Source organism: Phyllobates terribilis, unplaced genomic scaffold, assembly GCF_046119375.1.
Source record: "Phyllobates terribilis strain yellow unplaced genomic scaffold, ASM4611937v1 Scaffold_3__8_contigs__length_932513732, whole genome shotgun sequence".
Lineage (NCBI taxonomy): Eukaryota > Metazoa > Chordata > Amphibia > Anura > Dendrobatidae > Phyllobates > Phyllobates terribilis.
The window spans coordinates 841,706,853-841,778,941 of NW_027362763.1; the positions used below are offsets into that span (position 1 = coordinate 841,706,853).

At 43.8% G+C, this 72,089-nt stretch overlaps 1 protein-coding gene and 1 long non-coding RNA gene across 2 annotated transcripts; both read left to right on the forward strand.

Moving 5' to 3' along the window:
• The first annotated feature begins 2,249 nt into the window (after positions 1 to 2,249).
• LOC141257661 (uncharacterized) lies at positions 2,250 to 8,911 on the forward strand. The gene is made up of 3 exons (XR_012318096.1): positions 2,250 to 2,432; positions 3,289 to 3,452; positions 8,225 to 8,911. It is a non-coding gene; the product is annotated as an uncharacterized lncRNA (long non-coding RNA).
• A 1,248-nt stretch (positions 8,912 to 10,159) lies between these two features.
• Positions 10,160 to 36,843, forward strand: OVOL2 (ovo like zinc finger 2). Its single transcript, XM_073672486.1, has 4 exons — positions 10,160 to 10,513; positions 12,803 to 13,056; positions 23,924 to 24,110; positions 36,134 to 36,843. Exons 1-4 carry the CDS (start codon positions 10,414 to 10,416, stop codon positions 36,442 to 36,444), a joined length of 852 nt encoding a protein of 283 aa, XP_073528587.1. The 5' UTR covers positions 10,160 to 10,413; the 3' UTR covers positions 36,445 to 36,843.
• The last annotated feature ends 35,246 nt before the right edge of the window (positions 36,844 to 72,089 follow it).

A 72,089-nucleotide genomic window follows, 5' to 3' on the forward strand; every position in this document is an offset into this window, starting at 1 on the left:
CGCTGGCGGCCGGTGTGGCGGTGGAGCTCCCCTCGGTATCCGACATCCTTCTACTCCCCTAGTGGACTGTGGCCTACCTTGCGATGCTCTTCTTCCGTAGGCCGCGGCTCAGCAGTCAATCGTCGGGGTAGAGGACCTGGCGTTGCGCTCCGATGACGTCAGCGTCGCTCTTCCTCCCTTCCAGGACCTTGCGCAGCGTCAGTGCGTGGGGCGGAGCTTCGGATCTCGCGCGCTTTCGGCGTCCACGCCCCTCTTCTTCCCGTGCGGCGTCCCGAAGATGGCGTTCGATGGCGGGAAGCGGCTGCGGATGGCGGGAAGACGGCAGAAGATGGCGGGAAACGACCCAAGATGGCATCCGATGGCAGGAAACGACTCCGGACGGCGGGAAACTTCGCCACAGGTAAGTATAAAAGGCTTTTTCAGGCACGCAGTACCCGGTGGTTGCGGGCACGAAATCCTGCCGACTACGCCAAAGTTGACGCGCCCCCTGGGCCTGTGCTGTGCAGGGGATACCCGGAGCCGGATTGCTGGGGGTTGTAGTCCTCTGTGGCTCTGACCCGGTCCGTGCCCAGGGCGGTCAAACCAGTGGCAGTCTTAGTAATGTGACAAATGTCCGACTACGCCACCCATGTATTGCGGTCAGTGGGGACCGCCGCTGCGCTGCAGACCGCTGAGGCTGATGTTGTATGCGCAGCCAAGTATGGGATAACTCCCCACGGGAGAAGTATTGCCTCAGGGCAGCTAGTGTGGATGATGGGAGTGATGGTGTGAGCGTCCCAGTACTGATGGTGCAAGTAGGATCTCCCCTGGCCAGGTGGAGTTGTAGGCCTCCCCGACTATCTGCACTCTTTCCTGGCTACCTTGCTGTGTGCGGGTAGAAGTAGCCCACGTCCCTGAGTATACCGTGTGGTGCTCACCCGTATGGCCGGTGACTTGGGGCCTTCCGTTAGCCTCCTCTTCACGATGGCGGTGCTGGTCCCTTGCTTGTGACCGTGCCTCCGGGCTTCTATGGCCAGAGGACATGGAATCCCCTGCCGGTTGGATTCTGCTGCTGGACCTGGATGTCCCCACAGCCTCGGACTCCGTGTCCGGGTTTAGTGTCTTCAGCCAAGGCGAGCTTTCTAGCTTCCAGCCTCTGGCACTCGCTCCTGCTCCTACAGAGCTCCTGTTGTCCCTTTCCCTCTCCAGGCTCTGACTCTCAGACTCTGTCTGGGACTTCACTTCCTAATCCCGCCCCAGACCCAGTTTATAAGGGCAGATTCCTCCCCTCCCAGGTCTGGGCGGGCAGTGTTGCATGCTTAGGGCTCCTGACCAGAGAAACCTCCCACTTGCTCTCAGACGTAATATTTCTATCACTGTGGCAACCAGACCCCTGGGGTGCCACACTTACATTGAGCGAGGCCAAGCACATCTAGTCGGAATGTGACTAGGAGTATACATAGCGCATACTTGTGGTCACATGACCGCCGACCTCTAGGGACAGCATTGGAAAATACTGACAGTGGGTGCTAGGCACCATGTGAGGATTCACAAGTCCTGCTGTCATGTAGATTCACAAGTCCTGCAGTCACGTAGATTCACAAGTCCTGCAGTCACGTAGATTCACAAGTCCTGCAGTCACGTAGATTCACAAGTCCTGCAGTCAAGTAGATTCACAAGTCTGCAGTCACATAGATTCACAAGTCTGCAGACACGTAGATTCACAAGTCTGCAGTCACGTAGATTCACAAGTATTCAGTCACTTTCGTACCAAACCTGGACAACCCCTTAAAGATTAGTTTCATTTATGGAATATGGACATATATTGGCTCAGTGGTTAGCACTGTTGCTTTGCAGCACTGTCCTGGGTTCAAATCCCACCAAGGACAACCTCTGCAAGGAGTTTGTATGTGCTCCCTGTATTTGGGGGGTTTCTCTCTGGGTTCTCCGATTTCCTCTCACACTCCAAAGACATAGTGATAAGAAATTTAGATTGTGAGCCTCATTGGAGACAATGCCGATAATGTCTGTAAAGCGCTGCAGGATTAATGGCGCTATATATGTGAGTCAAATAAATAGAAGACCTTGGAGGAAAACTTTGCACTTGGATCTTAAAATGTGTTAGCTGTAGGTTTCAAATACATTAATATATTTGGCATTAAATTAATGCTCAAATATCTGTGAACGTGAGCTCTTAAATCAGAATGTAACATAGCGTTTGGCATTTACTGGGAGATGTAGGTCACATGTGCACCGTGCAGGTCGTGGAAGAATGACTCCATTGTGTAACGTCTTCACTATCATCAGAAAATCAGTAGTGTTTCTAAGTGGAGAAGGAACGATCCGTTAAGCGCTCAGCTTCCAAAGGTCACCCTGGAGGTGGATAACTATTTCTTTGCGTGTTTACTGGGCCTCTGGATGTCGATGACTGCTCACATTTCATTAGCACGCAGGTGAGGTGTCAGGTTAGTAAGCGGTTACCTCCCAATGCTGGAGGCATGTTCAGGAGATAGAGGTATGCCTGAGAGACACTACAAGGATGTATGTGGCAAGCAACAGGCTTAGGAAACATGTGGCTCTTTAGTTTCTGTGAGTATACAAGCATCAACATGCTGTGACTTGTAGTACCCCAACAGCTGGAAAGTCACTTCTTGTGTTCTTTGTTCCTGCCATGTTTCACTGAGAGCGACTGAACTTTTTAACTACGAAAGTTTTTAAGGTTTTGTTCACATCTCAGTTGTAGTTTCAGTTTACAACAGACAGATACCACCGGTGCCCAACGGACCCTCCCAAATTGCTATTTTGATGGAAAGAATACAGAACATCAGCAACAATTTGGACATGACTAAAATTAGCCTGACGGTGAATGTACATGGCTGCATTACTGCCCCACTTTGTATGAAGCATTAAAGAGCTGCCATTGAGGTGCAAAAGCCTTGTACCCAATCCTCAATTTCATATGTATTTTTTTTTCTTTCAGATTTTACTTTTAATTTAGTTGTATAGGTGCTGTGCCATGTGCATGAGTGTATAAGGTCATAGGAATATTTTATAGTGAATGTCGGCTGTAACCACACCCCACACAATGACTGACAGCCGGCTTAGCAGTGCATCAGTACAGAGCGGGCTGTCAGTCAGTGTCGGGGTGTGGTTGCAGTTGCTGCTCACTATGCACTGAGCGGTGACAGAAGCCGCTCCAGCCGCACATCTATGACTGAAAGCCCGAGGCTGCTAGGAGGAATAAAGTTAATTTCCTCCCAGCAGGCGAGCTTTTGAAAATTATTGTTTCATTATATATTGTTTACACAGGACGATGCACCACTGAGAATGATGATCTTTGGTGCTGCAAGCGTTTATCGGTTCATCGAGTGATCGGCAGTCAATCAACCCGATCACAACAACCTCCTACCTCCTCAGAAAAACAGGTTGTCCTGCTGTGCAGCTCATCAAAGATACTGCCATCTGTACTAGAGGTGACAAGCTATATAGCTTAAGTCTAGGAATAATAAGATTATCGGGTACGCTCTTCTCCGTATAATGGCGTAGTGTAAACAGGCTGCTGATCACCCGACGCCTAAGGGTGCAGCCACACGGCCATATAACATGGATGACAATCACTTCACAATGCTTGGACTGGCTGGCGTCTCTCCTGACCTGAGCATAACATTTCTATGCAGCTGCCACGCTCAGGTCAGGATAGCCGCCAGCCAGTCCAGAGCACAGCGATGCAATCATCGTCCGTGTTATACGACCGTCTGACTGCACCCCAAGTGTCCGTTTTCATTATGCGATCTGCGGCGTTAAATGACTGTGGATCATACATGTTTGCCGATTGTTGGTCATTTAATAGCCTGCTTAGATAGGCAAACCACATAGTAATATGTACACAGAACGATGAGTAATAATTCTGTGCGTATCATTCTTTTCAGGAGTACATGTCCTGTTTACTGCCGAGAACGATGATCTTTTAAGCAAGCTAAGAGATCATTTGACTGTACAAACAAGCATTTTGGTTGTTTGCCGGGTATTCTGTAGCCTGTTTACACTGCGCGACTATCAGAAAAAGAGCGTTTTTAGGAATGCTTGTTCCCGATAATGGTGTAGTGGAAATGCACCTTAAACCCCCTAAATGTTTTTCTCGACCATCCTAGGAGAAATCTGAAGGTGGCTCAGTCAAAGCAAACACTAGAGTTGGCGACCACTGGTCCTATAAGCGAAGATACAGATAAGACAGTATAATACTAAGACTCTGTGTCCCATATCTCTGTCTGATGCCCTGCAAGGGCCCCCTCCACCTCCAGGCCCCGCCGCAGCTGTACCGGCTGCACCGGCGGTATGCCCGCCCCTGTCTGTCTGTATATCTATTGCTCAAAACGTTTTGCCCCAGCTAAATTCTGTACAAGACCAAAGTTAATTTTGAGACGGTATCTGTGAACAAACTAGTTTACATATTACAAGATTTGTTGGAGAGTGAATGACATAGACGGGCACCACCCAAATTTTGCACATTCACGGCAAGGAACTATTTTTCTCTAATTTACTGACTTATAGGTTGACATTTTGACGTGTAAAAAAAGTAGGTAGCATGTTTTTCTGGTACTAACATGTCCCAGAGCAAATACATAACTACTTACAACTGCACAGATACTAGGAAGCAAACAGGGTTTACAAGACATGGAATTTATCAGGGTTACAGTGCATTGTGAAAGTATTTGGCCCCCTTGAACTTTTCTACCTTTTGCCACATTTCTGGCTTCAAACATAAAGATATAAAATTCTAATTTTTTGGTGAAGAATCAACAACAAGTGGGACACAATCGTGAAGTGGAACGAAATTTATTGGATATTTTAAACTTTTTTAACAAATTAAAAACTGAAAAGTGGGGCGTGCAATATTAATCGGCCCCCTTGAGTTAATACTTTGTAGCGCCACCTTTTTCTGTGATTACAGCTGCAAGTCACTTGGGGTATGTCTCTATCAGTTTTGCACATCGAGAGGCTGAAATTCTTGCCCATTCTTCCTTGCAAAACAGCTCAAGCTCATTGAGGTTGGATGGAGGGCGTTTATGAACAGCAGTTTTCAGCTCTTTCCACAGATTCTCGATTGGATTCAGGTCTGGACTTTGACTTGGCCATTCTAACACCTGGATATGTTTATTTTTGAACCATTCCATTGTAGATTTTGCTTTATGTTTGGGATCATTGACTTGTTGGAAGATAAATCTCCGTCCCAGTCTCAGGTCTTTTGCAGACTCCAACAGGCTTTCTTCCAGAATGGTTCTGTATTTGGATCCGTCCATCTTCCCATCAATTTTAACCATGTTGCCTGTCCCTGCTGAAGAAAAGCAGGCCCAAACCATGATGCTGCCACCACCATGTTTGACAGTGGGGATGGTGTTTTGAGGGTGATGAGCTGTGTTGCTTTTATGTCAAACATATCGTTTTGCATTGTGGCCAAAAAGTTTGATTTTGGTTTCATCTGACCAGAGCATTTTATTCCACATGTTTGGTGTGTCTCCCAGGTGTCTTGTGGCAAACTTCAATCAAGACTTTTTATGGATATCTTTGAGAAATGGCTTTCTTCTTGTCACTTTTCGATAAAGGCCATATTTGTGCAGTGTACGACTGATTGTTGTCCTATGGACAGACTCTCCCACTTCAGCTGTAGATCTCTGCAGTTCATCCAGAGTGATCATGGGCCTTTTGGCTGCATCTTTGATCAGTCTTCTCCTTGTTCGAGATGAAAGTTTAGAGGGACGCCCGGGTCTTGGTAGATTTGCAGTTGTCTGATACTCCTTCCATTTCAATATGATCGCTTGCACAGTGCTCCTTGAGATGTTTAAAACTTGGGAAATCTTTTTGTATCCAAATCCGGATTTAAACTTCGCCACAACAGTTTCTCGGACCTGCCTGGTGTGTTCCTTGGTCTTCATGATGCTCTCTGCACTTGGAACAGAACCCTGAGACTATAACAGAGCAGGTGCATTTATACGGAGACGTGATTACACACAGGTGGATTCTACACTGTGTGCAGAATTATTAGGCAAGTTGTATTTTAGAGGATTGTTTTTATTATTGATCAACAACTATGTTCTCAATCAACCCAAAAGACTCATAAGTATCCAAGCTTAATATTTTTGGAAGTTGGAGTGTTTTTTTTTTAGATTTGGCTACCTTAGGAGGATATCTGTTTGTGCAGGTAACTATTACTGTGCAGAATTATTAGGCAACTTAATAAAAACCAAATATAATCCCATCTCACTTGTTTATTTTCACCAGGTAAACCAATATCAGTGCACAAAATTTAGAAATAAACATTTCTGACATGCAAAAACAAAAACCCAAAAAATTAGTGATCAATATAGCCACCTTTCTTTATGATGGCACTCAACAGCCTTCCATCCATAGATTCTGTCAGTTGCTTGATCTGTTTTCAATCAACATTGCGTGCAGCAGCCACCACAGCCTCCCAGACACTGTTCCGAGAGGTGTACTGTTTTCCCTCCCTGTAGATCTCACATTTTATGATGGACCACAGGTTCTCTATGGGGTTCAGATCAGGTGAACAAGGGGGCCATGTCATTATTTTTTCTTCTTTTAGACCTTTACTGGCCAGCCACGCTGTGGAGTAGTTGGATGCATGTGCTGGAGCATTGTCCTGCATGAAAATCATGTTTTTCTTGAATGATACCGACTTCTTCCTGTTCCACTGCTCGAAGAAGTTGTCTTTCAGAAACTGGCAGTAGGTCTGGGAGTTGAGCTTCACTCCATCCTCAACCCGAAAAGGTCCCACAAGTTCATCTTTGATGATACCAGACCATACCAGTACCCCCACCTCCACCTTGCTGGCGTCTGAGTCGGAGTGGAGCTCTCTGCCCTTTACTGATCCAGCCTCTGGCCCATCCATCTGGCCCATCAAGAGTCACTCTCATTTCATCAGTCCATAAAACCTTTGAAAAATCAGTCTTAAGATATTTCTTGGCCCATTCTTGACGTTTTATCTTATGCTTCTTGTTCAAAGGTGGTCGTTTTTCAGCCTTCTTTACCTTGGCCATGTCCCTGAGTATCGCACACCTTGTGCTTTTTGATACTCCAGTAACGTTGCAGCTCTGAAATATGGCAAAACCGGTGGCGAATGGCATCTTGGCAGCTTCACACTTGATTTTCCTCAATTCATGGGCAGTTATTTTGCGCCTTTTTTGGCCAACACGCTTCTTGCGACCCTGTTGATTATTTGCCATGAAACGCTTGATTGTTCAGTGATCACGCTACAAAAGTTTGGAAATGTCAAGACTGCTGCATCCTTCTGCAAGACATCTCACAATTTTGGACTTTTCAGAGCCCGTCAAATCTCTCTTCTGACCCATTTTGCCAAAGGAAAGGAAGTTGTCTAATAATTAAGCACACCTTATATAGGGTGGTGATGTCATTAGTCAACACCCCTCCTCATTACAGAGATGCACATCACCAGATTTACTTAATTGGTAGTTGGCTCTCAATCCTATGCAGCTTGGAGTAGGACAACATGTATAAAAAGTATCATGTAATCAAAATACTCATTTGCCTAATAATTCTGCACACAGTGTATTTATCATTACCAGTCATTTAGGACAACATTGGATCATTCAGAGATCCTCAGTGAACTTCTGGAGTGAGTTTGCTGCACTGAAAGTAAAGGGACCGAATAATATTGCACGCCCCACTTTTGAGTTTTTAATTTGTTAAAAAACTTTAAAATATCCAATAAATTTCGTTCCACTTCACGATTCTTCCCCAAAAAATTAGAATTTTATACCTTTATGTTTGAAGCCAGAAATGTGGCAAAAGGTAGAAAAGTTCAAGGGGGCCAAATACTTTCACAATGCACTGTAAGCACACAGATCCCCCGCCCCCCAAATGAAAAAAAGGATATAATAAAAAACACTTTTAAATAGAAGTGTTTGAGCTGAAAACAGAGTTATAAGCAATGTGATTACCCTTACAACCACAGAGTCTGGAGACTAGGGGCTCATGCGCATGGTTGTTTTACAGCTCCATCCAATCTCTGGTCCATAATACAGCGCTCATACAAGTGTAAACTTTTGAAGTTGTTGCATGATCGTTAGATTTGATAAATATGAATGTTATCTTGCTGCAAAGCCATCTTGGTTTCAATAGTTCTTTAGTACGAGAGTATGATGCAAAATGACCGTCTTGGACTGATTACCTTCATACCTTTCTTCTTCTCCCTACAAACAATCTACAGTATATATATTATCTCCTTTGGTTTCTGTCTGATGTCACACCGACACCAAAAAAGAACAGGCCTTGACCAAGGATTTCATCTGGTAACAGGTCCATTAGACGGGCTAATAATCGGAGAGCGAGCATTCATAAGAACATAACATCGGACAATGTAAACATATCGCCAACCACCCAACGAACAAGCAAAGCACTATCGGGTGATCGGCTCATTTACACTGGCATAAAAATCACTGCTGCAGGCATAACATGGCCCCGTGTGAATGAGGACGTCAGCTGACAACATGATGCTCTATGGAGAAGAATATACCGAATGATAGAAGAATACAGATCGCTCCGTAGTGCAGATACCCTTATGAAATCACTGGTGATGGCAAAACCATCAAAGGCGTAAGGGAGTATGCTCATCTTGTAAAGGTCAGCTGCAGATTGACTCAAAATACCAGTCATATATATCACCAATAGAAAAAAAACACAAGCCAAATAAGAAAAATATATAATTTTATTAATGTAATAAATAGTGTAAAAGTCTTATGAATAATGGGACAACATACAGTTTTGCATTTATCTATCTATCGTCCTATATCTATCCATCCATTATCTATCATCTATCCATTTATCCATTATCTATCTTCATCTATTATCCATATATCTATCTATCCATATATCTATCTAAAAACAGAAAAATAAAGCAGCACTAGCAAGTAAAAAAATGAAAAATGCAGGTGCCAAATCCACAGGCATATAGCAAACCCTCAAATATTCAAAAAAATAGAAGACCGCACTCCTTTTAGCAAAAAAATAGTGATGATTTTAATAGCGCATAAGGGCTAGTGGCAACATTTCGGCTCCAATGTGAGCCTTTCTCAGGCTTTAGAAAAGGCTCACATTGGAGCGGAAACATCGCCACTAGCCCTTATGCGCTATTAAAATCATCACTATTTTTTTGCTAAAAGGAGTGCGGTTTTCTATTTTTTGGAATATATCTATCCATCCAGTATCTGTCTATCCTTTATCTATCTATCCATCCATCATCTAATCTATCCATATATCTATCTATTCATCCATTATCTAATCTATCGGTATATCTGTCTTCCTCTATATCTATCTATCCATTATCTATTATATGTTTATCTATCTATCCCCACTCTTGATGTCACATGAGCGCTGCTGCCAATCAACACTAGAAATGTTTCATATGAAGAGTGGGAACAGGTCATTGCTTGGGGTCACAGGTAATTGTGTGGGGTGAGGCCGGCGCTGTGTATTTTACTGTATATAATTGTATCATCATGTCACAGTCTGTTATTTCTACACTACACACTTAGGCTATGTGCCCACGATGCATTTATGAAGCAGAAAATTTCTGCTGCATAAATGCAAGTCCTCTCCCGGAAAAACGCATGCGGAATTCCGCACGCGTTTATCGCGCATTTTTCGCGCGTTTATCACGCGTTTTCCACATGCGGAATTGCCTTGCGTTTTTTATGCATTGGACAAAGGCAATTCTGCTTGCGGAAACGCAAAATTAAATGACATGCTGCGGATTTTTGAACGCGGCATAAACGCTGCGGAAAAATCCGCAGCATGTGCATAGAACTTGCGGAATCCCATTGGGGACCATGGGGTGCGGATATACATGCGTTTTTCAAGCGTTTACGCTGCGGAAATTCCGCAGCATATACGCTTGAAAAATGCTACGTGGGCACACAGCCTCAATCAGTGGTCACCCACTCCTCTCTGGTAGCCAGGACCCTCCTCACCTGCCCCTCCAGTACTAGTTGACCAGGTAAGTACACGTGTAGGGTGGGCTCAGTGTCTGCAGGAATGAATGGGCTGCTGGTGGCGGCGGGGCTTTGTTACATTCCTGTGCAGACACTCAGCAGCCGCTCCATGAGGAAGGGCAGGGACTGAGCTGCTCCAACCGGTCGGACAGGTAAGGAGCTTGTTGACACCGTTATATTTGCAGTACGCATGCGCACCTGTGCAGTTCCTGGTGCGGTTTTCTATTGCTCCTTTTCTCGGAAGTTTTTGGAGAGTGGATACAAGTAGCGGAGGACACCTGAGGTCCGCTGTATCCTGCGGGCTCGTCACACCGGGCGGATCCGCGCTGGTGCCGCATCGTTAGCAACTTCTCCAGGTGGAGGTGAGACGTGCCGGCCCCGGGAGATCTCCGCGATCCATCTGATCACCATGCCCAGAGCCTTCCTGGTGAAGAGGAGGACCCCGCCGCCTGTAGTCCGCAGCTGGGACGAGCAGCCGGACGAGGAGAGAGCGGACACCTACATCCCAGGTGAGGGACGGAGGCACACACTGTGCGGCAGACAGTGCGCAGACACCACCTGTATATCTATAGGAAGGGTATATATATATATATATATATATATATATATATATATATATATATATATATATATATATATATATATATATATATATATATATATATATATATATATATATATATATATATATATATATATATATATATATATATATATATATATGTATGTATGTGTGTGTGTGTCTCTAATCTGTGCAGTCATCATACATGCCTCTCTAATCTATATAGACTATGCACACACCTCTCCTACATACCTCTGTAATCTATATAGATTATATACCCACCTCTTATACATGCTGCTATAATCCATACAGCCTCCTACATACAACTCTCAATTACAGCCTGAAAATTACTCTAGAAGAGCTCAGATGTTCCCATATATCTCATCTATTTTGGGCTTGCATGCAATAAACCATATTCATGTTGGATAATTTTTTTTTAGTGCAGTTTATATTCTTCATTTTTACAGATCTCCCATACAAACCTTTCTAATCTATAGAGACTGCACCTATACACCTCCTGTAATACCTCTATAATCCATACAGTCACTATGTACACACTTCTCATAAACAGCTAATCAATACAGTTTTCATATTCCTCTAATGTAAATAGCTACTCCATACATACACCTGATATGTACCCCAGTAAACTATGCAGTATGTATGTATGTGTATATATATATATATATATATATAATGTCATACACATGCAAAATATTTCGATTTGAGAGTCCTCAGTGGTTGATACCTTTTTAATGGCTAACTGAAAAGATGGTAACAAATTGCAAGCTTTCAAGACTACGCAGGTCTCTTCATCAGGCTGGACCTAGTCACAGGACAATAAAACCTTCACACTCCTTATCTATTAACTGCTAAAATATTTATAGCCAGAACTGTTTATCTCTTCCATAATAACTCTGCTTTCCATCACCTGCCTTACCTATTGCAATTTTTGTGTGTCTTATTGCGTATAAATATGTGACTCTTCAGATTTTGTGGTATATTAGCCTGATGGAGAGACCTGCGTAGTCTCGAAAGCTTGCAATTTGTTACCATCTTTTCAGTTAGCCATTAAAAGGTATCAACCACTGTGGAGTCTCAAATCTAAATATTTTTCTATCTACTGCCTAACACGGTAGAAGAATATATATTTTCCCCATACACATGCATACACTTTTTATACGTGCCTCTGCAATGCATGTACTCTTCATATTTACGCTTATTCAATCCATACAACCAATAATATATATATTTATTATAGGCTGTACTCTTATAATATGCACATACACCTCTCATATGTCTAGACACATATATTCTTAATTACACTGCATGATTATTGGGATTGAGCATTCTGGCTGCTAATCGAGCAATGTAAACAGGCTGCTGATCACCGGACATATGAGCTAAACGCTCAATCTGGTGAAATTGTTTTTAAGCTTGCTTAAAAATCATCATTTTCGGGAGCACATGGTCTTGTATAAACTGGACATAGGCGGCCATTGTTCTCGGCAGCACATGTGCACCATAATAATTTTGTAGTCATTGTAAGCGCGTCAGGTTGTGTAGACTGTATTGAACGACCGCCAATCGGCAAACACATAGCTGATCCGTGATCGTTTCATGCCGCAGATCGTGCCCTTAATATCTATCTGCAGTAATCACTTTTTGGACTGTATTAGCTAATCTGCAGTAATCTCATTAACCCCATCCTCTTGTATGCTGTGAGTGTAGCAGAGTCCATGTGAGCTCCATTGTTAAGTTTCCAGGACCTGTGCTGTTTGTACAAGTGGCGCAGGTGCCCTGCTGGGTGATCTCGTGTTTGTCTTAAGAACAATGGGAATAGTTTAGCCTTTGGCTGCGAGAAATGACCCGTCTGGGAATGGGGGGTCCCTAGCTGAGACTTGGGGGGGGGGTCAGGGATTGAGCATGGCTCAACTGCTCTAACGGAAAGTCCCCTCCATCAGTGCAGCTCCTCTGTGTTTGCTTTATGCCATTGACTTGTTAATGAGAGACTTACATTGTGACTACACCCTGAGTTCAAACAGTGCAGCCCTCACCTGCCTCCTCCCCCACTCCCTCCCAATCTTATGATTGTTGCTCTGGGGGAAAGGGATCAGCTTTACATATTTGCCTTTCAGTTCACTTTAGAAAAAAAAAAAAGCCACACTTTGCCTGGCTGAGCCTGCAGGTGATGTTCTGGTCTCATTCCTCTCTCCTCCACCCTTGTGTTTGTCTCCAGACAGCATTGACTGCATCTTCCAGTATGTGACTGAGGACAGCCTGAGTAACAGCAGCAGCAATGGTGACCCTGTAGGGGACAGTCCGGAGAGGGGCAGCAGTGACTCCAGCCTGTGTAACGGGAGCCTGACCACCCCCAACAGTGCTGAGCGGTGTGAGGATGAGTTATCCCCTGAAGCAAAAGGAAGCAGCGAAGAGAATGCAGAGGAACAGGCTCTAGATCTGAAGAAATCGTCCGTCAGATCCAAAATTAAGGTATTTTGAGTTCTTTAAGGGCCGACTGCCAAACTTCTCTCTTTGCCCTTTAGAAATAATAACCAATACATTGCATCTGTTTATTAGACATGATTTGGACATAAGTGACATAAAATATCCATCATGGGGCCGGATTGTAGAATTCATGTTCCCATGTGCAGAAAAGCTGTATTTTTTTTTTTTTTCTACAAGTGTCCACAAAAAATATGTAGAAGCAATCTGTCTTGATTATTGCATTTCTGCTGTTTTTTCTCGGTTTTGTGATGTATGTTTTACTCTGAATCGCTGCAGTGTTAAGGAGTAAACTTATTTTGAAAACCCGAGAAGGGGACGATGGGTCCAATTTATTATTACATTTTTTTTTCTCTTGTCTTAAGTGTTTGTTTCTTTTTTTTTATTTGCGTCTTATTCTTCTTTTAATGTGCTCCTCCTGTCTTAAAAGTTTATTTTATGTGTACGCCTTTTCTATTTTATGTTCGCCATTGTAAAGCAGGGTTTGGGGTTTCCAGATGTTTTTGACTGATTCATCAATTAAAAATGATCAAAAAGATTTTATGTGCTTGGCATAAATTTAGCGACATTTTAATGAAAAAAAAAAAAATGCAGCTTTTTTTTTTGTACTAAAGTCATAAAAACAGATTAAATATAGAAATAGAACATTTTTGATTTTTGCACAAAAGTCAAGGACCACCTGCACCATTCTGAAGAAATTGGAGAAAAAAGTCAACAGATAGCACAAGACGAAAAAGGAAAAGAAACCCCTCTGCCCCCCAAAAAATGCAATGATGAATAGAGTCCTCATGTCTCGGATTACTGGGGCAAGGCAGCTATCTGGTCAGTTTCTTTCTGCTCTGCTCCAGTTGACTGACAGATCTCTCCTTGTGTGTGTACTTGGGCAGACACCTGTCAGCCAAAAGGATGTTACAGAGATAAGCAACTTGTGACCCACCTCGGACTAGTCAGCCAAGATATCTAGGACCCGATACATCAAAGTATTTTCACACCAGTCCCAGCCGGCTTCACCAAACTGGGCAGAGCATGGACGGGTGCATGGCGGTCGCAGCTGTCTAATTCATGACCAGATGTGGTGTACCTTACACCAGAAATCTTACTCCAGTCCCTTACTGGAGTAAAATTCCTGAAGAGGAGCACAGAGGAGAAAGCCTGCTTAGTTAAAGTGGCGTGCGCCTCTTAATTAATTGGGCATCTCTTACTCCACCATGCCCCTTCATTAAGACTGGTGTAGCGACTTATACAACGGAGCCCCCACAAAAAGTACAAAAAAGACGACAAAGACAACACTTTAGGACGACCAAGTCTTTAAGATGCCCTTAAAGGGGTTTCCCAGCTTGAACCTTTTTTTTTTTTTTTTTTTTTTTTTACACTCTAAAAGCTTGGCTGGTATAAGGCAATGTTCACAAGCAGCTTTTTTATGCAAATTAAAAGCTGCTTTTTACATTAGTAGCAAAATCTATGAGATTTCCGAATTCTGCACACGTTTGTTTTTTTGTTTTGTTTTTTTCTGACTGAATTTGAGAACTGCAGCATTATTGGAATTTGCAGCATGTCAATTCTTTCAGTGTTTTTTTTTTTTTAACCTATAGAAAGTAAAAAAAAAAAAAAAAATCAAAAAACAGCGTCAAATGTTTTTGCTGCGCTTTTGGTGACTAAAACTATTAAAAATCTACTGTAGACAAATTATACGTAATCTGTGCCCCCCCCCCCCGCCCCCCTTCCCCAAAAAAAAAAAACCTGCACAAATTCCTCAAAATGGGCATAGTGAATTCAGCGGTTTTACTGCCAAAAAAGCAGGTTTTGGTTACAGAAAAAAAATTTTTTTACTTCAGCAATGCCTTTCTGCCGCTGCCCTCAGTCTTTATCGACATGACTGGGTCCTTTTATAGGCGACCTGATGCTGTCTGCCTCGGCAAAAGTCTCATGCTGTAGCTGTGATATCATCATTGCTGGGATAGTGGTAGGTAATGCCGATTTTTCTTATTTTTACATATACCAACTCTGTACAATTAAAAATGAATTAAAGCTGGCAAACCCCTTTAAGTTTGTATTCACAATTTGTAACTTAAAGGGGTTTTCCCATGAGCAAAAGTTCATTTTGATCAACAGATCTTGGAATAATAATATCTTCCACAATTGGATGTGTTTAAATAAAATGTTCCTGTGCTGAGATAATCTTATAAATGTGCCCCTGCTGTGTACTGTGTAATGGCTATGTCTGACCATACATTGACATGGTCTGATCATACCACATCACCTGGGCAGGGGAGGAAGCAATAGAGTATACAGACAGGACAGCACGGGATCACAAATGATTCTTTCTTTGAAGTAGAACATTGTTTAAAAGCAGGCAGGGAAATGTTTTACCTAACAAAAAGAATCAGCTGTGATCCCCATGCTGTAATGTCTTTATACTCTTTAGCTTCCTCCCCTGCCCAGGAGATGTGGTATGATCAGACCATGTTCCTGTATGGTCAGACACAGCCATTACACTGTACACAGCAGGGGCACATTTATAAGATTATCTCAGCACAGGAACATTTTCTATAAACACATCCTATTGTGGAACTTATTATTATTCCAAGATCTATTGATTAAAATCAACTTTTGTTTATGGGAAATCCCCTTTTAACTATGACAAAGTAAAAACCCAACCATCCTGCTTGACTCCAGTTTAACAGCGGTGAAAGAAAGAGGGGTAAAAAGTTGTAATCTACTATGCAGTACGTATTGGTAGAATAAATGGATTTGGTGTCATTGTGAAGAGTAAATCTGCTACACACATTGATAAAAGAGGTCATGGATTTATAATACCAGTAAATGATAATCTACATTATTGCTTTATTTATAAGAATACTTTTCATTTGAAACAAATTAGCAAACATTATTGAGGTGTTTGCGTGTGATGGGTTGCAACTCATAACTAGAACTGTAAGGCTGGGTTCACATAACGTTTGCCACTACGATGGGGCTTTTGTTCGAGATCCCACAAAACGGGTTTCGGGCATATGCACCTACTGAGCCATTGACTACAATGATGCAGACAGTCAGTGTGTTCTGTTGTGCTTTATTTTCGGCTGTATTCGTTTATTGGAGGCGAGCACAGACATAGTCGAGCATGCCTTACTGCCCACCTCATCTAGATGTATACAGACGTCTACATCATTGTAGTAAATGGGCCCCATCATTTTGCTGGTGTCGGACATAAGCCCAGGTGGAGCCACTGGCAAACACTATACGAGACCTTATTTACTTGAATGGGATAGTGTCATAAAGTTCTGATCCAAATCCGGTGCATGTGAATGTACTCTTTGGTTGGATTCACACACAGAATTTTTCATGGTATATTTGTAACGTGTGTGTTTTTAAATATATATCAAAAACACTGCAGCCAGATGTTACCTTAAGTCTACAGTCACACGTTCAGTATTTGGTCAGTATTTTACATCAGTATTTGTAAGCCAAAACCAGGAGAGGAACAATCAGAGGAAACGTATAATACAAACACGTCACCACTTCTGTATTTATCACCTGCTCCTGGTTTTGGCTTATAAACACTGATGTAAAATACTGATAGTGGGGCCGTAGCGTAAAGTCTATAGTAAAATGAAATGCTTACATACAAAATATTTTTGGTATATGTTTAGGTTACATTTTAAAAAAAAAAAAAAAAAAAAAAAAAAAAAAGCATGCTTAGGGCAATGAGTTTTTTTTCTTTTCTGACATTTTCCCACGTATGATTCTTTGCAGAACTTGGATGTTTTATATGGTATACAATTAAAAAAAAAACAAATTACCATTAGGGTATGTTCCCACTAGCTGTATATACGGCTGATTTTCATTCATAAAATCTGCTCTGCTTAACCAATTAAAACTGTTGTGGATTTTGGCATTACAAATCCATGTCCTCATTTTGTGAGATGTCGTGTAAAATGCTATGTTTCAGCCATATGGGTGTAAAATATATTATTATATTATATAATCACCCCTTGAAAAAGGTTTTCCTACCGAAACGTGCGTCGGGGTGACGGCAGCAGAGCCTGTCTGGTGGCCTTACCCAGGTACATAGCTATTTTAACTTATTTATGACCAATTGGTTGTATTACTTCCATCTGTATAAGGGTTTTAACCCTTTTGCTTCTGGGTATTTTGATTGTGATGGGATATTATTGTTTTGGGGGTACTATTTGTAAAAGGTATTCATGATGGGTGGTATATATTTATTAATACATGTGACCCTGTCGCTGTCCCCCTTATATTTCCACTTGCTATATAGGCTGACCTTTCGGGCGCTGTGTCACAGTTTTTAACATTGTTTTATTCATGTGGATCCAGCACTCTGTGTCTACTCTGTCGTCCGCATTTATCTTTGTAATTTGTGTTTACTACATGTGTTAAAGGAATTTTCTTACTTCTTTACAATTTTGAACTTGTGTGGCCATCTTTTTGTTTCTCTGCTTCACAGAGGAACAATCCCCCCTTATCTTTATTGTTACAAGATGATGGCCCGTTCTCTTTATTAGTCCTATATGCAATAACATGGGTCCATTGGGATTAGATTTATCTTCACTGTGTTGTTTGCATCTGAGTTTCTGTCTCTCACTTTATATTATATAATGTGCGTCTATGCCTAGAAGAATATGGAGAATACTATTCATCCGTTTGTAACACATCATTTAATTCTTCTAGTTATAATGATTTACTAAACTATAGTTCTTATTTCCACGTTCTATTTTATCGGTTGGGGTTAAGCGTGAGAGACCAGTGATATATAAGTGTACACCGAGCGTTCTGGCTGGTCACATCCCAGTTAGCACATCTCCAGGGGCATTGCTTCTGATTGGGGTTATAGATTGCCCCAGCACCAGAGCCTTTGATCAGTGACAGGCGAGGTCTCTTCCTAATTACGTATAGGAAGCGGATAAATTAAAGGCGAGTGTCCTATAATCTACAGTCAGTTCCCCTCTGATATTCCTTGTAGTTTCATCAGAGATCAATAATTTTAACAAAATCACTGAACTGAAGGAATATAAAGCTGCCATAGACACAAGCTAGTTGTCTATATGGTGGACAGCCCTGATGTTACGTTTAGGTCTTGTTCACACAGAGCGTTTTTGCTATGGGTTTTCTTTTGTTAAACAAAAAGACCACAAACACAGCATTTTGTAGTCGCAGCAAAAGAAATGAGATTTCTAAAATCTCATTCAGTGTTTTCTTTTTGAATTGCTGTTTTTCATTTTCTTTTTACCTTAGACTGTGCTATAAAGGCAGCAGTCAGAGCTTAACAGCGGCATTTAGCAGGAAGATGATGGCTGAATAACAGAGCCACCATCTGCCGGGAAAGATGCGGAGTCAATTACTGAGCCCTCATCAAAGAAGGGTACCCTTAAGGCGGCACGGTGGCGCAGTGGTTAGCACTGCAGCCTTGCAGCTCTGGGGTCCTGGGTTCAAATCCCACCAAGGACAACATCTGCAAGAAGTTTGTATGTTCTCCCTGTGTTTGCGTGGGTTTCCTCTGGGTTCTCTGGTTTCCTCCCACACTCCAAAGACATACTGATAGGGAATCTAGATTGTGAGCCCCGATGGGGACAGCGACGATAATGTATGTAAAGCGCTGCGGAATATGTTAGCGCTATATAAAAATAAAGATTTTTATTATTACCCGACATATGATGTACTATTTCGTCATATGTTGGGAAGGCCTTAAATCAGATTTTTGTGTTACTTGTAGTTAAAAAAGAAACAAAACTGGCAATGATTTTTTTTTCACATCACAATCTGTATTAGAAGGCAAAATTAGTAATCTTGCAATTTTCACATTGGCCACTGGGGCTATTGTAGACTTGTACTTCCTGTCTTTTCAGGAAGAGTTTTCAGCAGGCGCATCATCATCAGAGGCAGGATTGCAATGACTAATAAATCTCTGCACAGCTGATAACACAGGTGCCACCAATCACAATATATGATGACACAGCTCTCCTTCCCTTTACAGTGACCTTTGCACATGCTCAATAGATGTTCCATACAAAAGAGAGGGTCTGAGACTGTACATTGCTAAGTTACATGTGAATTTCCTGAAACAACGGTTAGTCTGAAAAAGTGCCAATGTGAAAATTCCAATGACTTCTAATTTTTATTTTTAATAAATATTTGTAATATTTAAGGGAAAAAAATAATTGCCAAAATGTAAAAAAATATATACGGTACTTTATGCAAAAATCTGATTTAAACAATAAGTTTCTGATAACACATTCCCTTTAGAACCGAATATTACTTGGTGGGATCAACATTTGTGTAATCCATAAAGATATAGACACCTTTTGGGGATTTTTTTATTTTATTTTACTTAAATTCATATATTTTCTTCTCTAAAATCATTCTTGCAATTTGAGTTTTATTAAAAAAATGTTCACCATTTGGTTCTGTTTTAGCATCCAGCAATGTTCAGGTAATGATGATTTAACAGAGCATCTGATGTTCTGATGAGAGAGTTTGTAACTCTTATCTGTCTTTTTCTGAGCTCTCCTCAGTTGATTTATGACCACAAAGATCAACTTGACTTTGATGTGGTCTGTGATCATAAATGAGCTGAGATGAACTCTGAAAGACAGATAAGAGTTACAAACTCCCCAAGAGTTTACAGAATAAGTTGACTGAGGGATTCTGTCATGGCTCAATTCTGGGATTCGATCCGGTGACCTTTTGCTGTGTGGTTGGTTTCCCTCTTTGTTGAGCTACAGTCCTTTTTGTCTCTGTCCAAATGCTGGTTTTTTTTGGCTTGGTTTTCCTTTCTTGGTTGGCTTCTCTCCGGGTGTTCGCCATTTTCCCTTTTGGCTCTGTGCTATCACATTTTGGGTTGGGTTTTATATATTCACCTTTCACTTACCTCACTTGCTGGCTATATTTCTGTGTAGAGTGATGTTTGGAGTTCCAGCTCCTCAGTTAGAGGTTTACCTTGTCCGGTAAGCCCTGTTTTTTCCTGCTGCAAACCTGTGAGTTTTCCACCCCAGCAACTTTCCTTTCTCCACGTTTGGGGGTCTGGGAAGTATCATTTATTTTGTTTTGGTTCTCCTTATTTAGCCCTGTCTATCCTTTGTGAACCTGTTTTAGTTTCTCACCCTGGGTTCTTGTGTCTCACACTTTCCACTAACTTTTGTTGGATTTGTGTTGCGGCCTCCTCTCTGGTTCCTCGGGACATATGAGAAACTCATTGACTGCCTTTTAGGGAGCCAGGTTCGAGGAGGTGTATATAGTTGTGTGCGTCTAGGGTATTTTCTAGTCTGTACAGGAACGACCAGTTGGGTACAAGTTCGGCTTCGCTCTTTGGTAGTTCTTTCCCTCTTCTGTTACCTATCCCATGTGAGTGTGTGAGCCAGATCATAGCAGATTCTTGGATAACTCACACTGCAGCACAGGCTACAGCTACAGTTGAAACCAGAAGTTTACATACACTATTTAAAAAGACACACATACATGTTTTTCTCAATATCTGACATGAAATCAGAATAAACCTTTCCCATTTTAGGTCAATTAGGATTACCATAATTTTTAATATTTGCCAAATGCCAGAATAATGAGAGAGAATGTTTTAAGGCATTTTTATTACTTACTGCAAAGTCAAAAGTTTACATACATTTCATTAGTATTTCGTACCATTGCCGTCAAACGTTTGGGATATCCTTCCACAAGCCTCTCACAATAGTTGATCAGAATTTAGGTCCATTCCTGCTGACAAAACTGGTGTAACTGATCCAGGTTTGTAGGTCGCCTTGCTCGCACCAGCCTTTTCAGCTTTGCCCGTAAATTTTCAATAGGATTGAGAGCAGGGTTTTGTGGTGGCCACTCCAGAACATTAACTTTGTTATCCTTAAGCCACTTTGTTACCATTTTGGCAGTATGCTTCAGGTCATTGTCCATTTGGAAGACCCATTTCCACCCAAGCTTTAACTTCCTGGCTGATGTCTTGAGATGTTGCTTCAGTATTGCCACATAATCGTCTTCTCTCATCATGCCATCTATTTTGTGAAGTGCACCAGTCCCTCCTGGAGCAAAACAACCCCACAACATAATGCTACCACCCCCGTGTTTCTCAGTTGGGATGGTGTTCTTAGGTTTCCAAGATTATCCCTTTTTCCCTCCAAATGTAATGATGGACATTATGCCCAAAAAGTTCAAATTCAGGTTCATCAGACCACAGGACATGTCCCCAAAAATTAAGGTCTTTGTTCCTGCGTGCATTTGCAAACATTAATCTGGCTTTTTATGTTTCTCTTGGAGTAATGTTTTCTTCCTGGCAGAGTGGCCTTTCAGCCCATGTTGATACAGTACTCGTTTCACTGTGGATATTGATACAATCTTACCAGCTTTCGCCATCATACTTACATGGTCTTTTGCTTTTGTCCTTGTGTTGATATGCACGTATCGAACCAAAGCATGTTCATCTCTGGGACACAGAACCCATCTCCTTGAGTGGTATGATGGCTGGACATTCCCTTCTTGTTTGTACTTGCGTATAATTGTTTGTACAGATATCTTTAAATTGTACCCAAGAATGAGCCAGACTTGTGCAAGTGCACAATTCTCTTCCTGATATCTTGGCTTATTTCTTTAGACTTTTCCGTGATGTGTGTTTCAGGTGTGCAGCCACAGGTGTTTTTGCAACATCTGAGTTAGAGACACACCTATCAGAAGCTTCCAAACACATGACCTCACCATAAGGGCAGTTCAGAATTGTTTAAAGGTATAGTAATCTTAGTGTATGGAAACTTCTGACTTTGCAGTAAGTAATAAAAATGCCTTAAAACATTCTCTCGCTCTCATTATTCTGGCATTTGGCAAATATTAAAAATTACAGTAATCCTAATTGACCTAAAATGGGAAAGGTTTATTCTGATTTCATGTCAGATATTGAGAAAAACATGCATATATGTCTTTTTATATAGTGTATGTTTTAGCCCAAAATGCATATCCTGTGTTGTTGTTTTTTTTTTTTTTAACTAAAATCTAACAAAGTGTCCATATGCTTTAATGACTGATTTTATTACTATAGTGCCAACATATTATGCAGAGATTTACACCATTCACATCAGTCCCTGTCCCCAGTAGGGACACACACACACACACACACACACACACACACACACACACACACACACACACACACACACACACAGAGTCAACCCTATATTCTAGTGCTAGGCTGATGGGGAAGCTGTAGGTAATGTAAAGAGGAAATCCGGGCCAAAATCTTTTGGATCAGCTGCGATCATACATTTTATCACCTGTTCCATTGCTATAGTGTAAATGTGTAACCTCGTCAAGCATTTCGGCACCAAAAAAATCAACCTTTTGAGATTTTTATTTTCTATGCTAACCAATATAAAACCAAAAAGTATCTTTTATACTTTTATCGTCTACTTTAGGACTGATGTGATGGTAGAGGGCCACTGTATGGTAAGATTGTGACCCCATTAGCATCCTGAGTGAATACACCAGTTCTCTCTTGAAGACAACCCTATATAGAAGCCTCACATCCCTCCACAATGTAATGTTTATGTCTGGCCAGCAGTGGATCATCCTGCAATAACACCAGATGACTGGCGGAGGTTAGAGAATCCAGCTTTTATTCATCTCCTTTAGGCTCAATTCCCATGATCAGTATTTTGAGAGTTTTTTTTTTTTATGTGGCAGCATTTCTGCATCTATTAGCTAAATAAGGTTACTTGTATTTTTATTACTTTTTGTCTCTTTGATATCATATTTTAAACAAAGCTGCTTTGTTTTTGATACTTTCTGGTATTTAGCTTTGACAAAACTATATTGATACAGTTTTGATATTTATTGTTTTACTATCAAGACTAAGTAAATTAAACACAGTGGATATAAGATTTCTATAAATCCCATCCACTTTGCTGGAACTGTAAAATGCATCAAAAACTCATAGTGGGAACTGGATCCTGACAGGTGATACATGCTGCCAAATCCACGGGCAGCAGCATCAATCAGGCACTGGCTCTATGATCTCAGCCAGGAATGTTTGACTCTGAAACACTGCTGCGTTTCAGACAAAAACACACTTTAAAAGCTTTACAGAAGACTAGTCTCTCTGCCCGCTGTCCTGGAATGATATACAGTGGCTTGCAAAAGTAGCATTTTTTTGTTTTGTTTTGCTACCACACAACCTGGAATTTCACTTTTTTTGAGGATTTGCATCAGTTCATGTAAAGAACATACCTTTTAGTTTTTATTTATTGTGAAGCCATAAGGGAGACTGTCGGACAGGCGGATCCCGGCTGCTTCATTCTGCTCTATAGTGATCTGTTTTTACACTTTTGCACAAAAATCCTCCTTCTCCCCACGCGCTCCCTAGACGGACAAGTACCTATGCATGTATGCTGGGAGAGACCTGTCACTCCAGGGGTGAGTAGGAATAAGCCGCCAGGGACCCTCCTGCCTGTCTGTCTCCCTTGCGGCTCGGTCCCCAGCTACTTTTAACAGTGTGATTTTCTCTGAAACATCGCAGCAGTTCAGAGTCAAACATACCTGGCTGTGATCATCCAGCCAGTGTCTGATACAGTCAGGTAAAATACATCAGCTGTCAGGTTCACTTGAACGCATCTGTCACCATGAAAAGACAGCGTACACTGTAAGAATTTGTCTGTTGCTGCTAATGCTTCACATTTATCAAAGTCTAAAGACCATATTTAGTCTTAGGAGAGAGGGAAATGTGTACGACGTGTCACACCAGGTTTTTTCTTTACCTCCGCGACCGTTCTTACAAAAGCGTCTATCGTGATTGCTCGTTTACCCGTGTGTTTGTTCTAACAGCGAGACGCATTGTGCATTTTCTTAGGTCACCACTGGATCACTGAGCGAGGAGATTTATAGCTGTGACATCTGTGGTAAAGGCTTCCGTCTGCAGCGCATGCTCAATCGTCACCTCAAGTGCCATAACCAGGTTAAAAGGCACCTCTGCACCTTCTGTGGCAAAGGATTCAACGACACCTTTGATCTGAAAAGACACGTGAGGACTCACACAGGTATGCAGGCTGCACTCGCTCTGATAAAGATCACCACTGCCCCCTGCAGGTCACCTGTGGCTGTAGAAAGGGATTGTCTCATCACAATATGACATTTAACATTTTCAAGATTTGGCAAATTAAAATTATTATAATTGAGGGGTGGTTTCGCCAACCTAGCCATATGAGGGCTTGCTTTTTTGAGGGACAAGTTGTAGTTTTGAATGACCTCATTCATTTTACTAATGTCCTAAAAAAGAGAGGTGTAATGTTATACAAAAAAATATGATTCCGCTATTTTTTTGGGGGGTTGTTTGTACGACATTGGGAAGTGCTGGAAAAGTGAATTGGAAATCTGATTTTCTTGGTCAGTAAGATTACGGTGACTGTGTGTATGTATCTATCTATATCTTGTGAACTTAAAAAAAAAAAAAATAAAAAATGTTGGCATCTCCTTTTTTTTGAGACCCTTGACTTTTTTTTTTTGCTATACCCTTGGCTGACCTGTACTTTATAGTTTGAATTGGGGTGTATATATGAGGTTCTGAGTATATATTTTTGGGGGGAAAGGTGTGTTTTGCTTTTGCATTGAATGTACAGTTTAAATTATTTTATATTTAGTTAGATCAGACTTTTACAGACAGCAATACCACACTTTTTTTTTTTTTTTTTTTACTTGTTTTTTTATTTTTAAATTAAGAAGGGGGAGGTTATTTTAAACTTTTTATTTAAAAAAAAAAAAAAAAACTTTTTACAATATAATATATATATATTTTTTTTAAGTCTTCATAGGAGCTGAGTTTCACTTAGCAGACTAAGATGGAAACCATTGACTCAGTGCCCAGGCAAGCCGACAATTGCATTAATAATTGCATGTAAAAACCATGATCACAATTTTCATATTAGCTGTGCTAGGAACATTCCCTACCAAATCCCAGTACAGTCTTTAATCAATTCTCTATTGTACTGTGAAAATTTCATATCTTAATTTTTGCATTACATATTCAGAGTCTGTATGTGAGTAAACTACCTTGCTTGTGTCGTGGTTCAGATGCTACATTATAATCCCAAATATAAGGTACAAACACATGACTCTACCTGTATGAGATCAATCATTAAAGCACCACGCCAGCTTTTTATTTATTTCTGAGCTGGAATGGTGCAACTAATCTAAGTTCCCTGCCTTAGGATTGTATTTAGCAGCCGCTGTCATCTGCTGTTCCTGGCACCACTTTGGTGCCGCGTCGCCATCGAGTGACCACAACTTCTGACTGAGGGAACGGAAGTCAGAGGTAACGGTCAAAAACTCTCAATGTAAGTCTATGACAGCCTCGCTCCGACTGTCATAGACTTACATTGAGTAGTGACTTTCGGATCACCCAGAAAACAATGGAGCAATCCGGCAAGTCACAACCTACAGAAAACCGACTGGAGCAGCGCCGCAAAAAGATTGATAAGTATAAGACTAGGTGCAGTGAACCTAGATTAGTTGTGCCACTCCAGCGCTGCAATAAAAAAAATGCTGGAGTGGTGCTTTAAGTTGCTAGGTGAAGTTAATTCCCCACTTGAGAGCTAGTAGTATGATTTCTGGTCATTGTTTTGGTTGGAAATAACCAGCACTGATGGTAGATACATGCAAACAAATAATGAATCGAGCCCATAGTACTAGATTATTAACGGGTACAATTGAATATGACTGTGACCTAAACAGGTCAGACAAGTCAGCCATTACAATTTTAATGTGAATGAGACATAGCCTGAGAAGTTCATTAGACTCAACCCAGTTTCACTGAATCAATGAGATTTTTTTTCTCTTCCATTTTTGCTGTTTTCTTAAAAAAAAAAACAAAAAAAAAAAACTAGGTAAATTGTGTGTGTGTGTGTGTACATATCACATAAAATTGAAACCAGAAGTTTACATACACTATATAAAAAGACACATATGCATGTTTTTCTCAATATCTGACATGAAATCAGAATAAACCTTTCCCGTTTTAGGTCAATTAGGATTACCATAATTTTTAATATATGCCAGAATAATGAGAATGTTTTTAAGGCATTTTTATTACTTACTGCAAAGTCAAAAGTTTACATACATTTCATTAGTACTTGGTACCATTGCCCTTAAACTGAATGACTTGGGTCAAACGTTTGGGAGATCCTTCCACAAGCTTCTCACAATAGTTGGTCGGAATTTGGGCCCATTCCTCCTGACAAAACTGGTGTAACTGGTCCAGGTTTGTAGGTCGCCGTGCTCACACCTGCCTTTTCAGCTTTGCCAATAAATTTTCAATAGGATTGAGATTAGGGCTTTGTGATGGCCACTCCAAAACATTGATTTTGTTATCCTTAAGCCACTTTGTTACCATTTTGGCAGTATGCTTCAGGTCATTGTCCATTTGAAAGACCCATTTCCGCCCATGCTTGAACTTCCTGGCTGATGTCTTGAGATGTTGCTTCAGTATTGCCACATAATCTTCTTTTCTCATGATATCATCTATTTTGTGAAGTGCATCAGTCCCTCCTGCAGCAAAACAACCCCACAACATGATGCTGCTACCCCTGTGTTTCACAGTTGGGATGATGTTCTTAGGCTTCCAAGCTTCTCCGTTTCTTCCAAACGTAACTATCGTCATTATGCCCAAAAAGTTACATTTTAGTTTCATCAGACCACAGGACATGTCTTCAAAAATCAAGGTCTTTTGTTCCTTTGTGCATTTGCAAACATTAATCTGGCTTTTTATGTTTCTTTTGGTGTAATGGCTTCTTCCTGGCAGAGTGGCCTTTCAGCCCATGTTGATACAGTACTCGTTTCACTGTGGATATCTACACAATCTTACCAGCTTCCGCCGCCATCTTCACAATTCTTTTGCCCTTGGGTTGATATGCACATGTCGGACCAAAGCATGTTCAACTCTGGGACACAGAACATATCTCCTTCCTGAGTGGTATGACAGATGGACATTCCCATTTTGTTTGTACTTGAGTATAACTGTTTGTACTGATTAATGAGGTACCTTCAGGTATCTTGAAATTGTACCCAAGGATGAGCCAGACATGTGCAAGTGCACAATTTTCTTCCTGATATCTTGGCTTTATTTCTTTAGACTTTCCCGTGATGTGTGTTTCAGGTGTGCATCCACAGGTGTTTTTGCAACATCTGAGTTAGAGACACACCTATCAGAAGCTTCCAAACACATGACCTCACCATAAGGGCAGTCCAGAATTGTTTAAAGGTATAGTAATCTTAGTGTATGGAAACTTTTGACTTTGCAGTAAGTAATAAAAATGCCTTAAAACATTCTCTCGCTCTCATTATTCTGGCATTTGGCAAATATTAAAAATTACAGTAATCCTAATTGACCTAAAATGGGAAAGGTTTATTCTGATTTCATGTCAGATATTGAGAAAAACATGCATATGTGTCTTTTTATATAATGTATGTAAACTTCTGGTTTCAACTGTACATACACACAGTGGGGAAAATAAGTATTTGATACACTACCGATTTTGCAAGTTTTCCCACCTACAAAGAATGGAAAAATCTATAATTTTTATCGTACACTTCAACTGTGAAAGACAGAATCTTTAAAAAAAACAGAAAATCATATTGTATGATTTTTACATACTTATTTCATGCAATAAAATGCTAATTAATTGATACAATAGAAAATCAAGTTAATATTTGGTACAGAAGCCTTTATTTGCAATTACAGAAGTCAGACTTTTCCTGTAGTTCTTGACCTAGTTTGCACACGCTGCAGCAGGGATTTTGGCCCACTCCTCCATACAGATCTTTCAGGTTTCGGGGCTGTCGCTGGGCCACATTGAATTTCAGCTCCCTCCAGAGACTTTCTATTGGGTTCAGGTCTGGAGACTGGTTAGGCCACTCCAGGACCTTTAAATTCTTCTTACAGAGTCACTCGTTAATTGGCCTGGCTGTGTGTTTCGGGTCATTGTCATGCTGGAAGACCAAGCCACGACCCATCTTCACTGCTCTTACTGAGGGAAGGAGGTTATTGGCCAAAATCTCATGATACTCATGACCCCATCCATCCTCCCTTAAATACAGTGCAGTTATCCTGTCCCCTTTGCAGAAAAGCATCCCTAAAGTATGATTTTTTTTTTTTTTTTCCCTCACCATGCTTCACATTTGGGACAGTGTTCTTGGGGTTGTACTTATCATCATCCTTCTTCCTACATACATGGAGTTGATACCAAAAAGTTATATTTTGGTCTCATCTGACCACATGATCTTCTCCCATGCCTCCTCTGGATCATCCAGATGGTCACTGGCGAACTTCAAACGGGCCTGGACATGTGCTGGCGTGAGCAGGGGGACCTTGCGTGCCCTTCAGGATTTTGATGTATGACGGCATAGTGTGTTACTAACGGTAATGTTTGAGACACTGGTCCCAGCTCTCTTCAGGTCATTGACCAGGTCCTCACGTGTAGTTATGGGCTGATTCCTGACATTTCTCAGAATCATCCTTACCCCACGAGGCGAGATCCTGCATGGAGACTCAGACTGAGGAAGATTGACAGTCATCTTGTGTTTCTTCCATTTTTTAATAATTGTGCCAATAGTTGCCTTCTCACCAAGCTGCTTGCCTTTTGTCCAGTAGCCCATCCCAGCCTTTTGCAGGTCTCTAATTTTGTCCCTGGTGTCCTTGGACAGCTCTTTGGCCATGGCGGAGACGTGTGAGTGTGATTGAGCGTGTGGACAGGTGTCTTTTATGCAGGTAACGAGAAAAACGTACATGTCTGTGAGAGCCAGAATTCTTGCTGGTTGGTGGGTGATCAAATACTTAAATTACATTTTATTACATGAAATATTTAAAAATCATACAATGTTGTTGTTTTTTTATTTTTAGATTCTGTCTTTCACAGTTGAAGTGTACCTACGATAAAAATTACAGACCTCTCTATTCTTTGTAGATGGGGAAAACTTGCAAAATCAGCAGTGTATGTGTGTTATATATAGATATATAGAAAGGTGCATAAAAAATGCGAGTCAGCTCACCGCCTTATGTGGACTCCTGGATGTGATCCTCACCATAGAGCGAATGAGCACGAAGTAGAGGTTGGAGCAAACCCAATCCAATGTGAATATTTACAAGACATTTCTCCAGCTATTCCGCCAGTGGTGATTATAAGAAACAACTTTTATTCAAATTCCATTAAAATATTTTCCATATTCCACTCAACAGAGCAGTATAGACGCAGAGACCCCTCTGGACTACGCATTTCGACACGTACAGTGCCTTCTTCAAGGTCCAAACCCTGTCTAGATAGAACTGACTAGGAATATATAAGGCATATAATTGTTTGGAGGATAAGCTACAACCAACTCAGTGTGGCCCAAATTAGTATGCATATATCAGCCCTTCCCATACCGAGAAAATCTCAACATTATTACTGCTAGTTACCTTGATGCTCCATATAGACAGAGTATACATAGAATATGAATTAAAACAAAAACATAATTTATTTTTCCTTTTTATATTCACATATTTTTTTCTGTATACAATGGTGATTTTAAATTATACATGGAAAAGTTCCCGCCACTCGGAGGTAAACTGAATCGGAAAGGCTTTAACTAATGCGTTTTTTCAAAGCGCCCATCGTGCATCCAACGTATTGCACATCTTGATGGCATCCACCCTACATCATCCTCATGTAATCAAGAACTTACCCGTAGGTGACACACCTTTCTGATGCTGTTAACCTCCCAGTGGCTGGTTACTCTGCTGTAGCCAAACATTTTGCATTTACTGTAAGAATAATGGGGATTTAGGCTCCTTTTTATTTAAGGGTATAGAAAGCGTTTTAACCTGCCAGAGGTGCCGATATACATACTGTAAATTAGTGCTAAAAAGGGAAAGTAAGTTGATTTTCTTGTTAGACACACGTATCCCACAAAGTTTAAATAGCAGGTTAGTATTGTGTAATTAGATCTAGTATGGGACCATAGTGTAATAAACAACTAAAAAGAAGGGAACAGACAAGGTGGTTTTTTTTTTTTTTTGTTTGTTTTGTTTTTTCCCAACTACATACCTTGTTATGTTCCTATAAGTTTTAATTTTATCCCTATTCTAATTTACCCTAACAAAAATTTTCTGTTTATCTATATCCTGTTATTTCCTGTATGGCACATATCATAGAATATTTTGCAGTCTGTTTCTATTGCTCAACTTGGCTTTTTCCCTGTGTACAGAAAACATTTTTTTCTTTTTATATTCACATATTTATATTTTTTAATTCATGTTCTATGTATACTCTGTCTATATGGAGCATCAAGGTAACTAGCAGTAATAATGTTCAGATTTTCTCGGGAGAAATGTTTATCTATCTATCATTGTCTTATCCCGTCTGTCTGTCCAGGAAATCCCACGTCGCTGATTGGTCCGGCCGCGGCCAATCAGCGACGCGGGATTTCAGAACAAGATGGCGGCCGTTAGCGGCACACCCTCACACACACACACACTCACACGGTCACCCTCACATGCTCACACGCACACCTCCACACGCTCACCCTCACATCCTCGCACGCTCTCCCTGTGCTAGCCGGTCATCTCCCTCACACGCTCTCTCTGTGCTAGCCGGTCATCTCCCTCACACGCTCTCCCTGTGCTAGCCGGTCATCTCCCTCACACGCTCTCCCTGTGCTAGCCGGTCATCTCCCTCACACGCTCTCCCTGTGCTAGCCGGTCATCTCCCTCACACGCTCACCCTGTGCTAGCCAGTCATCTCCCGGCTGCTCACAGCAGAAGTACCCCGACCGACGGCTTAGTTCCCCCAAAATTCATTAGAGGCCTCGGGGGTGGGGGGTGGGGATACATTGGGGGGTTAATTTAAAGTAGTGCACAACCCATTTAAATACTGCTTCGCTGATTAGTCGCGCCCGGTCGGCCACATACATATTCTAGAATACCCGATGCGTTAGAATCGGGCCACCATCTAGTGTGTGTGTGTGTGTGTGTATATATATGTATGTATGTATGTATGTATACTGTGTTCCAAATTATTATGCAAATAATATTTTCTCAGATTTTCCCAAGTTACCTATATGAATTGCAGTCATTGTAATTTTCCAGTCAAATAACTATTAGAGTACAATTGAAAGGTTTTTGTACAAACTGCCTATGATAACAGTATATTTTTAAAAAAATAAAACACTCAAACTGCACTCAAAATGCATGTTCCAAATTATTATGCACAGCAGAGTTTTCAACCTTTTCATTTTAAGAAAGAACAAAAAAATGGTCATTTTTGAAATTATAAGAATTAGCAGGTTATTACAAACTGATATCAAACAGTTTTCAACTCAAAACTTTATTCTAGGTGATGTTACATTTTCACATGGGACCGCTTGTTCGAAAAGAGCTTCTGAACTCTCTCTCGTCCACTGAATTTGTCAGGTTTTGGATGGTTTCTGCTTCAATTGTTTTGCATGAGGACAGAATACCCTCCCAGAGCTGTTGCTTAGATGTGAACTGCCTCCCGCCATCATAGACACTCCTTTTGATGATGCTCCAGAGGTTCTCAATGGGGTTGAGGTCAGGGGAGCATGGGTGCCACACCATAAGTTTGTCCCCTTTTATGCCCACAGCAGCCAGAGATGCAGATGTGTTATGTGCAGCATGAGACGAGGCATTATCATGCATGAAATGATCTCGATGGTCCAGATGGATGGAGTGGAGGATGGCTGGTTGATGGACACCCCATGCAAACACGGCTACGGCTCCAAGAAGGAGGAGGTGGAGTAATGTTTTGGGCTGGAATCATGGGGAGAGAGATTGTCGGCCCTTTTAGGATCCCTGAAGGGGTAAAGATGAACTCCATAATGTATGTTGAGTTTCTCAAACAGTACTTCCTGCCATGGTTCAAGAAGAAGAACCGTGCATTCCGCAGCAAGATAATTTTCATGCATGATAATGCCCCGTCTCATGCTGCACGTAACACATCTGCATCTCTAGCTGCTGTGGGCATAAAAGGGGACAAACTTATGATGTGGCCCCCATGCTCCCCTGACCTTAAGCCCATTGAGAACCTCTGGAGCATCATCAAAAGAAGTGTCTATGATGGCGGGAGGCAGTTCACATCTAAGCAACAGCTCTGGGAGGGTATTCTGTCCTCATGCAAAACAATTGAAGCAGAAACCATCCAAAACCTGACAAATTCAATGGACGAGAGAGTTCAGAAGCTCCTTTCGAACAAGGGGTCCTATGTGCAAATGTAACATCACCTAGAATAAAGTTTTGAGTTGAAAACTGTTTGATTTCAGTTTGTAATAACCTGCTAATGCTTATAATTTCAAAAATGACCATTTTTTTGTTCTTTCTTAAAATGAAAAGGTTGAAAACTCTGCTGTGCATAATAATTTGGAACATGAATTTTGAGTGCAGTTTGAGTGCTTTATTTTTAAAAAAAATATACTGTTATCATAGGCAGTTTGTACAAAAACCTTTCAATTGTACTCTAATAGTTATTTGACTGGAAAATTACAATGACTGCAATTCATATAGGTAATTTGGGAAAATCTGAGAAAATATTATTTGCATAATAATTTGGAACACTGTGTGTATGTGTGTGTATATATATATATATTACAGTACAGACCAAAAGTTTGGACACACCTTCTCATTTAAAGATTTTTCTGTATTTTCATGACTATGAAAATTGTACATTCACACTGAAGGCATCAAAACTATGAATTAACACATGTGGAATTATATAATTAACAAAAAAGTGTGAAACAACTGAAAATATGTCTTCTATTCTAGGTTCTTCAAAGTAGCCACCTTTTGCTTTGATGACTGCTTTGCACACTCTTGGCATTCTCTTGATGAGCTTCAAGAGGTAGTCACCGGAAATGGTCTTCACTTCACAGGTGTGCCCTGTCAGGTTTAATAAGTGGGATTTCTTGCCTTATAAATGGGGTTGGGACCATCAGTTGTGTTGTGCAGAAGTCAGGTGGATACACAGCTGATAGTCCTACTGAATAGACTGTTAGCTGCTTTTTTTCTTGCCATAATACAAATTCTAAGTAAAGAAAAATGAGTGGCCATCATTACTTTAAGAAATGAAGGTCAGTCAGTCCGAAAAATTGGGAAAACTTTGAAAGTGTCCCCAAGTGCAGTTGCAAAAACCATCAAGCGCTACAAAGAAACTGGCTCACATGAGGACCACCCCAGGAAAGGAAGACCAAGAGTCACCTCTGCTTCTGAGGATAAGTTTATCCGAGTCACCAGCCTCAGAAATCGCAGGTTAACAGCAGCTCAGATTAGAGACCAGGTCAATGCCACACAGAGTTCTAGCAGCAGACACATCTCTTCAACAACTGTTAAGAGGAGACTTTGTGCAGCAGGCCTTCATGGTAAAATAGCTGCTAGGAAACCACTGCTAAGTACAGGCAACAAGCAGAAGAGACTTGTTTGGGCTAAAGAACACAAGGAATGGACATTAGACCAGTGGAAATCTGTGCTTTGGTCTGAGGAGTCCAAATTTGAGATCTTTGGTTCCAACCACTTTGTCTTTGTGCGACGCAGAAAAGGTGAACGGATGGACTCTACATGCCTGGTTCCCACCGTGAAGCATGGAGGAGGATGTGTGATGGTGTGGGGGTGCTTTGCTGGTGACACTGTTGGGGATTTATTCAAAATTGAAGGCACACTGAACCAGCATGGCTACCACAGCATCTTGTAGCGGCATGCTATTCCATCCGGTTTGCATTTAGTTGGACCATCATTTATTCTTCAACAGGACAATGACGCCAAACACACCTCCAGGCTGTGTAAGGGCTATTTGACCAAGAAGGAGAGTGATGGGGTGCTACGCCAGATGACCTGGCCTCCACAGTCACCAGACCTGAACCCAATCGAGATGGTTTGGGGTGAGCTGGACCGCAGAGTGAAGGCAAAAGGGCCAACAAGTGCTAAGCATCTCTGGGAACTCCTTCAAGATTGTTGGAAGACCATTTCCGGTGACTACCTCTTGAGGCTCACGAAGAGAATGCCAAGAGTGAGTGTCATCAAAACAAAAGGTGGCTACTTTGAAGAACCTAGAATATAAGACATATTTTCAGTTGTTTCACACTTTTTTGTTAAGTATATAATTCCACATGTGTTAATTCATAGTTTCGATGCCTTCAGTGTAAATGTACAATTTTCATAGTCATGAAAATACAGAAATTTCTTTAAATGAGAAGGTGTGTCCAAACTTTTGGTCTGTACTGTGTGAGATATATATATATATATATATATATATATATATATATATATATATATATATATATATATATATATATATATATATATATATATATATATATATATATATATATATATAATATATATATAATATGCATGCTATTGAACCCGTTCGCCCTGGTGGCGAGCATTTTTATTGGTATATGGTCTCCCATGCTGGTATGTGCTGCACCCATCCTGGTATGCATGGTACCCCTCACCCTCATTCCCGGTATGCATGGCACCCCTCATTCCCAATCCCGGTATGCATGGTACCCCATCCCTCATCCCTGTCCTGGTATGTATGGTATCCCTCATCCTAGTATGCATGGCACCCCATCCCTCGTCCCACAATCCCGGTATGCGTGGCACCCCTCGTCCCACAATCCCGGTATGCGTGGCACCCCTCGTCCCACAATCCCGGTATGCATGGCACCCCTCATTCCCAATCCCGGTATGCATGGTACCCCATCCCTCATCCCTGTCCTGGTATGTATGGTATCCCTCATCCTAGTATGCATGGCACCCCATCCCTCGTCCCACAATCCCGGTATGCGTGGCACCCCTCGTCCCACAATCCCGGTATGCGTGGCACCCCTCGTCCCACAATCCCGGTATGCGTGGCACCCCTCGTCCCACAATCCCAGTATGCGTGGCACCTTCATCCCTTTCACACTGTACACACATACAAAAAAAATAAACACTTATACTCTCCTTTCTTCTCTGTACTCCAGCGCTGCTGCGTCCTGTTCTGCCGGAGGCCGGGGGGAGGAATGCAGCGCCGGAGCACTGCGCTGTCCGGCGCCATTTTGCTGAAGACACACTGTAAATGTGTCTTCAGTAAAATGGAGCTGGATAGCGCTATGAGCACGTGCCGATCCGACGCCTCACTCCTGCCCCGGTCTCCTGCGAAGAGAGGCGCCGCGGCAACGCTCTTTCCGGTCAGGTAAGTATGGAAGTATGGCGCCTGAGATCGCGGTATGCGTTCAGTGCCTACGCATACCGCGATCTCCGGCGCCATACACACTCCTCTTACCTGTAACGGCTGGATGCCTGCTTCTGTCTGGAGCCAGACTGTGCGTCACGCATGCGCAGTCTATCGAGGCTTCAGACAGAGGTACGCATCCACGGTTATATTACACACACACACACACAGACACACACACACACACACACACACACACACACACACACACGTGCATCTCACTAAATTAGAATATCATCAAAAAGTTCATTTATTTCAATTCGTCAATATAACAAGTGAAGCTCCTATATTATATAGTCATTGCAAACAGTGACGTATGTCAAGTGTTTATTTCTGTTAATGTTGATGATTATGGCTTACAGCCAATGAAAACACAAAAGTCATTATCTCAGTAAATTAGAATACTTTTATAGCAGCTTGAAAAATGTTTTTACAATCCGAAATGTTGGCCTTCTGAAATGTATGTTCAGTAAATGCACTCAATACTTAGTTGGGGCTCCTTCTGCATCAATTACTGCATGAGTTTCATTTTTTTGCATTGAAGAACTGAAATAATTTAACTTTTTGATGATATTCTAATTTAGTGAGGTGTGTGTGTGTGTGTGTGTGTGTGTGTGTGTGTGTGTGTGTGTGTGTGTGTGTGTGTGTGTGTGTGTGTGTGTGTGTGTGTGTGTGTGTGTGTGTGTGTATAAAAAAATTTATAAAAAAAAATTATATATATATATTTTTTATACATTTTTTTTCATGGTGCACACATGCAGCACGAGATAATATATGTATGTAATTATTAACTTTATGTTTACTTGCAGGTATCCGCCCATATAAATGCGACATCTGCAACAAAGCATTTACTCAGCGCTGCTCACTGGAATCTCATCTGAAGAAAATCCACGGGGTACTGCAAGGTTATGCATATAAGCAGAGGAGGGACAAGCTGTTTGTATGTGAGGAGTGCGGGTACACCGGGCCGTCCCAGGAGGATTTATATTTGCATGTTTACAATCTGCACCCTGGCAGCGCCTTCCTTAAGAAGACCACAAAAAAACTGAATGCTCTTCTACAAAACAAAATCGCATCTGTTCTCCATGGAAGTCCTAATCCAGAAGAAGAGGTGGAGTGAGAAGCACATGGACTTTTTGTTCAGTTGTTTACAAGTTATATGAACTTTTATATATTTTTACTGCTAATTTTATTATTTTTACAAAGGTAGAGGGATACCTACATTTTAATACAAGATACAGTTGTCCTAGAGGAAAACTACTGACTTTTAGCTTAAATAAAAAGCTAAATTTATTTCATCTCCATTATTTAATGCCTTGCGTTTGGTGTTGAGACAAGAACAGTATGTACATATTATGAAATAATGGATGTAAAGCTATATAACGTGTCTCCATGCCAACAATTGTAAAAAAAAAAAAGAAAAATACATTTTACTTTGTATACTAATTTTTTTTTTTTTAATATTGTACTTTATATGATGGGTGCTGGTGCCTTTTAATAAATGTAAGGTTTACATTTTGTTTGTTCTGTCTTTTCACATTTTTTAGTATGCACTATTGCACAAGTTGTGTAATAGTCATAAAAACAAAAGTATATACAGGTTGTGACTCAATAATGTAAAAAAAAAACCTCTAGTAAAATGTCGCACGTTCACTTTACATTCAAAATACATACAATCAACTAATACATTTGTACTGAGCAGTAGAAATAACTCATTCACTTTAATTATCAATTCTAAGTAATTATAATTTATCAAATTTTAAAAGTGATCGCTCTTTTTCTTTCACCCACGACTGCACCACCTGAGAGAGAATCCGCCCATCTAGTACAGGAAACCCACTGAAATAAAAGGGCGGCATCTCTCCCCCGCATCATTTGGTTTCCTGTCATTGATGGGACGCCTCAAGATGAAGGAGCGGCTGGAAAAAGGTCCCAGGCCTGACCCAGTTGCTGGAAGAATGGCTGACTTGCCTGTAGCATCGGCGTGTCGGATCATGAAGGCATGTGCGGGTGTGCGAACGCAAGCAGCGGAAGCTTCAGTCATAATCTTCGGCCGCTGTACCAGCTCATGTTTGCGCGCCGGGAGATAGTGCACCCTGATGATGAGCGTGCCGAGTGAAGTGAACCGTAAGTGATGCGTTCAGTTCTGGTGGAGACAGGGAGAAGGCTCTGTGGGCACCTCATTTGAAAATGAGAGCGGACCGCGGTAAGACTGTTTGTGCTCCGGCTCTCCCCAATGTTCAGATGGAGGAACCGCTGCATCAGCGAAGCGGACACAGCATTGGCAGTCACACAAGCAGCAGGAAAAGTGATAGTAAGACCAGCCTGAGGTCCAGAGACTCCGGAAAGGAACAGCCCTGTGACCTGGTCCAGCCTCCGAATCCGGTACCGAATATGTACCCTTGAGTTACAATGGGTGGTGAGTGTTCTTTGTTAAAGTTCACTTTGTTATTGGGGCCCCCTTGTTTTTTCTTATTTGTCTAATAGTAAAGTTAATGCGAAGAGTAAAAAATGGGGAATTGTGTGCTTTGCAAGTCCCCACTACTGACTTGATGGGCAAAAAGGGCTCTGTGCATCATGAATCCAGAAAACGCAATGAATCTGAAGTCTGTCATTAAGGCAGAGGTTAAGGCTATGTGCCCACGATGCAGAAATGCTCTGGATTTTTCCTGAGCGTTTCTGCATCTCCCTTGGCAGAAAAAAAACGCATGCGGATTGTACATGTGTTTTTCCTGCCAGGGACATGTGGATGTGAAGCGTTCTTCACATGCATTTCCGCATGCAGGTTGACAAGTGCTTTCCAAGCGATTTTAGCATCACTTGGAAAGTGCTTGTCAACTTGGTCACACTTGGTCAACTTGGACCAAGCGGCATGGATTTATATAGTGTGACCCGAGAGAATGTAAAAAAAATTAAAAAATAAATCTATACTTGCCTTCCGATGGCCCCCGCAGTCTTGCTTCACTCGGTGCTGACTGCCGGCAGATCGTGGTAAACTGCACTGAAGGACCTGCCGACGTCAGCGTCGCGTTACCCGTCACATGACTATGACGTCAGCGCAGGTCCTTCAGTCCATCGCGATTTGCCGGCATGAGAGGAGGAGCGCACTGCGGGTCCCCAGAAGGTAAGTATCATATTTACTTTTTATTTTATTCTTTTTTTCACAGGTTCTATGGTACCCGGGTCCGGAGGAGAGTCTCCTCTCCTCCACACCGGGGTACCATGCGTGGATTGCGCATCTACATATACAGTGTAAATAATCGCAAAATAATTGGTAGTGCTGCGTTTTTTTCCGCAATGATAATCCGCAGCGGAAATTTCCGCAGAATGTGCACAGCACATGCGGATTATCATTGGGGAACACGGCAGGCCTTCTACCATGCGTTTCTGCAGCGTTTTTGCCGCTGCAAAAATGCTTAAAAACGCATCGTGGGCGCACAGCCTAAGGTCTCCGTCAAATCCTTTATGCAGGAAAGTGCTAAAAAAGGAAGGAAGAGACCTTGACAGTTATCATACCGTAAATAAGAGGGTGAATTCGATTCCTGCTCCTCTTCATCATCTGAGGGCAATGCAAGGGGTCGACCATGCTTTCCTCCTGAAGACACAGGCAGATTGATTAAAGCAATAAGGACCACTGTGGGCCTTTTATGGAGGCTAAAATCCCCAAGTCAATAGAGGATGTTATGTTTGGTGGACTGGACAGAGGAAAAAGTGTACATTTCCTGTGAATGAGAAAATACTCTAACCCGCCCCCCCCCCCCAAAAAAAAAAAAAAAAAAAACAGAGGAAAGGCTCACTGCCCTTGAAAAGGAAGTACCCATTTGAAGAGGAGGTGGCAACAATATGGGATAAAATTCCAAAAAATAGATATTGTGGTAGCCAAATCTTCTTAAAAAAATCTACCTTACCCTTTGAAGACTTGGGAATTCTAAGGGACCAGCTTTATAGGAATGCAGTTCGTTATTTGAGGAGTACCGGGGAAGCGGGTGCTCTGAGACCCGCCATAGCCTTGTACAGTGAGATCCATGATGGTCTAGTTGCAGCAATTGGAAGTTCAGCTGAAAGATAACATTCCTATGGAGAAAATTTTGGCCAATCTGCCCTTAGTACAGGGTGCAGCAGCTTTTCTGGCAAACACCTCAGTGGACTTGATGAGACTAGTGCCAAGGTCGGCAGGTCTCTCTAATGCAGCTAGAAGAGCATTATGGTTGACGTGCTAGCCGGGAGATGTACAGTCGAAGACTAAGTTATGCTCTATTCCGTGTGAGGGATAATTCCTCTTCGGTCAGGTCTTAGAAAGGCTGGTGATAAGAAAGGTTTTGGACTGGGATTTCAGGACCATTATCAATTTAAAAAACAGGTTTTTAGTTAATCGTCCCTTCAAGATGGAATCAATAAAGACTGCCATAAGACTCCTATTTCCTGACTGCTACATGGTGGTACTGGATCCAAAAGACGCATACTACTATGTTCCTATGTATACATGCAGATCACCAACAATTCCTAACGGTGTATCTATCCATAAAAGGAAAGTTAAGACATTTCCAGTTCAGAGCCTTATCCTTTGGTCTGTCCATGGCGCCAAAGGTTTTTACCAAGATTATTACGGATGATTATCATCTTCGGGAGCAAGATATGCTGATCATGAGATATCTTTACAACTTTTTGATTTGCCGGAAGGTCAGTGGAGCACTACAACAATCAATTCATAAGAGTCAGGGCTATTTTAGCAGAGTTGGGTTGGTTGTGGAATCTGAAAAAATCCACAATAAGACCGTTAAATGTTCATTCCTTGCTGAGTCTTATATTGGACTCGACAAGTAAGATGTGCTTTCTCCCGGAGGAAAAGAAGCACAAAGTAATGTCCTACATTTACTCAGCAGTAAATAGACCGGTTATGACTGTCAGGAGGGCAATGTCTATTAGGAATCCTGACCTCATGCATTCCGGCAGTATTATGGGCCCAACTACATAAGCGGCAACTACAATGGGAGGTGTTGATTGGCCAAGAGCCACTAGGAGGGCGTTTAGAAGGAAGCATAAATCTTTTTTTGGTAACAACAGACACTTTTATGGTGGTTAAGTATAGAAAATCTGTGAGCAGAGGTCCCATGGGTGTGTCCAATCAGAGACATTATAACTACTGTAATGCAGCGACTTGCTGGCATTACGGTAATGGTCCAGGATGTGTTTTACCTGACCATGTACCTTCCCCCTCAGGTGACTGGTCACATGACAGTGACATAGCACAGGTCCTGCGCGCACAGAATGTCTGTCGGATCACATGACTGTGACATCAGCAAGGTCCTGTGTGTGTGTGTGTGTGTGTGTGTGTGTGTGTGTGTGCACGGGATGCATATATAAACCCTGCTTGATGGGAGACAGGTGTGTTCGGTGTGATGGGCGTGAGGCCTGTTCCCCGTGTGTGTGGGACACCGTGATACAGTGAAGCCTGGCAGCCTGAAAGGTCGAGGCTGGATCTTGTGTAGATGCCAGTGGCCTTGGAAGGCAGTGGCTTGGTGAAGAGTCCGGAAAGGCGCAGACTGGATGTGTGTGAGTGAAACATTCCAGTAGCCTTAGACGGGACGACGGCTAGAGACCCCCACCTGGGAAAGCCTTAAAGCCACAGTGGTGGCGGATTAAATGGACTGCAGCAGCTAAAACCCGGCAAAAGGTAAAAGCGGTACGTTATATGGACATTGTGATATATGGACATTGTTATAGTTTGCTGAAGCCAAGTGTTATAATTTACCTAGAACCAAGTGGGCATAGCTGCCACTGGAAAGGCTCGTGGACATTATGTGTGTGAACAGCGGTTTATGATAACATAATAAACGGCTGCATTGTGAAATACCGGAAGGACATTGCACGTGTGCTTAATTTACCCGGTGCAGCGAGTATCCCCCATTATGATGACTAGCGCTGCCTTACATATGGTGGAGAATGCGGGCAACTGCAGCCCGGTTGCTAGCGGCAACGACAGCCCGGTTGCTAGGGGCAACTGCAGTCTGGTTGCTTGAGGCAACTGCAGCCTGGTTGCTAGGGGCAACGGCACAGGACGAGTGTGGATTAAAGCATCTGGCTGCAACTCGGTGCGGTTGCGAAGATTGGCTTCACACTCAAACCTGGTTTGCTGTGGCTCGGCGGGGCTCACGAAGATTTTTCCGGGGAGAGCGGTGTGTGAATAGTGTCCTGAGGAAATGCAGGAGCAGATAAAAATGGCTGTGAAAGGAGCAGCAACTGAGTCTGAAGCTATTGAGCGATTAGAGCGATTAAAGTGCCTGTTAAAACCGGAGCAGGTATTTGAGAAACGTCTACTGGACATGAAACTGGACATGGTGCAGGAACCACAGGAGCTGTGGGCACCATATGGAATGGCGGCAGTGGACCATTCCTTGAACTCTCCGGGGGCGCCCTTGTTATCCCAGAGTGCCCAGGGAGGTGGTAAGAGCTGTTGTGAACTGAGTCCTAAGACTATTGTTGATTTTTCTTGTAAAAATTCTCCTGCCGGTGTGGTTGTTAAAAAGGGGGCGGAGTCTAAAAACGGGGCGGTTGTTCAAAACAGCGTGGAGGATAGAAAATCAAAAAAAAATTACTGGTGGTGGGTTGGTACCTCCTAAAAATGACAATGTGACCGTTGATAACGGGGTAGCTCCAGTAGAAGGGGGTGACGTCAAAGTGGGAGGTGACCTGTTAGTCCACAACACCATGGGGAGTGACACAGACCCCGTAGCTGACGGTGACACTACGAAAGTAGAAGGAGAGGTCAGTCAGGAGGGACTAGACGAAGTGAGAAAGTCCCCATCTCGTAGACGGCGCAAGGGCCACAAAAAGGTTGCTCCTGTAGACTTGGCTGAAAATGAAAATAAAGAGAATGTAGTACTGTGTGCCTTTGCTTCAAGTATGGATCCTCCATTAGAGGTAGAAGAGGAGGTGACGTTGCCAGTAGCAACCTCCGGTACGGTACCGAGTCAGAAGGATCTGACAGCCCTGAAAGAGGAGGCGGCCAGTCGTGACCAAGAGCTGAAGCCTATCGGCCAGCAGGGTCAGAGTGACTTGCAGCAATTATGTGAAAACCTGGGGAACGTGTCCTCAGACCAGTTGATCCTGGAGTCTGAACAGCAGAAAATACACCAGCTTATGAGGAACTGGCAGCGAGACGTGGAGCAAAGCCACGCGGAAATTAACCAGTGGAAGGAAATGTTCTACGGAATTAAGGAGGACCGCCGCAAAATCAAGGAAGAGGTTTTTCAATTAGAGATTGACAAAGCGGTGTGTGAAGATGAGTTATGCGAGGTGAAAGTTCGCTTCTCCCTGGTACAGTTAGAGCTGTGTGCCCTCAAAGAGGCGCTGCTGCATGAAGTTGCTGGGCGTGAACAAAACCTAGAACGACTGCGCGAACTGTTCCACCAGAAACTGTGTGACTCCAAGAAGGAGTGCGATGAAAAGTTCGGTAAGGAACTGCAACAACGTAAGAGAGATTATGAGGATCTCCTCAAGGTTAAAGTAAAACTAGAGGAGGATAAGGCGGGTGCAGAGCATGTGCACCAAGTGGTTGAGACCACCCTACAGGACACCCGTGATGAAAATGGTGATCTCCGCAGGAAGACCCTAGGTCTGGAAGCTCAGGTGAAGGAGCTACAGATGTTCTGTGATACTTTCCAGAGGGCGGTGACGTGCCTTAAGGAAACAGTCAGCAAGATGGAAGCTGAGCGGAAAAAGATGGAGGAGTCTATCGGAGAAGCCACAGACCAGGGCCAGGAGTTGGCCGCTGGTGATGGGAGGTATGAAGCAGATACCTCCTCGAGTGATGTGAGCTCGGATGATTCGGGGGATGTAGGATCCGAGATCAAGGAGCTCAAGGAGTCGCTACAAACCCATTGAAAGCAGGAAGAGCTTCAGAGACGGGCCGCTGAGAGGCGAGTGGCGGAGCTAGAGGAAGAAGTTTCCGGGCTCAAAAGTCACCTGACAAAGTATCACTCAGTGAACGAGGCCTTCTTGGAGAAGGAAAAGGGCGAACACGTTGCACTCACTCCCTTATACCATGAGAAGGTGGACCTGAGGAGAGCTAAGAGAGTGTTAACCACAGATAAATATGAGATGGAAGTGGTCAAGACGAAAATTTGTGAATTTGTAGCTGTGAGTCAGCTCAGGGGAAGCATACAGGGTGAAGAAGCTGGAGGTCAGTTGCCCCTGAAACCTGAGCTGGTTGATCGTCTGGAAACCACTGGTGAGACCGAAACGTCTCGGTACAATTGCCTTGTAGATGTACCCGAGGATTTGAGGGAAGAATGCACCAGTGAGTCCGTGCATGAGGAGTTTAAGAAGGCCGTGGGAGCCTGTAAGGTGTACTTGACCTCAGAAGCTAAACAGCTGGTGGTCCTGTCCACGACCGAAGTCACAGTGAAGAGGGTGGCTATCCTAAGTGACATGCACTGGCGATGTATTTGCACGAAGCGGTTTCTCCGGTTGAAGACGGAACAAGCCGTTAGACAACTGGAGTTGATGAGGAAAGCTCACAGTATGCGTGAAGAGGTCATCCGGGTGCCTCATGTTCTAGTGAGGAAGCTCGTTGGGAGAAATGGTCGAGCCATGCAGATGATGGTCAAGAAGTCTGGTGTGGTGAAAGTAAGCAGTCCACGTGATCATCAGGACTGGATACCAGACGAAGACGGCATGGTATCATTCTCCGCTGTAGGAACAGAAGAAAGCCTGGGATATATGCGCATGCTGTTGGAGTACCGAGTGACCTACCTGCGAGAGGTAGAACAGTTGAATCTCGCTAGACTGCGAGTGGATAGACAGCATCATCTGAGTAGCAGAAGATGGCAGCCGTCTAGAAATTATGAGACCAGACAGAGAAAGGGCCCCCTAAATAACAGAACAGCTATAGCTGGAGTTAGGGACCTTTCAAGATGTCCTGAGAGTAGTGGGCGTGGGTTTAGAGGTAGTGAGACCTCCAGTAACTCAGGTTTGAGCAGCCCATACAAACGACCCAATAGAGGACGGGACATTACGGAGTCGAACCGGACCTTAGATACCAGGGCATGTGAGTCACACCGCTGTATAACTGACCGCTGGGAGCGGGGGAGACCTGACAAGGTTACGACTGACCGCTGGGAGCGGGGGAGGTCTGACAAGATTATGACTGACCGCTGGGAGCGGGGGAGACCTGACAAGGTTACAACTGACCACTGGTAGCTGGGGAGCTCTGACAAGGTTACGACCCGGAAAGGTGACCTGACGAAGTCAGTGACAGTGACAAATGGTAGGTCCCTAAGGAAAGGGCTAATGTTGTTGACTAATGTTCCAGGGGCTGAGTAGCACAATTGTAAAGTACATGGTCTCTATGTGAGCTGGGGGTTATAGTGATTGTGTATATTATGTGTTCAACCCCACAAGTTTGAACAGAGGGGGGGATATGTAATGCAGCGACAAGCTGGCATTACGGTAATGGTCCACGATGGGTTTTACCTGACCATGTACCTTCCCCCTCAGGTGACTGGTCACATGACTGTGACATAGCACAGGTCCTGCGTGCACAGAATGTCTGTCTGATCACATGACTGTGACATCAGCAAGGTCCTGTCAGTATGTGTGTGTGTGCACGGGATGCATAGATAAACCCTGCTTGATGGGAGACAGGTGTGTTCGGTGTGATGGGCGTGAGGCCTGTTCGCCGTGTGTGTGGGACACCGTGATACAGTGAAGCCTGGCAGCCTGAAAGGTCGAGGCTGGATCTTGTGTAGATGCCAGTGGCCTTGGAAGGCAGCGGCTTGGTGAAGAGTCCGGAAAGGCGCAGACTGGATGTGTGTGAGTGAAACATTCCAGTAGCCTTAGACGGGACAACGGCTAGAGACTCCCACCTGGGAAAGCCTTAAAGCCACAGTGGTGGCGGATTACACTGTGTTCCAAATTATTATGCAAATGATATTTTCTCAGATTTTCCCAATTTACCTATATGATTTGCAGTCATTGTAATTTTCCAGTCAAATAACTATTAGAGTACAATTGAAAGGTTTTTGTACAAACTGCCTATGATAACAGTATATTTTTAAAAAAATAAAAAACTCAAACTGCACTCAAAATGCATGTTCCAAATTATTATGCGCATCAGAGTTTTCAACCTTTTCATTTTAATAAAGAACAAAAAAATGGTCATTTTTGAAATTATAAGCATTAGCAGGTTATTACAAACTGAAATCAAACAGTTTTCAACTCAAAACTTTATTCTAGGTGATGTAACATTTGCACATAGGACCGCTTGTTCGAAAGGAGCTTCTGAACTCTCTCGTCCATTGAATTTGCCAGGTTTTTGAATGGTTTCTGCTTCAATTGTTTTGCATGAGGACAGAATTCCCTCCCAGAGCTGTTGCTTAGATGTGAACTGCCTCCCGCCATCATAGACACTCCTTTTGATGATGCTCTAGAGGTTCTCAATGGGGTTGAGGTCAGGGGAGCATGGGTGCCACACTATAAGTTTGTCCCCTTTTATGCCCATAGCAGCCAGAGATGCAGATGTGTTATGTGCAGCTTGAGATGGTGCATTATCATGCATGAAAATGATCTTGCTGCGGAATGCACGGTTCTTCTTCTTGAACCATGGTAGGAAGTACTGTTTGAGAAACTCAACATACATTGTGGAGTTCATCTTTACCCCTTCAGGGATCCTAAAAGGGCCGACAATCTCTCTCCCCATGATTCCAGCCCAAAACATTACTCCACCTCCTCCTTGTTAGCGCCGTAGCTGTGTTTGCATGGGGTGTCCATCAACCAGCCATCCTCCACTCCATCCATCTGGACCATCGAGATCATTTCATGCATGATAATGCCTCGTCTCATGCTGCACATAACACATCTGCATCTCTGGCTGCTATGGGCATAAAAGGGGACAAACTTATGGTGTGGCACCCATGCTCCCCTGACCTCAACCCCATTGAGAACCTCTGGAGCATCATCAAAAGGAGTGTCTATGATGGCTGGAGGCAGTTCACATCTAAGCAACAGCTCTGGGAGGGTATTCTGTCCTCATGCAATACAAGTAAAGCAGAAACCATCCAAAACCTGACAAATTCAATGGACGAGAGAGTTCAGAAGCTCCTTTCGAACAAGCGGTCCTATGTGCAAATGTAACATCACCTAGAATAAAGTTTTGAGTTGAAAACTGTTTGATTTCAGTTTGTAATAACGTGCTAATGCTTATAATTTCAAAAATGACCATTTTTTTGTTCTTTATTAAAATGAAAAGGTTGAAAACTCTGCTGTGCATAATAATTTGGAACATGCATTTTGAGTGCAGTTTGAGTTTTTTATTTTTTTAAAAATATACTGTTATCATAGGCAGTTTGTACAAAAGCCTTTCAATTGTATTCTAATAGTTATTTGACTGGAAAATTACAATGACTGCAATTCATATAGGTAATTTGGCAAAATCTGAGAAAATATTATCTGCATAATAATTTGGAACACAGTGTAAATGGACTGCAGCAGCTAAAACCCGGCAAAAGGTAAAAGCGGTACGTTATATGGACATTGTGATATATGGACATTGTTATAGCTTGCTGAAGCCAAGTGTTATAATTTACCTGGAGCCAAGTGGGCATAGCTGCCACTGGAAAGGCTCGTGGACATTATCTGTGTGAACAGCGGTTTATGATAACATAATAAACGGCTGCATTGTGAAATACCGGAAGGACATTGCACGTGTGCTTAATTTACCCGGTGCAGCGAGTATCCCCCATTATGATGACTAGCGCTGCCTTACAATACGGACGCAAGCATGACTGGTTGGGGGCACATCTAAAAGACTGTAGTCCAGAGCATATGGTTAGTGCAGGAGAAAAAGAGTTCATCCAACATGAGAGAATTATTAGCAGTGAAAAAAGCATTGGAAAGATTTTCTTTTTGTCTTGCAAGGCCGTTATGTTGGCATTCTGTCGGACAATCGAGTGGCGGTGGCATATATAAACCATCAAGGGGGAACAAGATCTCGCTCCTTGGAGACTGCTAGAAACATTTTTCGGATAACTGAACAGCACCTCTCTTCACTGACGGCATTACACAAAGGGGAAGGAGAACAACAGGGCAGATTTCCTAAATCAGAATAAATTAAGACAGGGAATGGTCCCTAAATCCAGCAGTGTTCCAGCAGATTATAAGTCTGTGGGGTCTCCCAGACATACAGTGGCATATAAAACATGACACATTTCTTTTTGTATTTTAGGCAAAAACACAAAAAAAATATAATTTTAATCTTTAAAATTTAAAAAAATACAAAAAGGAAAATGGGCACATGCTCATTTTTGGGCACCCTGCAAGCTTTTTTACAGATGGTGTTATGTTTGCATCAGGAATTTGTCGAAATTTCGTTGAATTCATTCTTCCCTCTACCCGTGAAATGTTCCCTGTGCCATTGGCTGCAACACAACGCCAAAGCATGATTGATCTGCCATCATGCTTAATGGTTGTCGAAATATTATTTTCCTGAAATTCTGTGCCCTTTTTTTTTTCTCCACACATACCTTTTGATCATTGTGGCCAAAGAGTTCTATTTTAACCTAATCGGTCCACAGGACTTGTTTCCAACATGCATCAGGCTTGTTTTAGATGTTCTTTTGCATACTTCTGACGCTGAATTTTATGGTGAGGACGCAGAAAAGGTTTTCTTCTGATGACTCTTCCATGAAGGCCATATTTGTTCAGGTGTCTCTAAACAGTAGAACAATGTACCACAACTCCAGAGTCTGATAAATCTTTCTGAAGGTCTTTTGCAGTCAAGCAGGGGTTCTGATTTGCCTATCAATCCTACGAGCGTCTCTAACTGAAATTTTGCTTGGTCTTCTAGACCTTATCTTGACCTCCACTGTTTTGGTTAACTGCCATTTCTTAATTACCATATATACTCGACTATAAGACGAGTTTTTCAGCACATTTTTTGTGCTGCAAGCCCCCCTCGGCTTATACTCAGGTATATACCCGAGTATATAGAAATTCCGTTGGTGGATAGTGGGGACGGGGTGCGGCGGCGGAGGAGCAGGGCATACGCAATAGCCGCTGCTGTAGCTACCACGTGTGCTTGCTGCTAAAAGGTAAATGAATATTCCCTTTTCTCCACTCCCATGGGCGTGGAGAAGAATGAATATTCATTCTCCTAAGTAGCAGGCACGGAGGAGCGCTGAGCCGCAGCTCCTGCTGACAGTGCCCGCTACTAAAGAGAAAGTGTATTCGCTCCTCTACACGCACATAGTCCAGCGTGGAGAGGAGTGAATATGCCGGCAGCTCACAGCATCTTCTGAGAGCGCATGTCAGTGACGCCATGAACTGCTCAGATACTGACATAAGCTGCTGGCAGACAAGACGCAGCACTGGAGCAGAGGTGAGGAAGGAAGGTGAGTATAAGTGTTTATTTTTTATGTGTGCGGTGATGGGGGGGCCATGTATACCTGGATTGGGGGATGAGGGGTCCTATACATATCAGGATTGGGGGATGAGGGGGCCATGCGTACCAGGATTGGGGGATGAGGGGGCCATGCGTACCAGGATGGGAAAATTTACCAGTAGCTGCTGCATATCACGCCCCAAGCCTTATACTTGAGTCAATAAGTTTTCCCAGGTATTTTTTGCTAAAATTAGGTACCTCTGCTTATACCCGGGTCGGCTTATACTTGAGTATATACGGTACATTGCGAACTGAGGAAATGGCAACTTGAAAACGCTTTGCTTATAGCCTACTCTTGCTTTTTGGGCCTCCACCATTTTCATTTTCAGAGTGCGAGGCAGCTGCTTAGAAGAACCCATGGCTGCTGTTTTTTGGCACAAGGTTAGAGGAGGCTGGGTTTTTATAAAGCTGGGAAACTTACATCGCCTGGCCTTTCCTAACGATGATGGTGAACAAGCCACAACCCTAACAGGTTAATTAAGGTCTGACACCTTTCAACAAACCTTTGACCAAAGTTATCTGAGCACACAAATCTCTAAGGGTGCCCAAACTTTAGCATCAGCCCATTTTCCTTTTTGTAATTTTTAAAATGTAAAAGATGAAAATATACAGGGTGGTCCAAAAGTAGGTTGCCAGAAAATAATATTTATTTTGATTTATATCTAAAATTATATTTACTAACACAAGCATAACATTGACAATTAAATTTTATTCTGAACAATAATACAAAATCCCTTAAATTTTATCAATGCAGGTGCTCAAACTGTTTTCCATTACAATTTGCACAGCTTTGAAGTCTGCCTCTTACGCGTCGACAAACTTTTTTGCACAAGTCTCCTTGGGTATTAATTTCTTGAAATGCATCTCTTATGTAATTTTTCAAACCACTGACAGTTTTTGGTTTTCGACTATAAACTTTGTCCTTGAGTACTCCCCAAAAGAAAAAATCCATTGGGGTCAAGTATGGTGAACGTGCCGACTAAGCAAGTGGGCCTCTTCGGCCAATACATTTATTAGGAAATGTTTCATCAAGATACTCACGGACAACTCTTGAATAATGTGGAGGGGCCCTATCTTGTTGGAAATAAAGGTCATTTGAATTAGGCTGTTGCTGTAACTGGAGTACAGCTTGATTCATTAGAATTTCGAGATACTTATCTCCTGTGAGTGTTCCATCAAAAAATATTGGTCCTAAAACACCAAAACTTGAAATACCACCCCAAACATTGACACCAGGCTCATTTAGTTGTTGCTCTAATGTTAAATGCATGTTCTCATTATACCAGTAAATACAATTATGTCTGTTAATATGGCCGGATAATTTGAAAGAAGCTTCATCACTCCACATAATGTTATCTAAAATTACTGGATTTTCTTCAATTTCGTTAAGCATAATCTCACTAAACTGCAGCCGCCTGTCTGGATCATCCTCCAATAAACCATGAATTAGACGTGGACGATAAGCTTTCCACCCAATAGATTTCAGGATTCGCATGATAGAAGCTCGTGAAATTCCCAATTCCAAAGAGGCTGTTCTGGTGGACTTTTTTGGACACTGAACAAATGTTTCAGCAACAAGTTGTTTATTATCTTCTGTACAGACTGTTTTGGGTCGACCAGTTTTTGGAGCATTAAGGATTGAGCCAGTAGCATTGAATTTGTCACGAATGCGGTAAATGGTTTGTCTCTTTGGGGCTTGAGAACCCAATGTTTCAACCCAATTTGCTCTAACGGTTTCAGCATTTTGAGATTTCTAATACTCTGTTAAAATCCATTTTCTTTGATCTGTATTTAAATTATTTGCCATTATGTGTTATCTGAAAAGAAAACAGATCTCCCCCAAATCTATCTGTGAAAACTAGATCTGTGAAACTGGCTCAGTTGCCCTTAGAAACCAATTAGATTCCACCTTTCATTTTCCAAAGAGTCTGTGAGGAATGAAAAGTGGAATTTGATTGGTTGCTAAGGGCAACTGAGCCAGTTTCACTTTACACCATGTTTGATAAATCTCCCCCTTCATAACCTTATTACACTTTCTGTCCACCTACTTTTGGACAACCCTGTATAAATAGATTTTTTTTTGCCTAAAATACAAAAGAAATGTCATCTTTAACTTTAGACCTTTTAGAGATCGTTTCATCTTCAAATAGCTTAACTGTTTTTCAATAACAGTAATTTTGACAAGGGGAAGCCAAACTTTTACATGCCACTGTAGATTTGTTCACCAATAGGCGGAATAGGAAGGTGGACAGGTTCTGCTCGCTGAACCCAGAGGAAGAACCTTATGGGGTGGATGCCTTTCAGATCCCGTGGGGATGCAGCCTAGCCTATACATTTCCTCCCAAAGTAATGATCAGGCAGTACTGAGGAAGATCATGCAAGGTTAATCTTAATAGCAAAGTTCTAGCCCAAAAGATTGTGGTTTTCCTGGATGAGGCTAATGTCAATTTACAATCCTTAGGATCCTTACCAGAGATTCTGGATCTGCTCACTCAGGATCCAGTCTGTCACCCACAGGTTACAGGTCTCCATTTAACAGCCTGGAATTTGAGAGGTCACTGTTAACACAGACATTTTTTTTCACAGAGATTAATATCTACTCTTCTTAAGAGCAGGAAACCAGTGACAACAATGATATATGGTAGAACCTGGAAGAACCTGGAGGAACTTTCTATCTAGTTCAGGGGAGAAACTGGGCAGAAAAGTTCAGATAAAATCTATCCTAGAATTTCTCCAAAAAGGGCTGGGTTATGGGTTAAAGCTTGGGTTATCTACCAGCACCCTTAAGGATCAGGTTTCGGCCCTAGGGGCATTGTATAATTATAACCTACGGCCAATAGATGGGTAACTAGGTTTAGTAAGTTATGTGATAGGTCTAAACCAATCCTCAGTCCAAAAATTCCTCCCTCAGATTTGAACTTGGTATTGGAAGCATTGACCAAAAGTCCTTTAGAGCTCTTGCAGGAGTTATCCATTAAAAATCTCACCTTAAAGGCCATAATCCTAGTGGCATTAACATCAGCTCGTAGAGTCAGCGATATTCAGGCTTTGTCAATTAATCTCCCATTTACTCAGATTTTTGAGGACAGGATAGTTTTGAGACCTGATCCTTCTTTTCAGGGGGCTAGGAATGGGTTTAAAGTCTCAAGGGTCACCCTAGCGAGCTGGATTAGGGAAGCCATTAGGGTAGATTACTCTGCTAGTAACTTATAACTTCCAAAAAGTATAAGAGCTCATTCCACTAGAGAAATCGCAACCTCTTTGGCAGAGAAGGTGGAGGTGTCCATCAACCAAATATGTAAGGCAGCAACTTGGTCCTCTTGCTCAACCTTCTATAGGCTGGATTTATCCTCCTTGGCTGATCTAAACTTTGGTAGAAGGGTTCTGTAAATGGTGGTCTCTCCCTAAGGTGGATTGTTTTCTCTATAAATCTCTCAGGTGTTGCTGTCATGGGTGAAAGGGAAAATCTAAATTACTCACTGCTAATGGAATTTTCCAGTGCCCATGACAGCACCCTTGTATCCCCCCCTCCCGATCACCGGTTGTGGGTGCACTATTTAAGTTAAGTGATTAAATTAAGATAATTTGGAGTAGGTATGTGAATATAACTATTTGGAGGTCTTCTCATGGTCTGCAACCCAACTGATGCGGGGGAGCGGTGTCACCCTTTTATTTCAGTGAGTTTCCTGTCCTGGATGGGCGGATCCTCTCTCAGGTGGTGCTGTCATGCTCTCTGGAAAATCCCATTATCGGTGAGTAACTTAGATTTTCTATGTCCTAAACTGTTATTAGCACAAGTGCAGTAAGCCAGTAAATTGCCTAGAAAAAAAAGCTGATAAGAACAGTGCTGGACACCGAAGAAGGCAACGGTAGGTGAGTACACTAATGCCCTCACTACATTACATGCAAGTACACACATTTAAAGGGGTTGTCCACTACTAGGACAACCCATTCTTATTCCCCATGTTTGGCCCTGGTTAAAAAAAAAAAAAAAAGCTTTAACTCACCTCCCAGGCTGGCGCCATTCCAGCAGTATAAGTACTTGCTCTCCCTGGGCTCACGTGAGCTCTGTGCCCAATCCGTGCTGGTGTCACTGTCACTTCGGACATATAAGTAATTAATAGTGACGAGCGAGCGAGTGAGCGTGCTCGCTACTGCTCGGTACTCGCCCGAGCATCTCGAGATGCTCGGTGCTCAAGTATTTCCGGGATGCTTGGACGGGAGCTCGGGTCCCCTCCCTACACGTTTGGCGCTCTTTTAGAGAGCCAAGTAACATGCAGGGATTGACTGTAATGCAGAAGCCATGTTGGTTTTGGCATTACAGTGATTGGCTGGCCACATAGCGTCATCAGGTCTATATATAGGCTCGTCACAGTCTAACCTGGAAACAGGCAGAGTAGGGAGAGGTGATGCTGTGTGAGGGATAGAATTGGTGGTTGTTTTAGTGAGGTATTCCACAGCTATATATACAGAGGGGAAAAAAAGTATTTAGTCAGCCACCAATTGTGCAAGTTCTCCCACTTAAAAAGATGAGAGAGGCCTGTAATTGACATCATAGGTAGACCTCAACTATGAGAGACAAAATGAGAAAACAAATCCTGAAAATCACATTGTCTGATTTAGAAAGAAATTTTTTTCAAATTTTGGTGGAAAATAAGTATTTGGTCAATTTCAAAAGTTCATCTTAATACTTCGTTATATATCCTTTGTTGGCAATGACAGAGGTCAAATGGTTTCTGTAAGTCTTCACAAGGTTGGCACACAGTTTTGCTGGTATGTTGGCCAATTCCTCCATGCAGATCTCCTCTAGAGCAGTGATGTTTTGGGGCTGTCGCTGGGCAACACGGACTTTCAACTTCCTCCAAAGGTTTTCTATAAGGTTTAGATCTGGAGACTAGCTAGGCCACTCCAGGACCTTGAAATGTTTCTTATGAAGCCACTCATTTGTTGCCCTGGCGGTGTGCTTGGAATCATTGTTATGCTGAAAGACCCAGCCACGTTTCATCTTCAATGCCCTTGCTGATGGAAGGAGGTTTGCACTCAGTCTCACGATACATGGCCCCATTCATTCTTTCATGTACACGGATCAGTCGTCCTGGTCCCTTGGCAGAGAAACAGCCCCAAAACATGATGTTGCAACCCCCATGCTTCACAGTAGGTATGGTGTTCTTTGGCTGCAACTCAGCATTCTTTCTCCTCCAAACATGACGAGTTGTGTTTCTACCAAACAGTTCTACTTTGGTTTCATCTGACCATATGACATTCTTCCAATACTCTTCTGGATCATCCAAATGCTCTCTAGCAAACTTCAGACGGGCCCAGACATGTAATGGCTTAAGCAGGGGAACACGTCTGTCACTGTAGGATCTGAGTCCCTGGCGGCTTAGTGTGTTACTGATGGTAGCCTATGTAACGTTGGTCCCAGCTCTCTGCAGGTCATTCACTAGGTCCCCCGTGTAGTTCTGGGATTTTTGCTCACTGTTCTTGAGATCATTTTGACCCCACGGGGTGAGATCTTGTGTGGAGTCCCAGATCGAGGGAGATTAACAGTGGTCTTGTATGTCTTCCATTTTCTAATTATTGCTCCCACAGTTGATTTCTCACACCAAGCTGCTTGCCTATTGCAGATTTAGTCTTCCCAGCCTGGTGCAGGGCTACAATTTTGTTTCGGGTGTGCTTCGACAGCTCTTTGGTCTTCACCATAGTGGAGTTTGGAGTGTGACTGTTTGAACTTATCAGTATAAAAGACACCTGTCCGCAACCTCAAACAGGTGCTAGTTCTACAGGTAATGAGTGGAAGACAGAGGAGCCTCTTAAAGAAGAAGTTACAGGTCTGTGAGAGACAGAAATCTTGATTTTTTGTAGGTGACCAAATACTTATTTTCCATCAAAATTTGAAAAAAATGTATTTCCAAATCAGACAATGTGATTTTCAGAATTTGTTTTCTCATTTTGTCTCTCATAGTTGAGCTCTACCTATGATGTCAATTACAGGCCTCTCTCATCTTTTTAAGTGGGAGAACTTGCATAATTGGTGGCTGACTAAATACTTTTTTCCCCACTGTACATCTAAACTAACAGTCCTTCTGAGGACTAATCCAGCTGCATATATTACTGGTGATAGTTGGAGTTAGGCAGGGTTTGTGGACCGTGTATACAGCACAATAGGGTCCATTGCACGTTTTGTCTGCTGCTGCTGTTAAGATGTCAATAGCCCTACATATCAGGGCTATTTTTTTTTTGAAAATCACATTGTTTAAATAAGATATATTTATTTGCATTTTGCAGTGAGAAATAAGTATTTGATTCCTCTGGCAAACAACACTTAATACTTGGTGGCAAAACCCTTGTTGACAAGCACAGCAGTCAGATGTTTTTTTGTAGTTGATGATGAGGTTTGCACACATATCAGAAGGAATCTTGGTCCATTTCTCTTTGCAGATGATCTCTAAATAATTTAGATTTTGAGGCTGTCGCTTGGCAACTCGGAACTTCAACTCCCTCCATAAGTTTTCTATGGGATTAAGGTCTGGACACTGGCTAGGCCACTCCATAACCTTACTGTGTTTCTTTTTGAGCCACTCCTTTGTTGCCTTGGCTGTATGTTTTGGGATATTGTCTTGCTGGAAGACCCAGCCATGACCCATTTTTAATGTCCTGGCGGAGGGAAGGAGGTTGTCACTCATGATTTTACGGAACATGGCTCCATCCATTCTCCCATTGATACGGTGAAGTAGTCCTGTGCCCTTAGCAGAGAAACACCCCTACATAATGTTTTGACCTCTATGCTTGACAGTGGGGACAATGTTCTTTGGGTCATAGGCAGCATTTCTCTTCCTCCAAACACGGCGAGTTGAGTTAATGCTAAACAGCTCAATTTTTGTCTCATCTGACCACAGCACCTTCTCCCAATAACTCACAGAATCATCCAGGTGTTCATTGGCAAACTTCAGACGGGCCTGCACATGTGCCTTCTTGAGCAGGGGGACCTTGCGGGCACTGCAGGATTTTAATCCTTTAAGGCGTAATGTGTTACCAATAGTTTTCTTGGTGACCATAGTCCCAGCTGCCTTGAGATCATTAATGTTATGATAGGTTACAAGCACTAAGGAAAGACAGGAGATCTGTCCCTACAATAGAACTAAGCTAGATCCCTACGATGTAACGGGGAACCTGATCCTGCGATCAGACCCGCTAAAGTCCTCAGCTAGTCTGAACGAAGACCTATAGATGTGAGGGAGGGATCCCTACAAGAACTAGGGACTGGGAGAAAGATGGACACCTCCTAGCAGAAATAGTAGCAGTAAAAAGACAAACACACAATATAGAACATAAAAGGTCAAAAGACCTAGCTAAACTGACAGAGAAAGGTTACAAAGAACCTGGCTAGCTTAAGAGTAGAAATTACAATGAAGTCCAGCATGGCCAGAAGGGCGGAGCAGGATTAAATAGGCAAAAAGGTCAAGTGACCAGCAAAAAAGAAAAAACCTAACAGGAGAGTTCTAACAGTACTCCCTCTTCTAAGAGGATCCTCCGGATCCCCTGGGCCCAGGCTTATCAGGAAACCTCTTGTGAAACGCTCTGACAAGTCTGGAAGCAGAAACATCATCCGCCCTCACCCATGAGTCATCCTCGGGACCGAAACCCTTCCAAGCGACGAGATACTGCAAACTCCCCCTATACCGTCTAGAATTAAGGATGAGGGAAATTTCATATTCCCCGTCCTCCACCACCGGAGGAACAGTGGCAGTGGCGTCTCTATCTGATACATCAGCTTTTTTCAATAGAGAAACATGAAACACCGGATTAATCTTCCAGGAGGTAGGAACCTCCAACCTAACAGCAGATTGGTTAACTACCTGAAGCACCTTAAAGGGCCCTACAAACTTGGGATCCAATTTTTTAGAAGGAATCCTCAACCGCACATTCTTAGAGGACAACCAAACCATGTCACCAACCGTAAACAAAACCTCTTGACATTTCCTGTCAAAGTACCTTTTAGATTTTTTGTTAGCATCCTGAAGATTACCACGCACATCCGTCCAAACTCTCTCCAAATCACCGGAAAAACTCTCCTCCTCAGGCACAGCCGATACCAATTTGGAGAATGACCCAAAAGATGGATGTCTCCCAGAACAACAAAAAATAGGCGAACACCCAGCAGAAGAGGATTTATGGTTGTTAAGAGCAAATTCAGCAAGCGGCAGAAACTCAGACCACCCCTCTTGATTGCCTGCCACAAAACAACGCAAGAACTGCTCAACATCCTGATTCTTCCTTTCTGTCTGGCCATTAGACTCAGGATGATATCCAGATGAAAACGACAAATGAACTCCCAACCTGTCACAAAAGGCATGCCAAAAACGAGCCATGAACTGAGGTCCCCTATCAGAAACAATGTCAGTAGGAACACCATGGAGTCTGACAATTTCCTTGACAAAGGCCTTAGCGAGTGTCTTAGCGCAGGGCAGTTTGATGAAGGGAACCAAGTGACACATCTTGCTAAAACGGTCCACGACCACCCAGATGACCGTGAAACCCTCAGAGGAGGGAAGGTCAGTAATAAAGTCCATAGCCAGATGTGTCCAAGGTGCACTAGGAACCTCCAGAGGGCAAAGCAACCCCGCAGCAGGAGTATGAGAAGACTTAGATCTAGCACACACAGTACATTGACGCACCCACTTAATGACTTCCTTCTGCCATCCAGGCCACCAAAAACTGCGACCCACAAGTCTCTTGGTCTCAGAAATTCCTGGATGACCTGCCAACCGAGACTCATGACACTCAACAAACAAATCTCTCCTAAAGGTCCTAGGCACAAACAACCTCCCATGGGGAGTGTTAGGTGGGGCATTCTCCTGTGCTTTAAGAATCTCATCTTCCAAAACGGAGTCCAATGCAGCAATCACAACACCTTCTTGTAAAATGTTCTCCTCTTCCTCAGCACCGACCATGGGAGAAAAGCTGTGAGACAACGCATCAGCTTTAACATTCTTGGTACCCGGGATGTAAGTAATGGAAAAATTAAACCGCGAAAAAAAAGTGCCCACCTAGCCTGATGGGCATTCAAGCGCTTGGCAGCATCAAGATAGATCAGATTTTTATGATCAGTGAAAACCTGAATGGGAAATTCAGCACCTTCCAAGAGATGAAGCCAGTGTTCAAATGCAAGTTTAATAGCCAGCAATTCCTGATTACCAATATCGTAATTAAGTTCAGTCTCAGAAAAAAATTTTTGAAAAAAAGGCACAGGGATGTACTCCATCCTTGTTTTCCTGAGACAACACCGCACCGACCCCCACAGAAGAAGCATCAACCTCAACCAAAAACGGCTTAGTCACATCAGGCTGCATAAGGATGGGAGCAGAGCTGAACCTCTCCTTTAGAAACACAAACGCTTCAATGGCCTCAGTAGTCCACTGAACCGTATTAGCACCTTTCCTGGTGAGATCGGTCAGTGGTTTAACAATAATAGAAAATTTTTTAATGAATTTTCTGTAATAATTGGCGAAACCCAAAAACCTCTGTATCAATTTCAAACCAATAGGCCTAGGCCATTCCTGCACAGCTTGAACTTTCACCGGGTCCATCTCAAAGCCCTCGCTGGAGATAATGTAGGCCAAAAAACTAATGCTCTGTACAGCGAACTCACATTTCTCTAGCTTAGCAAAAAGCGAATTGTCAATTAATAACAGTAATACCTCAAGTACGCTCCGCCAATGAGACTCCAGATCAGGCGAATAAATCAAAATGTCATCCAAATACACAACCACATTTTTGCCGATCAAAGGTCTAAGGATGTCATTAATAAGATTCTGAAAAAATGCTGGTGCATTGGTAAGACCAAAAGGCATAACCAGATTCTCAAAATGACCCACAGGAGTGTTAAAAGCAGTCTTCCATTCATCACCCTCCTTCATGCGCAACAAATTGTATGCCCCCCGGAGATCAATTTTAGAGAACCACTTGGCCCCCACTAACTGGTTAAACAAATCAGGAATCAATGGCAGTGGGTAGGGATTACGTACAGTAATTTTATTAATCTCGCGAAAGTCCAGACAAGGACGTAAACCGCCGTCCTTTTTTTTAACAAAAAAAAATCCAACAGCCACAGGTGACTTAGAGGGTCTGATATGACCGGCGGCCAAGCTCGTCTGTATGTATTCCTCCAAAGCCTTTCTCTCAGGAATAGTAAGATTAAATAAACGACTTTTAGGAAGAGTCGCTCCAGGGACAAATTCAATGGTACAATCATAGTCTCTATGGGGAGGCAAAATTTGCGACTCCTCCTCAGAAAAAACTTTCCAAAAATCCTGAATAGGTACAGGTAATTCCCCTTTGTCCACAGCAGCAATGCACTGCTGTCATACTTGTCATAACACTTAGGGCTCCAGGACTTAATTTCATTAGTAGACCAATCCAGTACAGGATTGTGCAATTTTAACCAGGGTAACCCCGAAATTACTGGAGAAGGCAAATTATTTAATACTACCAAATCCAAATTTTCTTGGTGAATACCATTAATAGTGAGGGGAAATTCATAAACCTTGTGAGTAACACATTTCAAGGGAGAGCCATCGACAGAAACCACGGCAATAGGGGATGACAAAGGTTTGGGTTTTAATTTAAGTTTTTCCAAGAATCCCCCATCAATCACATTCAGAGTAGAACCACAATCCACAAATACCCGAAATTCAATTAATTCTTCCTGAGCTGCAGTAGTAGCAGAAAGAAATACCCCCTTAGTGTTTAAACAGGCTATACGGGCGTAACTGACCTTTTTTTTTTCTTTGTTCATACGAAGCACACAGTTCTTAATGAAATGGTCAGATTTTCCGCAATAAAAGCACAAACCTTCAGAAAACCTGCGGTCTTTTTCCTGAGAGCGGGATGACATCGCCCCAATCTCCATCGGCTCTCCAATGTCAGTACAGACCCTCTCAAGACTAGGAGCTGACATGGCAAAGGATTTACTCTCATTAACATTTGCACGCAGTCTCCTGTCCACCCGTATAGCTAATTGCATTGCCTCCTGCAAGTTTCCAGGTGTAGGATAAGCAATAAGCAGATCCTTAACCCTTTCACCTAGCCCAGCAAGAAACAAACTTTTCAGAGCTGAATCGTTCCACCCCACCTGAGCAGACCAGCGACGGAAGTGAGTACAATAATTTTCCACATTACCTGATCCCTGGCTCAAAAGTCTCAATTCCGTCTCAGCTGATGAGACACGATCAGGATCATCATACAACAACCCCAAAGCAGAAAAAAAACTATCCACTGATCTAAAGCACGGATCACTAGGTTGGAGAGAAAAGGCCCATCCCTGAGGTTCTTTGCGCAAAAGTGACATTATGAACCCTATGCGCTGTGATTCATCACCAGAGGATCTGGGTCTCAAACGAAAATACAATAAACAAGCATTTTTAAAGGAAAAAAAATCTTGTTGTTCACCAAAAAATAAATCAGGAAATCGTACCTTTGGCTCCACAAAATGCGCTCCAGAACAGCTACTCACGTGTTGTTGGAGCTCGGCCACCTCCAGAGAGAGTCCCTGCAGGTGTTGAGCCAAAACCTGAACCGACACCATGATGGAAACTGGAGGTCTTTCCTTAGAGATATTTTTGGGCTGGACTTACTGTTATGATAGGCTACAAGCACTAAGGAAAGACAGGAGATCTGTCCCTACAATAGAACTAAGCTAGATCCCTACAATGTAACGGGGAACCTGATCCTGCGATCAGACCCACTAAAGTCCTCAGCTAGTCTGAACGAAGACCTATAGATGTGAGGGAGGGATCCCTACAAGAACTAGGGACTGGGAGAAAGATGGACACCTCCTAGCAGAAATAGTAGCAGTAAAAGACAAACACACAATATAGAACATAAAAGGTCAAAAGACCTAGCTAAACTGACAGAGAAAGGTTACAAAGAACCTGGCTAGCTTAAGAGTAGAAATTACAATGAAGTCCATCATGGCCAGAAGGGCGGAGCAGGATTAAATAGGCAAAAAGGTCAAGTGACCAGCAAAATAGAAAAAACCTAACAGGAGAGTTCTAACAATTAACAAGTTCCCCCCGTCTAGTTTTAGGCTGATCTCTCACATTTCTCATGATCAAGGATAACCCCACAAGGTGAGATTTTGCATGGCGTCCCAGATCGATGTCGATTGACAGTCATTTTGTATTTCTTCCATTTTCTTACTATTGCACCACCAATTGTCTCCTTCTCACCCAGTGTCTTACTTATGGTTTTGTAGCCCATTCCAGCTTTGTGCAGGTCTATGATCTTGTCCCTGACATCCTTAGAAAGATCTTTGGTCTTGTCCATGTTGTAGAGGTTAGAGTCTGACTGATTAATTGAGTCTGTGCACAGGAGTTTTTTATACAGGTGACTATGTAAGACAGCTGTCTTTAATGCAGGTAACGAGTTGATTAGGAGCGTCTAACAGGTCTGTAGGAGCCAGAACTCATAATGGTTTGTAGGGGATCAAATACTTATTTCTCACTGCAAAATGCAAAAAAAAATTATCAAATTTATACAATGTGATTTTCTTGATTTCTTTTTTGGGAATTCTATCTCTCAATGCTAAAATGAACCTACCCTTAAAATTATAGACTGTTCATGTCTTTGTCAGTGGGCAAACTTACAAAAACAGCAAGGGATCAAATAATTATTTCCTTCACTGTATGTGGAGAACGGCACAATAGGAGACATGTCTACAATATGGTGACATATCTACAATATGGGTACCTGGATAGGGACATAATTACAATATGGGGACCTGGATGAGGACATAATTACAATATGGGGACCTGGTTGCAGACATATCTACAATATGGGGACCTGGATAGGGACATATCTACAATATGCAGACATACCTACTTTATCGGGACCTGGTTGGGGACATAATTACAATATGGGGACCTGGATGGGGCCTACCTACAATATGGGGACCTGGATGGGGCCTACCTACAATATGGGGACCTGGATGGGGCCTGCCTACAATATGGGGACCTGGATGGGGCCTTCCTACAATATGGGGACCTGGATGAGGATATACCTACAATATGGGGAAATATCTACAATATGGGGACCGGGATGGGGACATAACTACAATATGAGGACCTGGGTGAGGACAAAACTACAATATGGGGATTTGGACGGGGACATACCTACAATATGGGGACATATATGGGGACCTGGTTGGAGACATAACTACAATATGGGGACTTGGATGGGGCCATAATTACAATATGGGGACATAATTACAATATGGGGACATATATAGGGACCTGGTTGGGGACATAACTACAATATGGGGACCTGGTTGGGGACATAACTACAATATGGGGACATAAATACAATGTGAGAACCTGGATGGGGACATAACTACAATATGGGGACCTGGATGGGGACATAACTACAATATGGGGACCTGGATGGGGACATAACTACAATATGGGGACCTGGATGGGGACATAACTACAATATGGGGACCTGGATGGGGACATAACCACAATATGGGGACCTGGATGGGGACATAACTACAATATGGGGACCTGGATGGGGACATATATACAATATGGGGACCTGGATGGGGACATATATACACTGCTCAAAAAAATAAAGGGAACACTCAAATAACACATCCTAGATCTGAATGAATGAAATATTCTCATTGGATACTTTGTTCTGTACAAAGTTGAATGTGCTGACAACAAAATCACACAAAAATCATCAATGGAAATCAAATTTATTAACCAATGGAGGTCTGGATTTGGAGTCACCCCCAAAATTAAAGTGGAAAAACACACTACAGGCTGATCCAACTTAGATGTAATGTCCTTAAAACAAGTCAAAATGAGGCCCAGTATTGTGTGTGGCCTCCACGTGCCTGTATGACCTCCCTACAACGCCTGGGCATGCTCCTGATGAGGTTGTGGATGGTCTCCTGTGGGATCTCCTCCCAGACCTGGACTAAAGCATCCGCCAACTCCTGGACAGTCTGTGGTGCAACGTGACGTTGGTGGATGGAGCGAGACATGATGTCCCAGATGTGCTCAATCGGATTCAGGTCTGGGGAACGGGTGGGCCAGTTCATAGCTTCAATGCCTTCATCTTGCAGGAACTGCTGACACACTCCAGCCACATGAGGTCTTGCATTGTCCTACATTAGGAGGAACCCAGGGCCAACCGCACCAGCATATGGTCTCACAAGGGGTCTGAGGATCTCATCTCTGTACCTAATGGCAGTCAGGCTACCTCTGGCTTTGCGGCCCTCCAAAGAAATGCCACCCACATCATTACTGACCCACTACCAAACCATTCATGCTGAAGATGTCGCAGCCACAGATCGCTCTCCACGGCGTCTCCATACTCTGTCACGTCTGTCACATGTGCTCAGTGTGAACCTGCTTTCATCTGTGAAGAGCACAGGGCGCCAGTGGTGACTTTGCAAATCCTGGTGTTCTGTGGCAAATGCCAAGCGTCCTGCACGGTGTTGAGCTGTGAGCACAACCCCCATCTGTGGACGTCGGGCCCTCATACCACCCTCATGGAGTCGGTTTCTAACTGTTTGTGCAGACATGCACATTTGTGGCCTGCTGGAGGTCATTTTGCAGGGCTCTGGCAGTGCTCCTCCTCTTCCTCCTTGCACAAAAGCAGAGTTAGCAGTCCTGCTGCTGGGTTGTTGCCCTCCTACGGCCCCCTCCACGTCTCCTGGTGTACTGGCCTGTCTTCTGGTAGCGCCTCCAGCCTCTGGACACTACGCTGACAGACACAGCAAACCTTCTTGCCATAGCTCGCATTGATGTGCCATCCTGGATGAGTTGCACTACCTGATCAACTTCTGTAGGTTGTAGAGTCCGTCTCATGCTACCACGAGTGTGAAAACACAACCAACATTCAAAAGTGACCAAAACATCAGCCAGAAAGCATTGGTACTGAGATGTGGTCTGTGGTCCCCACCTGCAGGACCATTCCTTTATTGAGGGTGTCTTGATAATTGCCAATAATTTCCATCTATTGTCTATTCCATTTGCACAACAGCATGTGAAATTGATTGTCAATCAGTGGACAGTTTGATTTCACAGAAGTTTGATTTACTTGGAATTATATTCTGTTGTTTAAGTGTTCCCTTTATTTTTTGAGCAGTGTACAGTATGGGGACATACCTACAATAATGTGTTGCATCGGCGTCTCTGCTTCCTGCTAGGCAGAGACGCCGGTCCCTCTCACCTTCCTGTTCAGCGCGCAGCGTCCTCCAGCGCTCCTTCCCTCGCTGCTGCCAGCGCACGCTCCTTCCCGGGCACTGTGCTTAGGGCGCGCACGCGCGCTCCCCCTCTCTTATAGGGGCCACGCGCGTCGTCCTAAGGAGTCCCCGGCCAATTGCCGGAGGACTTCCCCTATATAATGCACCTCCTCCAAAATGGAGGTGCCCGAGCAAAGTTGTTTGCACTGTGTCTGATCTGTGCTTCAGCCCTCAGGTCCCGCTGCTAGCCTGACTTCTCATCCTGCCTGCCAGCCTGTTATCTGCCCGTTACCTGCCGAGCCTGCCAGCCTGCTCACCTGGAGCGCTCACCTGTTACCTGCCTGTTACCTGCTTTGGCTATCTGTCCGCTCACCTGGGAGCATCCGCCTGCCTTGTCTGTCAGACCGCTCACCTGGGAGCGCCCACCAGTTACCTGCCAGTTACCTGCCTCGTCTGTCTGCCCGCTCACCTGGGAGCACCCGCCTGTTACCTGCTGTGTCCGTCAGCCCGCTCACCTGGGAGCACCCGCCTGTTACCTGCCTCATCTGTCTGCCCGCTCACCTGGGAGCGCCCACCTGTTACCTGCCAGTTACCGGCCTCGTCTGTCTGCCGGCTCACCTGGGAGCGCCCACCAGTTACCGGCCAGTTACCCGCCTCGTCTGTCTGCCCGCTCACCTGGGAGCACCTGCCTGTTTCCTGCCAGCCTGCCTGGAGACCCTGCCGTCACTTGCTGTGACCACCTTCCTGGTAAACCTAAAGACTGCTACTTGCCCTGCTTTCTTGAACTGTGACCACCTGTCTGCTACCAGAGACTTCCACCTGCTTGCCGTGTCCTTCCGCCATACCGGTCAGTCCCAGCCATCTGACCCGTGGGAGCCACCTGCTCTCTTACAAGGTCGTCCCCAGAGTAGCACCTGGTCCCTCAGCCCGGATCCTCCCTGGTCACGGTGTCGTTTGCTGCCGTACGACCAGAGTCGGTTCGGGTGGATACTTAGTCACGCCCCTCTGGGTTCCTCCTTGCACCTTGGCACAGAGGTTCCACCACCTGGACCCGTAACAGTTTGCTCGGGCCATGGAACCCAGTGGCACCCAAGCTCCCTCGCTCTCTGACCTATACCAGGAAGTCTCCCGACAGAGATCCCAGCAGGAGTCCATCCTGAACCACCTGCGGAATGTCAACTCCCGCCTGGACACACTGACTGCTTCACCAGCAACCACCGCTAGTTGCACGACTCGCACCCCGGCAGCGCCGCTGCCCATCAATACCATGGCATCCTACTCCGGACCCCGGCTTTCTGCACCTCCTCGTTTCGGAGGCGACCCCGCTCAAGCTCGGGGCTTCATAAACCAGTGCACTCTGCACTTTGAACTCTTGGCACATCACTTTACCACCGACCGGGCCAAAGTGGTTTTCATCATGTCCCATCTCACTGGGGAAGCACTGGCTTGGCTAAATCCCCTGTGGGAGAGAGGGGATCCCCTAGTATCCAACTTGTCAGCTTTCATCACTGCTTTCCGGAAAGTCTTCGATGAACCAGGACGAAAGACCTCGTCAGCCTCTTCTCTGCTACGTCTCCGCCAAGGGAGTCTCACCGTAGGCCAATATGCCATACGGTTCCGTACCCTCGCTTCTGAGCTTGCCTGGGATAACGAGGCCCTGCTGTCTGTCTCCTGGGAGGGTCTTTCCAGTCGGATTAAAGATGAACTTGCCGGTTGGGACATCCCTACCACCCTTGACGACCTGGTGTCACTTGCTACCCGGATTGACATCCGGTTCCAAGAACGTACCAAGGAAACCACCAGTGAGAGAAGGTTTCCCCGCCTTGCTCCTAACTTCCAGAGACCAGTCTCTTCTTCAGTCACTCCCCGGGCGCACTCAACCGAGCCCATGCAGGTCGATCAGACCAAGTTGGTGAAATCCCGCCAGGAGTCACGCCGGGCCGAGTGGAGCTGTTTCTATTGTGGCAGCAAGGAGCACCTGATCCGTTCCTGCCCGGAGAGGCCGGGAAACGCCGGTGTCTAGGATCGCTCGGAGAGGTCGTCCTAGACAAAAGTAAGTCCTCTCCCTCCCTGACTTTGTCTGTCTCTCTCTCCTGGGGAGAGGATCGGCACTTTGAAATCGCTCACCTAGACTCTGGAGCGGCTGGGAACCTCATCTCCCAGTCCTTAGTAGAGAGTTACCGTATTCCAACCAAGCTTCTCACTGAACCTTTGTCAGTTGCCTCCGTGGATGGTAAACTCCTTCCAGTACCCATCCTGCTCGTCACTGAACCCTTAACTCTGCAGGTGGGAATGCTGAACTCTGAGAAGATCTCCTTCTATGTGCTATCCGGACTCTCTCACTCCCTGTTGCTAGGTCTACCTTGGCTCCAGACTCATGAACCCGTATTGAACTGGCGTTCCGGCGAAGTACTCCGGTGGGGTCCTGACTGCCATAAGACCTGCCTGGTTCCGGTCCGCCCAGCTCGCCCTCCGCCTACTCCAGCTAATCTACCCGGTCTCCCGGCTCCATACTGGCTCTATGCGGACGTCTTCGGTAAAAAGGAAGCAGAGACGTTGCCACCCCATAGGCCATATGACTGCCCGATCGACCTGGTACCTGGCGCCACTCCTCCCCGTGGGCGTATCTACCCGTTGTCTGCGGCCGAAACCCGGGCCATGTCTGAATACATTGAAGAAAATCTGGCTAGGGGATTTATCCGAAAATCTACCTCCCCGGCTGGAGCCGGATTCTTCTTTGTCAAAAAGAAAGACGGCTCGTTACGTCCCTGTATTGACTACAGAGGACTCAATCTAATCACTGTAAAAAACAAATACCCCCTGCCGCTCATCTCCGAATTGTTTGACCGTCTCAAGGGCGCCAGGATCTTCTCGTAGATCCAGCTTGGAGGAGCATATAACCTGGTCCGTATCCGTCAAGGAGACGAGTTGAAGACAGCATTCAATACCCGGGACGGTCACTATGCGTACCTTGTGATGCCCTTTGGTCTCTGTAACGCCCCCGCTGTCTTTCAAGAGCTGGTCAACGACATCGTCCGTGACCTCCTGTAGTCCTGCGTAGTGGTTTACCTGGACGATATCTTGGTCTTCTCTCCGGATCTCCCCACACACCGGAGTGATGTTCGTCAGGTCCTGCTTAGGCTTCGGCAGAACCACCTCTATGCCAAATACGAGAAGTGCCTCTTCGACCAGACCTCCCTTCCATTCTTGGGCTATGTTATCTCCCAGACAGGTCTGCAAATGGATCCCGAGAAGCTCTCTTCTGTTCTAAAATGGCCCCGTCCAGAAGGTTTGAAGGCGATACAGCGATTCCTGGGCTTCGCCAATTACTATCGTGTTTTCATCCCACACTTCTCGTCCCGGACTGCTCCCATATCTGCGCTTACCCGTAAGGGGGCAAATCCCAAGGTATGGTCGCCTGAAGCCGAGGAGGCCTTCCTTTCCTTAAAGAGAGCCTTCGCCTCTGCCCCCGTCCTGCATCGTCTGGACTGTAATAAACAATTCTACCTGGAGGTTCATGCCTCCTCCTCCGGAGCCGGAGCGGTACTCACTCAAAAATCTTCTACCGGGAGAATGGTAACCTGCGGCTTCTTCTCCAAAATCTTCTCCTCGTCTGAGCGCAACTGCTCCATAGGAGACCGTGAATTGCTAGCCGTCAAATTGGCACTGGGGGAGTGGCGCTATCTGCTAGAAGGGGCTCTTTACCCGGTAATCATCTACACGGATCACAAAAACCTGGCATATCTCCAAAATGCCCAGAGACTCAATCCTCGCCAGGCCCGGTGGTCGTTGTTTTTTGCCCGCTTCGACTTCATTCTTCATTTCCTCCCGGCGGACAAGAACGTCAAAGCTGATGCCTTGTCCCGGTCCTTCCTGTCCTCCGATCAAGAGGAGGAGCCTACGCACATCATTGACTCCTCCAAGGTGATGAATGTGGCCCCCTTGGATCTGACTCGTCTTCCACCCGGTAAGACGTTTGTAGCAGTACCAGATCGGGAGAGGGTTCTTCGCTGGGGACATTCTTCTAAACTAGCTGGCCAAAAGAAGACCTTTCAGCTCATTACCAGGCATTACTGGTGGCCTACCCTGCGTAAGGACGTTGTAGACTTCGTCGCGGCCTGTTCATCCTGTGCCCGTAACAAAGTTCCCAGACATTTACCAGCTGGCCATCTCCTGCCCCTGCCCGTACCTGCTGCTCTATGGCAGCACATTGCTATGGACTTTATCACCGATCTTCCTGTTTCTGCCGGTTGTACAGTCATTTGGGTGGTCGTTGACCGCTTTTCTAAAATGGCCCACTTCATTCCCCTGCCTGGTCTCCCATTTGCACCCGAGCTGGCAAAAGACTTTATCCGCCACATCTTCCGTCTCCATGGTCTACCCCTCCACATCGTGTTGGATCGTGGGGTTCAGTTCACCTCACGCTTCTGGAGAGCCACAGTCCAATGGTCAAGTGGAGCGGATCAATCAGATCCTGACCAGCTACCTCCGGCACTTCGTTAATGCCCACCATTCGGATTGGGTGGATCTCCTACCATGGGCAGAGTTCTCTTATAATAACCATGAGAGCGAATCCTCTTCCAAATCCCCGTTCTTTATGGTCAGTGGCCAACATCCCCGGATTCCAGTTCCTGTCTCCGCTTCTGTGGACAACCCTGCCGCAGAGTCTCTTGTCAGCGAATTTTCTTCTATTTGGGAGAGTACCAGGTCCGCTCTTCTTCTGTCCTCCGAGCGGATGAAGAGATATGCTGATAAGAGACGTCTGGATCCACCTCAATTCCGTCCGGGAGACAAGGTTTGACTCTCTTACAAATACTGTATGTGTGGCTCAAAGTACCCTCCTACAAGTTGGGCCCTCGGTTCATCGGACCCTTCGAAGTCCTCAGGCAAATTAACCCAGTGGCCTATAAATTAAAACTCCCGGCCACCCTACGTATTCCCAACTCCTTCCACGTATCCCTCCTCAAACCCGTTGTCCTTAACACTTTTTCCGACATTCCAGGTACTCCTCCTACTCCGGTTTCTGCTGAGGACGTCTTTGAAGTGGAGAGTATCCTGGCCACCAAGAGGGTAAGAGGGAGAACCTTTTTTCTGGTGGATTGGAAGGGGTTTGGTCCTGAGGAAAGAACTTGGGAACCCAGGGAGAACATCAACGTCCCGCTTCTCCTTGAGAAATTTCTCTCTGGCCTAAAAAAGGGGGGGCCTAAAGGGGGGGTACTGTTGCATCTTCGTCTCTGCTAGGCAGAGACGCCGTCCCTCTCACCTTCCTGTTCAGCGCAGCGTCCTCCAGCGCTCCTTCCCTCGCTGCTGCCGGCGCACGCTCCTTCCTGGGCACTGTGCTTAGGGCGCGCGCGCTCCCCCTCTCTTATAGGGGCCGCGCGCATCGTCCTATGGAGTCCCCGGCCAATTGCCGGAGGACTTCCCATATATAAGGCACCTCCTCCAAAATGGAGGTGCCCGAGCAAAGTTGTTTGCACTGTGTCTGATCTGTGCTTCAGCCCTCAGGTCCCGCTGCTAGCCTGACTTCTCATCCTGCCTGCCAGCCTGTTATCTGCACGTTACCTGCCGAGCCAGCCAGCCTGCTCACCTGGAGCGCTCACCTGTTACCTGCCTGTTACCTGCCTTGGCTATCTGTCCGCTCACCTGGGAGCATCCGCCTGCCTTGTCTGTCAGACCGCTCACCTGGGAGCGTCCACCAGTTACCTGCCAGTTACCTGCCTCGTCTGTCTGCCCGCTCACCTGGGAGCACCCGCCTGTTACCACCTGTGTCCATCAGCCCGCTCACCTGTGAGCACCCGCCTGTTACCTGCCTCATCTGTCTGCCCGCTCACTTGGGAGCGCCCACCTATTACCTGCCAGTTACCGGCCTCGTCTGTCTGCCGGCTCACCTGGGAGCGCCCACCAGTTACCGGCCAGTTACCCGCCTCGTCTGTCTGCCCGCTCACCTGGGAGCACCTGCCTGTTTCCTGCCAGCCTGCCTGGAGACCCTGCCGTCACTTGCTGTGACCACCTTCCTGGTAAACCTAAAGACTGCTACTTGCCCTGCTTTCTCGAACTGTGACCACCTGTCTGCTACCAGAGACTTCCGCCTGCTTGCCGTGTCCATCCGCCATACCGGTCAGTCCCAGCCATCTGAACCGTGGGAGCCACCTGCTCTCTTACAAGGTCGTCCCCAGAGTAGCACCTGGTCCCTCAGCCCGGATCCTCCCTGGTCACGGTGTCGTTTGCTGCCGTACGACCAGGGTCGGTTCGGGTGGATACTTAGTCACGCCCCTCTGGGTCCCTCCTTGCACCTCGGCACAGAGGTTCCACCACCCGAACCCGTAAGATAATGGGACCTGGATGGGGACATACCTACAATTTGGGGACATAATTACAATATGGGGACCTGGATGGGGACATACCTACAATTTGGGGACATAATTACAATAATGGGACCTGGATAGGGACATACCTACAATTTGGGGACATAATTACAATATGGGGACCTGGATGGGGACTTACCTACAATATGGGGACCTAGATGGGGACATACTTACAATATGGGGACCTGGATGGGGACATACCTACAATATGGGGACATACCTACTGTACAATATGGGGACCTGGATGGGGACATACCTACAATATGGGGACATACCTACTGTACAATATGGGGACCTGGATGGGGACATACCTACAATATAGGGACCTGGATGGGGACATACCTACAACATGGAAATTGGATGGGGTACTACTACAAGATGGGGACATTACTCAAAAATGAGGACCAGGATGGGGGGGGGGGCATTACTACACGATATTTGCCAGAATTACTATGTGGTGCTAACATAGTAAGACAATATTACAGTATGTGGCCAATTGGGGGAAACAAAATTGTAAAAATTAAAAATAAAGCCTGAAAAAATATTTTGGGACTAAAAATGCTGTTTTATATGTAAACTAAAGTAAAAACAAAATAGTGCACGTTTATTATCACATCCATAACGACCCAAGCAATAAAAAAAAATAAAATAAACATGGCAAAAATGTTCAAAAGGTGTATAGAAAAAAATATCACTAAAAATGTCACTTTGTCCTGCAAAGAATGTGGTCCCCCAAATTCAATTTTTGTTCCATGTGCGGCCCTTATACACAGCCGAGACCCCTGCTCTAAAGGCTACGTTTCCACAGTGATTATTTAGTGAGTTTTTGACACTGCAGATTTTCTGCAGCATTTCATGCTTCAATTAGCTACAGTAGGTTACTTGTGATTTTTCAGTTTGGAGTGTTTTTATTGCATTTTTTTTTAAAAAGATCATTTTTACTTTTGTTTCTTTGTATCTAAATAAAACTACTTTGTTTTGTAAGCTAATGTCGTGTGAATTACATCTATTTTTGCTGCAGAAACACAATAAAAACATATATGCATTTTTTATATGCATCTCATTAAAGTCTATGGGGAAAACCCACAAATAAAACACATTAACTGCAAGAGAAAGTGACGCTGCAGATTTCAAAAACTCAATACATTTCAAATTCTTTAGTGTTAAAAAAAAGGCCTAGGAGCATGAGATTTACATACGTCAGAGGCAAAAACACGGGGTGAGTAAGACAGTCATCTGAAACGCGTTTGTATAATTTCTTAATGTTTTTTAGAGATGAAGTTATGACTTCATTTCTCTATTTTTGCACAATAAAGTATGGCTTTTAATATAAGATTCTGATGCTGGATCACTGTATTTTGCTTCCATGCATGGATCTTCTTATGTGTGAGCTTACTTTTGTTTGCCCTTTTGATTATATACAGGTCATCCACTTTGCTGGAACTGTAATACAGCATGTTATGTTATTTTTTGCATGAAAATATGCAGCAGAACTTTGCCTAAATGAGTGCATCTCATACTCAGATGCAGTAGCTGGTTGTGAGGTGAGGTGAGGATAGGGAGGCCGTTATCATAGAAGTAATCATATGCTGCACAGTCTTTCCTGGTGAGGGAAACTCCTTTAACGCTTGCAACTTCTGCTGCTTAACTGCAACTCAAACTGTCAAATCAGTCAGTGAGGATTTAGGGCACTTTTACATGAAGATATTTTG

Excerpts from the sequence above, each read along its gene's own strand:
- OVOL2 (XM_073672486.1), top strand. The coding sequence starts at position 10,414 with ATGCCCAGAGCCTTCCTGGTGAAGAGGAGGACCCCGCCGCCTGTAGTC. Across the intron at positions 10,514-12,802 it reads AGCGGACACCTACATCCCAG|ACAGCATTGACTGCATCTTC; the intron begins GTGAGGGACGGA and ends GTTTGTCTCCAG. Across the intron at positions 24,111-36,133 it reads ACACGTGAGGACTCACACAG|GTATCCGCCCATATAAATGC; the intron begins GTATGCAGGCTG and ends GTTTACTTGCAG.